Here is a 72089-nt window from a genome sequence, read left to right as displayed (position 1 = left end):
CTAATTCCAAATTTACAGCTCCTAAACTTGTCACTTGCACATAGAAAAGAGAAGAAGGATGTTGGGAATAGGGGTTTGCCTAGGTCAAACCCCGGATTTGGAATTAACACCTAAAATTAATTGAAATACTAAAATGTTGAATAATATACCTTAGATTTGTTGTAGATAATTGCAAATTGACGATGCAATTCTCTTTGAATGTGATTAGAAGGGTTGATGTAATAACATGACATGAATAAACAAGACATGAATGAACTAATCAAACACACATCCTTGCATGATGATTGATGTAATATGTTCCTCCATGATGTTTAGATCTTGACAAATATGGTGAGATAAATTTTACCTTGATACTCTTATGACTGCTTGATAATTATAGTGCTTGAAAGTGGATGTGAATTGAATGTAGTGGATGTCAAAATAAACTAGAGGAATGCTCTTATATAGGGTCCTTCAAGGTTATAATTTCATAAATTGTAATTGGTGCAATTTACACCCCATGTTTGTGCTCCTAGTTTAGCATGTCACATTTTCATTCCCCCTAGGCATGGTTTGGTCCCTTTTACTCCAACCTTGATGTCACTTGTTGACATTGCTAAGTGGGCCCCATCCTGAGGTTCCCTTCTCCCATTTTCCGTTTTATTGGTCTTGTTTTTGGAGGATTGGGACATGGATCACCTTGGTCCTAGACTAGGGCACCCCAAAATGCCTCAGTCCCCCTTAAAGAGGACCCAATTTCAATATGGATAGGCACTCCCCCTCCCTAATGGATTTTGGTCCTCGTGGCTACACTTGACCATTAGAGGTTGACCTAACTAGTAATTTACCTAGTGAACCCTATATAAAGACATATTATCAATTAATTTTATATCTAAGACCCCATCCATTACATACTTAACATCCATGCATCCATCAAGTATTAATCATTAAGAATTCTCAAGCATTCAAGGAAACATTTCATCTTTCAAGAATTATGGAGCAAAGTTACATCAATATTCATGCAAGCATGTGTGTTTGATTAGGTCTTTCATGTTCATGTGTTTTTCATGCCATTACATTCGACATTTATGATTACATTCAAAGAGAATTGCATCATCAATCTCTCTATCAACCATTATAGATCTGAGGTACATCTCAAAGCATTTACATCAATATCTACATTATTCAATTCAAGGTTAATTCCTAAACAAGGGTTTGACTTAAGGAAAATCCCTATCCACAACCTTTTTCTTCTCTTTTTATGTGTAGGGAATTGACTCAAGAGTTCTACTAAGGTATTATGACAAAGGTGACAATGACAAACAGGTTCAACTTTTGATAGAGTGAAAGTCGGAGGATCATGGCCAATCTCTACCACCTAATCTTGAAAAATTAGCTTGAAATTTTGGGAACATATTTTGATTCTCTTCTTTTTCCCGAATTATAGTTGGTGGCTCTGTTGGATATCTATAGCGTTTTGTTTTCATTAATTTACTTTAATTGCCCATTTTTCACCCTAATTTCACAACTTACATCCAAACTTCCAACTAAAAGAGGTTGGCAAAAAAATTAGTGAATCTAATCGAAACTTAAGCCATTTTCCTATATGGATTGTGGCTATATCTATTGGATTCACGCCTCTTTTAATGTAGTGGTCCCTAAGGTAAAATTAGTGGTCTTACTATCCTAATTGGTGAAACCCTATTTTTACACCATTACATTGCGATGATTCTGACTTCTTTCATGCTTATGTCTTATTTGAGGTGTCAGATTTGATTTGTAAATTCAAACACTAAATTTCACACTCATAAATCATATTCCTAATTGAATTACATAAATTTAGTGGTTAATTTCATAAAAACCCTAATTTATTATTCTAAAATTGGCTTATTGATTGCATAATCTTTCACTTGTGTTTTCAGATTTGATATTTAATAATTTCATTGCATATATTAAGTGAAAATTGATAGATGGAGTTGTTGTACTGCTTTGCTAATTCAATTTTGAATTTAATTCAAGATCTTCATAATGCTCCCTTTTATGCATATGATGATAGTTCATGTTTTTCTTTCATATATAACTTTGATTTACCCTCTCTTAAGGATTCTCTTACCCATGAGGAAAATTTAGTGCAAAAAGACATTATTAACACTTCTTTTAAAACTCTCCCTTCTAAGGATGAATTTTTTAAGAATGACGTTCATATGTTTCCTAAAATGTGCCACTCCCATGAGAGTATCTTAGAGTAAGAAGATCATATCATATGATATCATAAACACCTTCCTTCATGTTACTTTACCTTCCATACATGGTACCTCTCATAGAGAAGAAGTGTTCATGGACATTGACTTATCATCTCCCAAATTTGGTCCTACCAATGAGGGTACAGTGGTGCAAGAAGAGGTTATGAACACTTCTTTAAAAACTCTCCCTTCTAGGGATGATGCTTTGAATAATTATGTTCATCTTTCTCCTAGAATGTACCTCCCCCATGAGGACCATTTAGTACAATTGAATGATATTGTCACTACCTTTCCTAATGGGACCATACCCTTTTTTCATTTCAATGAATTTACCCCTAGATATGAAGCATTAATGAGTTATGTTTGTCCTTCTCCTAAATATTGTGTTACCCATAAAGATACCTTGGAGCAAGAGGATGAAATCATTAGCGCTTTCATTGATCCTCTCCCTTCTAAAATTGTGTTCTTGGAGAACAAAGAACCTAATCAAGTCAATACCATTCATGTTTCTAGTTATGAGAATCCTAAGCCCAAGAAAATTCCCAATATCTTAAAAGATGCAAAATACATATGTGAAAGAGGTACTATGGAAAGACAACTAGCACAAAAATACTATATTGAAGTGCCTAACTTTAGAAACAACAAGCAAGATTATAACGTTCTTCTCCCTTCCCTTCCTTCCCCTCCTCATCCTAAGAAACATGTTTATATAGAACTTAATCTTGTTAAGAAACTCCATGATATCTTAGCTAAGATTTACCTTTGGAGCTTGATTCAAACTTCACCTTCACACCATAAGTTGATCCAATAAGCCTTACAAAGGGTGGTTCCTCAACCTTCTTTTAAACCAAATGATATCACATTCTCACAAGATGAATTTCCTTCTATAGAGGTTAAAAATAGAGATGATCCCCTTATGATTACTCCTCACATTTATGAACTAAACACAAGAGGTACATTAATTGATAATGGGTCAGTGCTTACCATTTGTTGCATTGGCTTATTAGATAAGATAAATTGGGATTATTCTTCCATTCAACCCCATCCTCTTTGTATTTGTGGATTTGATAATGTTCTTAGAGATTCACTTGGTATAGTCATATTACCTATCAAAGCAAGACATGTGACTTTACCTACTCTGAGTCATTTCATGCCCAACAATCTGAATTATAATCTCCTTCTAGGAAGACTGTGGATTCATGCTATGAAAGAATCTCCCTCTACCCTTCACCATGCAATAAAATTCATATATAAAAATGAACTTCGCATAATAAAGGATGATCCTAATCCTTGTAATCTCATACATGATGAAGTGGGATGCATTAACCCATTTATACTATGATTCTTTCAGCCTATCAATTTCACTTCCTTAGTAAGGAATTGGGGTACATTAGGATTTACACCCTCCTTCAATTGTATAAGATCCCTCAATCTAAAAATGAAGCCTTGGAGGAGCCTTGTGTGTCATTTATCCAAGATTATTCTAAATCAATTCCCACCTCTCGTTCCAAGATGTCTTGATGATGATGGGGGCTCAATAGACTTTGACACTAAGAATGAACCCTCTCCTCTAGACATTTCAACACTTATATCTAATTATACACATGGATACAATGGACATGGTTTAGGATGTGCATGACAAATTTTTTATGGTTATGAGAAATCTACATCGCACTTTTCTAAAGAAGGCCTAGTTTTCCAAAGTCCTCCTTTATTGGCATCCCCTCCCCCATCATCTAATGCATCTATGTCTTGTTACAACTTCTCACCATAATAAGAGAGTATCTTGTATGAGCTTCTTAAACCCAACTTGATTACTCTTTTTTTTTTTAAATCAAAGAAATAATCATAAGAAAAATCAACATAATTCTTCTTTTTGCAAGTATCATCAAATCCATGGCCATTCCACTAATGAATGTCATGATTTAGTGGATAAAACTCAACAACTTATTGTGATTGGTATCATTCAAATACTAGATGACAATGAGTTGGAATCTCATCTTATTCCTTTCAAATAACATTTATGCTCCTATTATGTTGCTCCTCACTATGTAATATTGTTATCTTATTCAATAGGGGCTCTTTGTCATTTGTGGTGGTACAATTTCAGGTGCAATCTATATTGGTGGTAAAAATTAGGGTTTCACCAATTAGGATGGAAAAACCACTAATTTTACATGGGTGGCAATACATTGAAAGAGGGGTGAATCCAATAGATCTAACTATAATCCAAATAGGAAAAGGGTTGAAATTTTTATTAGATTCATTGGTTTTTAGTTTGCCCCCTCTTTCTAGTTGAAGATTGGATGTGAATTGTGAAACTAGGGAAAAACAAGGGACAATTGAAGAGAGACAGTGAAAATAGATTGTTTTAGATGTCCCACGGAGCCACAAATTGAGATCTAGGAAAAAGAGGAGATTCAAAAGTCACTCCCAGAAGTTTGGGCTAAATTTTTGGGATCGGGTAGTACAAATTCGCCCCAATCCTCTAACTTTCACTTCATTGAAAATTGAACTTATTCATCACCATCAACTCTATTGAAATCCTTGAGTGTATCTCCTGAGCATGTTCCCTACACACAAAAAGAGAATAAAAGTTGTGGATAGGGGTTTTCCTAAAGTCAAACCTCAAGTGGTTTAAGAATTAACCTTGAACTAAATAATGTAAATATTGAAGTAAATGTTAGAAGATATACCTCAGATCTATAATGGCTGATAGAAGGATTGATGATGCAATTATTTTTTAATTTAATCACAAGTATTTAATGTAATGGCATGACAAACACATGAACATGAAAACACTAATCACACAAACATACTTGCATGAAGATTGATGTAATTTTTCTCCATAATTCTCTAAGGAAAAAATGTTGCCTTGAATCTCTAAAAATGCTTGATGATGAATGCTTGATGGATGCATGAATGATAGGGTATATGGGTGATTTCTTCTAGGTCTAAAATGAATTGATATGATGTCTTTATATAGGGTTCCCTAGGTAAGTTACCGATTAGGCCGATCTCCAATGGTCAAGTGTAGCCATAGGGGCCAAAATCTATCGGGGAGGGAGAGAGCCTAACCCATTTCAAATTGGGTCCTATTTAAAGGGAACTGGGGCGTTTTGGGGTGCCCTAGTCCAAGACCATGTGGAGCTCCATGCCTTGGTCCTCCAAAAATAAGACTAGCTAATCAGAAAATAGGTGAGGACAACCTCCAAGATGAGGTCCACCCAACAGTTTCAATAGGTAACATCAAGGTTGGAGTAAATAGGACCAAAATAGACCTAGGGGGAATGGAAATAAGACATACTAAAGTAGGAGCACAAAGCCTCCACTTTAACGAGAGTATGAGCCTATGAAAATAATTGCGATAAAGTGGAAAGATGAAAGAGAGGGGCAACTAGGAGCGAGATGACAAGGAGATAAGACATTGCTAATTTCAAAGAACTAAGCCCCCAATCTTAGGAGCTTAACTCATGCAATCACATGCAAGGACACACAAAATAAGACAAAGATTAAAAGCCAAACATATACAAACAAATGACAAAATACACAGAACACAAGGGGTTTAGTACTAAAGACAAGAGGACTTCAAGTCAACTAGTTGAAGAGATCTTGATAGTCAAATTGTCTCAACCACTAATATCATTCTTGGAATACTATCACAAGAACAAGTGGTCACATAAAAAGAGAAAAAGCATACATCAAGCAATGAAACATGATCCACAAATAGCTAAGTTATGAGATCATGGGGAAGAGAAAGGAGAGAACATGGATACCACATGATAGTAAGCTACATTATGTTAGGTGATCCGTGATAAGAAGAGCAAGAGAGGTCATGGAATCAACAAACCAGCAAGTTGTGTTATGCTAGGTGACCCACCATAACATGAATACTCATGGGACAACAAGTTGTGTTATGTTGTGTGATTAATGTAAAGAAGAAGAGTCAGAATAGTCTATCAAGTTGTGTTATACTAGTTCCACTCTTTGAAAAGGAAAGAGCTGAACTATCTATCAAGTTGTGTTATGCTAGTCAACTCACCATGTTGAATATGTCACTATCTAGTTTCAGGAGTTAAGAATCTCATCTAAGACTTTGGGTTTGGTTTCAAGAATGCAACGACCTCTATAAGACTTGCAATAAAAAAAATATGTCTAGCTTTGGGAACATCTTGTATAAGAATTTGGCCTGATTTCAAGAATGTATACCTTGTATATGACATACAACAAAATAAAATAAAAACAAATATGCCTAGTTTCAGGAACATCTCGTACAAGAACTGGGTTTGGTTTCAAGAATGTATACCTCGTATAACAAATATAAAAAGGTTGTGTCTAGTTTTGGGAATGAAGCATATCTTATAAAACTTTAGGTCTAGTTTCAAGAATGTAAACTTCATATAAGACATGCAAAATAAAAAAATATAGTATATATAGGGCATTATGTATGCTTCCCACTTAATATGTTAACATAAAGTTATGTTGATGTCTTAAGGAATCTAGAAACAAGGATACACTCTTTCAACAGGAAGGAGATATCTTTTTGGCAACAATGTACATAAATATAAGCTAAAGAAATAGGACTCTTAGAAGAAAGGAAAAGATAGGTGTAAAAGAGATATCTTGCAACAAGTGTAAAGGGAATCCTTTGGAGGAGAAGGAGGAATAGATCTTTTCTCAAAAGACATCTACCTCCAAGAGGAGACTTTGAAAAAAAATAACATCATTGACCAAAAGAAAGGAAAGGGAACAAGAATTCGTACCTTCTTCCAATTACTAGGTAAGGGGATTCTTGATGAAGGAAAACACACTTTTGACCCAAAGTGAGGGTTCTTTTTATAATAGATATACATTGCCAAGTGAAGAAGAGGTTGTACACAAGGATACACACCACTTGCATAAGAGAGAATCCTTGACATCATATCATAAGCAAATTCCACTCATCAAAAGAAAAATGGATCCTTAGAAAGGATAGGAGAAATCAATGTGTCCAAAGCATAGGGACAAAGAGAAGGACTGTGCAACCTCCAAAGAGAGATTATACATAAAAGATGTAGCAATGCAGGAAAGGAACACACATGTACGCACACAAAGGAATATTCAATGCGAGAAAAGACATCAAGATATGCAAAAAAAACTCAAAAGAAGGGGCAATCTTTGAAAGGAGAGAGGAATTGAATATACTATCCTTGCCCTCCAAGCAAAGAGACAAGGAATAATTATGTTTCTAGGCCCAAGTATGATTGAAAATGAAGGTGCATCACCACACGTGACAAATATCCCCCAATAAGGTTAAACTATTGGTGCCATAGGGTGAGGAGCAACATAATAAGGTGATTGGAGTGCTAAGGCACTACCTCTTCAACAAGAAAAACTGCAAGAGCAATTGTAAGAGCTATGTGAGCTCGGTCATATTGGTGTCGAACAAGTTCTTTAAAAGATTTACAATTTCCAAGAGAATGAGAATGACAACGATGAAAAAGACAATAATAATCCCCTTCTTTATTATTATTGTTATATCTTATGAAAGGAAAAACAAAATTCTTATCATATGTCAATCTCCAAAAGATTCATGTAGCTAATTTTTCTTAATTGTCAATAGGAGTAGGTCTTGTCTCTTGAGATGTAGGATAAGGTGTACAAGTAGAAGGAGAAGGATTGTTTTCTATTATTTTGAGAGTTTCATTATCAGTAAGTCCTTGTATTCAATTTTGAAAATCAAGACATTCATTTGCATGATGATCATTAGTTTGATGATATGTGCATAAAGGATTATTTGACGAAGAAGCATCTTTAAAGGGACGATAAAGTTTATGTTTTGTAAGATACTTATTAAACCTTTAAACCTTAAGGAGATCATCCATAGGTGAATGATGAGGATGACCTATACCTTCTATTATAGCTTATGAAGGAGAGTTTATAGGGACTCTAATTTCTTGTTCATATTTTCCAAGTCCTTGTCCACTATAACCTTGTTTTGAGATTATATTATGACTACTCTTATAAGAATATTTCAATTGTGAAGAAGAAGGACCATTATCATCAATTTGTTTGAAAATTGTAGTGTAAGGGCACATAGAGGAATCAAAGGGATAAATAGATGAGGAAGGGGTAGCCTTTTTAAGGAGATTGTTCTTTCTATCATAATTCATGTCCTTTTGATAGGTGGGGAAGGAGGGTACTTATCATCTAAAGATTCATCTTTTCTTAATGTTATGTGAGGAGATAAGTCATAAATAAAATGCATAACATCATCTTGTCTACAAATATTTTGATGGTTGAGATAATCTCTAGGAGAATAAGGGCGATCTAAAGAGATTGATACACCAACATTTTGATCTTGCACCCCTTGCACTAGAGTATTGACACACCAACATGACATCATGTCTCTTCAAAAGAGATTGATACACCAACATGACATGTTGAATAATATCATGGTGTATCAAAATGTCATGTTTCTCTTCAATGCTTACTCTCCATTAGAGAGATCATTGATAGGAGTATTGACTCTTTCCTCATTTATATGAGATACCCTAGGAGAGGTACAAGTATTAGTTTTTTCAATGTCATCTCTAAGATTGCCATTATCTACAAAAGCTTTTACGTGATCTACATATGTAATAAATTTTACTATAAATATCATCATAAAACAACATACAAGATGGATAAAAGCCTTGAGAGATGATTTGCAAGTAGAGAATATATTTGAAATTCTAAAAATGCCATATACAAGAGTACTATGGATGAAAATAAGTAATGTAAAATGAAAGAAACTATTATCCAACACATGATTTTGATACATGTAACTAAGAAACGATGTACAATCATATGTGAAATAGAAAACCAGTTAGATTTAGTAAATTTCATTATGAGACACCCAAATTAGATTTGAAAACACAAGTGAAAAATTATGCAACCCACAAGTCAATTTTAGAATAATAAATTGGGGTTTTTTGTGAAATTAATAGCTAAATTTATATAATTTAATTGTAAATATGACTTATGAGTGCAAAATTTAGTGTTTAACTGCATACAAATCAGATCTGAGACCACAAATAAAAAATGAGCATGAAAGAAGTCGGGTTCACCAACATGTATTGGTGGTAAAAAATTTATTCACCAATTAGGATAGTAAGACTAGTAATTTTACTTGGGGGGCCAATACATTGAAAGAGGGGTAAATCCAATAGATCTAGCCATAATCCAAATAGGAAAAGGGCTAAAATTTTGATTAGATTCATTGGTTTTTAGTTTGCCCCCTCTTTCTAGTTGAAGATTGGATGTAAATCGTGAAACTAGGACAAAACAAGGGATAATTGAAAAGAGATAGCAAAAATAGACTACAACATATGTTCTATGGAGCCACAAATTAAAATTTGGGCAAAGAAGAGATTTGAAACCTATTCCCAAAAGTTCAAGCTGATTTTTGGGGACCGGGTAGTATAGATTCACTTTGGTCTTCCGACTTTCGCCTCGTTGAAAGTTGGGCTTGTTCATTGCCATCAAATCTATTGGAATCTCTAAGTACAACTCCTGAGCCTAATCCTTGCACACAAAAAGAGAGAAGAAAGGTTGTGGATATGGGTTTGCCTTAGGTCAAACCATGGTTTAGGAATTCACCTTGAATTGAATAATGTAAATACCAAAGTAAATGTTAGGAGATATACCTCATATCAGCAATAGCTAATAGAATGATTGATGATGCAATGCTATTTGAATGAATTCACAAGTTTTGAATGTAATAGCATGGCAAACACATGAAAATGAAAACCCCAATCACATGCACATGCTTATAAGAAGATTGATGTAATTTTTCTCCATAATGCTTGAAGGATAAAATGTTGCCTTGAATCTCTAAAAAATCTTGATGATGAATTCTTGACAGATGTACAAATGATAACATATATGAGCGATTGCTTCTAGGTCTAAAACGAATTGATGGGATGTCTTTATATAGTGTTCCTGAGGTAAATTACTGATTAAGGCTAACCTCCAATAGTCTAGTGTAGCTATAGGGATTAAAATCCATCAAGGAGAGAGAGAGTTTGCCTCGTTTCAAATTGTGTCTTGTTTAAGGGGGACCAAGGCATTTTAGGGTGCTTTGGTCCAGGACCAAGGCAATCCATGCCCTGGTATTCCAAAAATAAGACCAACCAATCAGGAAATAGGAGAGGATAGCCTCCTAGATGGGGCCCACCCAGTAGTGTCAACATGTGAAATCAGGGTTGGAGTAAAGAGGACCAAAATGAACCTAGGGAGAATGAAAATAGGACATGCTAAAGTAGGAGCACAAAGATGAGGTATAAATTGTACTAGTTACAATTTACAACGCTACACAATCATACTTAGGTAGCAACATAATAACATTAATATTCTTGTCTCCTTGCTTGTGGGGAAGTGATAATATATTTAATTCCTTCTCTCCTTTTTGAAGATTGCCTCTTCTTTTGAGTTGTACTTTTCATAGCTTGATGTATTTTTTTGCATTGAAAGGTTCTTCATGCAAGTACATGTGTGTTCCTTGGTTAGGACCTATTCATTGCTTGAAATGGTACATCTTTTTTTGGAGATCATGTAATCCTTATCTTTGTTCCCTATTCTTGGGAGACATTGATTTCTCCTATCCTTTCTAAGGATCCACTTTTTCTTTGTTGTGCAGTGTTTTCTTGTGATGCGATGCTATTCTTTGTGCAAAGTTGTTTGTTTTCTCAAGGATTCTCTCTTATGCAAGAGGTGTGTATCCTTGTGTACAACCTCTTCTTCACTTGGCAATTTATATTTATTATAAATAAACCCCTTACTTTGGATAAAAAGTCTGTTATCTTTCATCAAGAATATCTTTTTCCTAGCAATAGGAGGAAGGTATGAATTCTTGTTCTCCTTCCTTTCTTTTGGTCAATGATGTTATTTTTGTTCAAAGGCTCCTATTGGGAATAGATGTAATTTGAGTAAAGATCTCTTCCTCCTCCTCCAAAGGATTCCCTTTACACTTGTTGCAATATACCTCTCTTACAACTATCTTTTCCTGGCTTCTGAGATTCCTATCACTTTAGCTTGGATTTATCTACATTGTTGCCTAAATGATATTTCCTTGGTGTTGAAGGTGTGTATTCTTGTTTCTAACTTACTTTAGACATAAATATACCTTTATGTTGACACTTAAGTGGGGGACATACATAACACCCTCTTTGTACTATATTTTTTATTTTGCATGTCTTATATAGGGTATACATTCTTGAAACCAAACCTAACTCTTATACGAGATGATCCCAACACTAGACATGTTTTTTTTTTATTTGCATGTCTTATATAGTTTGTTGCATGCTTGAAACCAGACCCAGTTCTTAGATGAGATGCTTAACTCTTGAAACTGGACAACAACATATGCAACAGAGTGAGCTGACTAGCATAACATAGATTGCTAGACCGTTTAACTCTTCCTTTTTCAAAGAATGGAACTAGTATAATACAACTTGCTAGACTATCCCAATTCTCCTTCTTTACACAAATCACAAAACATAACGCAACTTGTTGTCTTGCAAGTATTCATGTTCTTGTGGGTCACCTAGCATAACATACCTTGCTATCCTATCGATTCCACAACCTCTCTTGCTCTTCTTCTCATGGATCACCTAGCAATGGATTGCCTAGCATAAAACAATTTGCTAGCATGTGGTGTCCATGTCCTCTCTTTTCTCCTCCCCATGAGCTCATATCTTTTCTATTTGTGGATCATGGTTCATCACTTGATGCATGCTCTTGCTCTTTTCATGTGACCACTTTTGTTCTTATGATAGCATTCCAAGAATGAGATTAGCGGTCGAGACATTTTGATTACCAAGGTCTCTTCAACTAGTTGACTTGGAGCTTTTTTGTTTTTAGTATTAATCCCTTTGCATTGTGTTTCTTTTGTCTCTGTTTGGATTTTTGTCTTTGTCTTGTTTTGGGTATCCTTGCATGTGATTGCATGAGTTAAGTGTTGGCATATGATGAAGCGGTGGCAATGTATGTTGTCATTGAAGTCAATAAGTGCTCAAGCAGGTGAACCGATATGCATCAGTGTGAAGATTGGAAGTGGTTATGGTCAACCGGGATAGAGTGGGCCGGTGTCAGGGTTCACTAAGTATGACTACCAGTTGGTAGTCTCAGTTCAACTCTAAGGTTTCCGGTTTGGCTTGTGCGGTGCAACCGATGATGTTTTGTGATGAGTTAGTTAAGAACATGGATAAGGATCAGAAATGCCACGTCAACTATGTGCACGTGAAGGATTTTATCAAGGATCTTATGCGTGAAGATCAAATGCATTGAATGTCTACCTTAGGAATGTGCGTTTTTATTAGAAGGATGAGAAAAGTGCGTGATGGGTTACTGTTTTCCAGATGCAATGAAGATTGGATGATGCAGAAATGACTTGAGATCTGTTTAATGTATTTGACGATCAGGATTGGACCACTTGTAATTGTAAACCTAAAATGTTTAGGGTTTAGGGTTTATGCTACCGACCTAATTATTGTCTATAAGGTTGATGAGTTTTGTTATTGTAGTGTTGGCAAAAGTTGTGTTTGTGTCCACATGTTGAGATACTTGCCAAACCAGGGTGTGGAATCTGCAGAGTGTGATTGTAGAGGAGAGGAACTGAAAAGGATCTGCCTTAGCAAGTAGTGTTGTTATCAGATCGGAGCTTTACCTGTTGACTTCTAATCATCTCAACAGAAGGAAAATCCCTTGACCAGGTAGCTTTAATAGGCTTGCTGCAAATCCTCTAACCAGGTGACTCAAGTTCATTGAGTTCTTTAAATCCTCTAGCGAGGTAACCTTTAACAGGGTTTCAACCTTTAACAAGGTTTATAGCCATCCCTTAACCAAGTGATCCCTAACAGGATCGGTTCTTAACATAACCTTATTGTAAAGTCTTTAACCAGACTAGGCTCCTAACAAAGCGGACTTCAAAAGAGTTCAAAACAATCTTGTGGGTATTCATCCCCACTGTGGTTTTTCCCATTTGGGTTTCCACGTGAAAAATTTGTGTGTTATGGGTTGTGGGTTTTCATATGATGATTGAGTAGTTTTTGATTAAGCTGAATATGCATACAGTGCTAAATGATTGTGGTATTATTGATACAGCTCATGCATGACTAAACTGGTAAAGTAGCTATCAAGATCTAAGATTTGTTGACTATTGTTTGAAGTACTTTTGGTTAACTGGTTTAGTTGTCTGAAACATTTATGTTTAACCGACATTGCTATGGTTAAGTACAATGGTATAGACAACCGGTTATCTATGTTTAGAGAGTGTCAAAATATTGAAGCAAGTTTTTGTGTGTACTGATTCACCCCCCACCCCCCCCACCTCTCAGTACTGGTTAGGGTATTAGTTGTTCATCATTATTCAACATTAAGATCCAAAGATTAGGGGCTTGGTTCTGTTGGAGTAATAAGGTTCTTTACTTAATTAACAAAATCATATTGATTTGTTGATTAAGTCACCTTTTACATTATTTTTCACTTAAGTTAAATTTAGGAAGCTAAACTTAGGCCCATTAATAATTAATTCATTATTATTTATTAATTGCTTTTAGGGTTTATGTTTTTAGGTTTTGATCTCCTTTTACAAGGATTGATCCCTTTGTAATCCTTAACATCTGATTATTATTATTGCATATTTTTGCTCTAGGGTTTCAAAGAAACTTTTGTGTTTTGTGGGGATCTTCCATTATTGATATAGGTTATTTGCATACAGGTGTTCACTGGGTTCTGTGAGGTTGTATTTCACAACTTTAACATGGTATCAGAGCTTTATACCTAAGGCTTTCCTGTTTGTTTGATTGGGAGATTCTACCTATAGCAGGTCTTCTATACAATTTGGGTTGGTTTGGACCTCACCATTAAATCTAGCATGTGCAAAATAGTCAAGATTGACCTCTCGTTTGTCAATTTTTTATTCATGGGGCCAGATCTATGAGGGTTTGAAGATCCATTTTATTTTTTTTGGATCTAGGGGGCACCTGATTTTTTGGAGCAATTTGGACAAAAAAAGACTCCACGGTTGGATTCAAGAGGTTGATTCCATGAATTTTGATATATAATTCGACCAATTTGGGCATCGTTGACCTCTGAGGCAATTTTTTTTTGCCTATAAGACTGTACCGCCACCTAGACGCACTTAGAAAAAAAATGGTATTTTTTAAAAAGTTTTTCTTTCTATTTTTTTTTCTAGAAACTTTTTAAAAAAAATTATTACAAAAAAAATCAAATTCAAAAACTTTTTTAAAACTTTTTTTTTCAAACAAAAAAATCAAAGGGGGTCGTACCCCCTGCTACAGTCCATACGGACTGCAGCCGTACAACCTACAGCAGGCCCGACGTTTTTTGTTGGGCCTCCCCACCCACCGTAGCCACTGCAGCTAGCTGGTGGCACCTTCCAGTAGGCTGTTGGGTTTTAATAGCCCTCACAGGTATTTCCCATTCATTGCTATTAATTTATTGGCTCCGTCGTTGCCAGGCCCACACCGCCACCGTGCTGCCACTTTTCCGGTGGCCAATTTTTTTTTCCAGTGACTCTCTTCTGGGAGGGATCTTTTTTTGGTAAGCAAGTAATATTCTTTGAATATTTCACTAACGTCAATAGTATGGATTGCTGTGCATGGCCCCTATGACCCTCTTTGTGCCCTAAAAGAGGGTTTTTTCTTCTTTTGGCTATAACTTGGGCATGCAATATCGTTTTTTGGCAAACGAGATATCATCGGAAAGTTGGTTTCGTCTACTTTTCAGATATGTGGGTTTCATCACCTATTTTTGTTGTTGGTGCATTTTATAGCCATTTGAAGTCAGAGGTGTTGTTTTTTAGTCCCAAGCTCATAACTTTTCACCAGTTTCTTCGTTTTTCACAATTCTAGCGGCATTGGGATGGTGTTTCAAAGCTCTTCACAACCATCCACACAGTTTTTCTAGATTTTACTCTAAGTATATTTTATTCCATTTTTTGTGTTTTCACACTCTGGTGAATTACTTGGACATATGAGCTTGTGGAAACTTCTTGTTTGCATAGGATGACTCTTTTTTGGTTGTTCTTCATGTATTTCCAGTCTTGTGTCTTTTTTTGACATTTTGAGATTTCATTGTAAGCACTTATTATTTTGTAAATGCATTGAGATAAAGTGCCTCTGTATTGCGCATGTATTATGGGATCTTGCACACCATTTTTGTGCCTTATTGTACTCGCACTATGATATAAAGTGCCATGGGGGTTTGATGTTTGCCTTTGTTTTTCCTTCATACCTTTCTCATGCGTGTGTGCCTTGGTTTGCACACCCTTTGTATTTACTTGTGCTTTCATGTTTGCATGTTCAGATGTTCTTAGTTATTCTTCACGCACTACATTATGGCATTTAGATTCAGTGTACTTGTCATACCTCTCCCTTGTCAACATTATGGGGGGGTTTCTACTGTTGGTGCTAATGCTTCCTTGGTTTCACGTTGAAATGAGCCATGTATTCAATATTTGTTCCTATGTATGAGGTGGATGTAGCAGCTGGTTACCCATGCATTTTGGTGAGATGGAGCACTTACCATATGGACACTCTTGCATTCCTATTTTCGGAGGCGACCTTCCATTTTTCACTTGATCAGTTCTTTCAGACTATTGGTACTTGTGCCATCTGTATCTTCGGGTTCTAGATGTTTTGCCTATGTTTTCCATCTAATTCAGATTTGATTAGTGTCATTGAGGGCACTCATACAGATTCATGTCTTCTAGATCCTAATCATCTTTTGTTTCAGAGGAGGTTCTTATTTCAGCATCATAACAGTCATTCTACGATAGTGTTTGCAACTTCTTCATGCTTCAGTGATTCTTTATGCTCGTCTTTTGTTCCTATCTTTTGGAACATTCTTGTTTAGAGGCTTCTTAGTTTGACTTGTGTTACTCTTCTTGGAGAGGAGTTTTGTTCCCACGGGGTTTTCTCCTTTTCTCCACTTTACAGAGATTTCATTTTACTTGGGTACCTCATTAGGCTTTGTTGTTGGGACCCATTTTTTTGCTTTCATGCATCTAGTCCTTAGTTTTTTAAGCTTCTCCCTAACTTCATCTTAAGGTGGGGTGTTGGAGTAATAAGGTTATTTACTTAATTAATTAAATCATGTTGATTTATTAATCAAGTCACCTTTTACTTTATTTTTCACTTAAGCTAAATTTAGGAAGCTAAACTTAGGTCCATTAATAATTAATTGCTTTTAGCGTTTATTTTTTTAGGTTTTGATCTCCTTTTATAAGAATTGATCCCTTTGTAATCCTTAACATCTGATTATTATTATTGCATATTTTTTCTCTAGGGTTTCAAAGAAACTTTTGTGTTTTGTGTGAATCTTCCATTGTTGTGGCAGGTTATTTGCATACAGGTGTTCACTGGGTTTTGAGAGGTTGTATTTCATAACTTTAACAAGTTTCTCATAATTAGTGATGTCTTATCTCCCTGTGATCTTGGTCCTAGTTGCTCTCTCTCTCTCTCTCTCTCTCTCTCTCTCTCTCTCTCTCTCTCTCTCTCTCTCTCTCTCTCTCTCTCTCTCTCTCTCTCCTTTTTACTTTGTTGCAACTTTTTTAATAGGTTTATAATCCCGTTAAAGTGGGGGCTAAATTGAAAGATGTCAAGTGTTGGTTGGAACAATGTGATTATATTTTTTTGAGTTTGATTTCTTTGACCAACAGTAGGAATTTTGGTTTTTAAAAGCGTTTTTTGTGGTTTGATGCTTTTTTTGAGTTTTTTTTTTAATTTAAGCTTTGGGAATTGACAATGCAAAATGAATAACAATGATAACACATAAAATACTTGTCTAGAAACTAATCTCAAATTTTTTATTTTTATTTATCAACAATAAACAGAGAATGTCAATGATTTTCTTCAACAATCCAAGCTAACGCCTACCAGGAGTCCAACATTGGGAATATAAGGTGACTTATTGGCCTGAACAGGTGAAATGACTGAATGAAGTACCTCCAGTTGCAACCAATGATTCCCAAGATCTTTATTCATTTACTGGATAATTATAAAAAACAATTTAGTGAAGAAATCCCTATTCCAATGCACTTCCTGAATTTCCCCCAAGAGAAACTCCATTTTGGTGTGTCTTCTACCCACTGATTTGCTCCTGTAGCTCCAGTATGAATTGTTTTCACCAAAAACTATGGGGAATCTTCTTATTTGTTGCTAAGAATAAAATTTGTACCTAAGAACCAAGTTAAAACCCTTGTATTTACTTTCTTGAAGCTCCAGGCTGCTCCAAGTGGCACGATTTAGCTAGGGTATGAATGGCTGACCCCAAATTGCTACCAAACTTTGAAATAATCTCCAAATTCTTGTTCATATCTGAAAATCAGATTGAATTAATGTTGTTGCTTTCAAAATATCTCTGATTATGACCCTTATTGGCCAAATAAATGCTTTCCAAGCACTCAAAATTGACTGAAAGTGAGAGGGGTTTCGTCCTTTCACCAAGAAATGGAGGGTTTTCGTCTCCAATTTCACTCCAAAACCCTACAATATACGTTGCAGACCTACTGATGAAGAAAAGCTGCCAAAAGAATGAATAATAATAATGCCAAAATGAGCTTCCAAAATGTCTTTTTAGCATGCCTCAAACTCTAATTCGAATTTGGGGTTAGGGTTGTACTTTTGGCATCAGAAAACATGTTAAAATGTTTCTTTTTATTAAAAAATAACTTCCCTTAAGTGGTTTGACCCATTGATGATCTAATTCCTCATTAAAAGTGGCCATATTATTAAGTTATAACTTCTAAGAAAATGTCCATGGATGAACTCTGAGTGTTTCTGGCTAACTGGTAGTGATCCTCCTAAAAAGTAGGAATTTTCCTAGAAAGTAGGAAACTATCTCCAAACATCTGGGAATTCTTAAAAGCAATCTTGCTCTACTCTATGGCCCTCCAGGTGGTCAACCAGTCAACTGGTAGTTCTCCCTAAAAATAGGACCCCTCCCTAAAATTTAGGAGATGGTCTCAAATGATCCAGAATGATTCCTAGACACCTCAAAACCAACTCTCAGTCATTCCCTAAAAAATAGGGATCCCTCCTAAAAACTAGGAACTGTCATCTGAATGTCTAAATCAGCTCACAAAGTCCCCTACAAGGCTCGATGACTCTTGAATGGTTTCCCTCTTCACTCAACTGGCCTATAGGAACTAGATGATAGGCCAATCCTTGCTCAACTACCTGTCACCTAGGAAGGGAACATTACATAAATGTAGCATCGTAAATTATAATTGATACAATTTACACCTCATGTTTGTGCTCTTACTTTAGCGTATCCCATTTTCATTCCCCCTAGGTTTATTTTAGTTCCTTTTACTCCAACCTTGATGTCACATGTTGACACTGCTAAGTAGGCCCCATCCCGAGGTTACCTTTGTTACAAGCTAGGGTTGTCGTCGCACCAAAAGATCGACTTGTCAATGCCCGATACAACCACTAGACTTATAGAATCCACAGGAGGCTATTAAACCATGTCGCGAATCCCCGCGAAGGACGCTGGCCCATTGCCAACAATCCCCCTCCCAACATCACTCGCCTCGGCTTGCGTGATTCGAACCTATGACCAAGCTTTGATACCACTTGTTACAAGATAGGGTTGTCATTGCACAAAAAGATCGACCTGTCAATGCTTGATACAACCACTAGACTTATAGAATCCATAGGAGGCTGTTAAACCATGTTGCGAATCCCCGCGAGGGACACTGGCCCACTGCCAACAACCTTCTCCCATTTACCCTTTTGTTGGTCTTTTGGAGGACTAGGGCACCCCAAAATGCCTTGGTCCCTCTTAAAGAGGACCCAATTTGAATATGGGTAGGCACTCCCCCTTTCCAATGGATTTTGGTCCCCGTGGCTACACTTGATCATTGGAGGTGGGCCTAATCGGTAATTTACCTAGTGAACCCTATATAAAGATATCCTATCAATTTATTTTAGTTCTAAGACTCCATTCATTACATACCCTAATATTCTTGCATCCATCAAGCATTCTCAAGCATTCAAGGCAACATTTCATCCTTCAAGCATTATGGAGCAAAGTTACATCAATCTTCATGCAAGCATGTGAGTTTAATTAGATCTTTCATGTGTCATATATTTGTCATGCCATTACATTCAACATTTGTGATTACATTCAAATAGCATTGCATCATCAATATCTCTATCAACCATTGAAGATTTGAGGTATATCTCCTATCAAAGTTAATTCCTAAATTGAGGTTTGACTTAAAGCAAACCCCTATCCACAACCTTTTCCACCCTTTTCCTCTCTTTTTATGTGTAGGGAACTGGATCAAGAGCTATACTCAAGAATTCCGACAGAGTTGATGGCGACAAGGAAGTTTATCTTTTGACGAAGGGAATATTGGAGGACTAGGGCAAATCTCTACTACCTAGTCTTGAAAAATCAGCTCAAACTTTTGGGAACAGGTTCTGAATCTCTTCTTTTGCCCAAATTCTAGTTGGTGACTTTGTTGGATATTTGTAGCATTATGTTTTCATCAATTTATTTCAATTACCCATTGTTTTACGCTAATTTCACAACTTATATCTAAACTTTCAACTAAAGGAGGGTGGCAAACAAAACTAGTGAATCTAATCAGAATTTCAACCATTTTCCTATTTGGATAGTGGCTAGATCTATTGGATTCAACCCTCTTTTAATGTAGTGGCCCCTAAGGTAAAATTAGTGGTCTTACTATCCTAATTGGTGATTACAAAGGAAATTAACCGATTAGGCTGACCCCCAATGATCAAATTGAGACATCATGATCCAAAACCAATGGGTTGGAAACATGCATTGACCCATTCAAATTTGGGCCTAGTTTGGGAGGAGAGATGCACTCTAGGCACCATTGTCCAGGACAATGATGCCCTAGGTGCCATTGTCCATCGAAAACTAGGTGAATAGGTTGGAGATAGTGTGCACATAACCCAAGATAAAAGTTTGAACAACCATATGAAACATATGACATATTTTGAGGTAAATGACCAAAAATAGGCTTTGATGAGAGCAAAAGTGAGTCACATGAAGGCATGAGCACAAGAAGTGGTGTAAATTGCACAAGGTTACAATCTATGAAGCTATAAAAATTTGTCAACCAAAATATATTATTTGATCTTGAAACGACTATTAGTTGGCTTGCAACCACCATTGCATAATAATTTGTTGTTATCCCCCCCCCCTTTTGGTGCCAAAAAATTACACTTATAAAGATTAAAATAATTATTCTATTGATGATAAATTGCTTATTGGTTTATGGGTGGTTTTGATGTTACCAAGATCAAATAGGGTGGTGCTAACAATATTTTTCATCATTGTTGAGGAGAACCACTACTTGTGGTATAGTGGTGAAAATGCCAGAGTAGGGATCGTACTATAGAGCAATTGTAACAAATAGCGATGGTTGTAGATTTGTGATGGTGGTATGGTTTTAAATTGCTAATCGATCACTATTAGGAATTACCTTTGGTCGGGGAATAGATTCCTATTGATATATTTATTGATAAATATTGGAATTTTATTTATGAGTATAAGGTACCCTATGATACCTATCACAATACCTTGCAACCTACAAATAATTAAAATGACTACAAAATAAAAAACCTTGAGTTAAAGCAACAACCTAGCTAATAAAGTAATACACAATTTTTTTCCTTGATGCCTACAAACACTAGGTAGAGTATTATTTAAGGGTGCAATTACATAGATAATATTCTTTTTAATCCCATCCATATGATCAAGGAGGGCATGACTTTTTTTGATCTCTTGAGACAAAAGTGTCTGATTTCGATGAAAAGATAGTTGGTTCTTAGGTTTTTGAACTTTCTAGAAATACTTGTAGGTTCATATTCTTTATAAAAAATATAAACATACGACATTCATTTTCGACAAATCAAAATTGATCATTGAAAACACATTTAAAAAATAAATTAATTATTAAATTTTTAAAAAACACCCTCATTGGTCTTAGATTCGACTCTACTCTCAGTTTAAAGAGGTGAGACGGCTCGTGGATGGAAGATCTCACCTATGAAAGGATTAGTCTCGCCCTAACTCGCATAGGTACCCAAAATACAAGTTTTTTTTTAACAAACAAAACAATGAAATATAATTCAATTAGAAAAAAATTAATAAAAATACAGCAAGTACAAACTTTTCACCCTTACAAAATATTTAAGATCAAATTTAGCATTTAAATGTTTTTTAAGAGATCCCGAAATGACAACACTCACCTAACCCATCAAACCAGTCAAAAATCTCAACCCTTGCACAGCCCAGAACTCTTCATATGCCCTTACCATATAGTCAGTGATGTAGTTTAATGCATTTTGTTTCTATTCCTTCAGTACTTATTACAAGCAGGTGCGGTCAGTGTATACTCTTTTGCTTGGCATTTCAGTGAGGTTTTAGTTACAGGTACTTATTTACTCCCAAATCCATATAAAAAAACATATGTATCTTTGACAATTTTGTTGAATTTCTGGTCATGTTTACTGCTGGAAATTCGCAGCTGTCGAGCGGTAAATTAAAATAGTTTGATTATTGATAATAAACAAAGCGGCACGTAGTGGCAAGTAATTGCTTTGAATTTTTTGAAGTTTTTGATTGTGCATTTTGCATTTTATACCATGTCTACTGTTCAGTAGTCGTTCGAATCTGATTGAAGTAATTAACATGGAAAACCATGAGAGTTCACCTGAAGTTAACATGGAAAACCACGAGAGTTCACTGCAGTGCTAACGTTTCAGGACATTTCAGGCAGGCTTTTCTTTTGAAAGGAAAATACTTGTTTACATGATAAATAAAGATCAGTATCCCCTGAATTGGTTGGACCATAATTAGGGCATGACTAAAAAATCACTTCACAGACTGAATATGTTTCGCGAAGACAACAATTATCTTCTTTCAGCTCTGCTTTATGTTAGCTTAAATATAAATAAACCTTTTTTAAAGCCATTTCTCCAATACCATTCCTGAAAGAATAATTTTTGCGTAGAGGCTGTGGGTTTGGCAGCAATGATCAATTGCTGGGGACCAAGGAAAATGACAGAAGAGTGTTCTCCCGCTATCAGGAGTGAACGAGTTTCACCTGCTGTATAGCAAATAATAATGTCGCTGGCCTTGATTGCCAGTGAATCGACCGCACTGAAATGCAATCAAGATGTCTATTACAGCTGTCATAAATTATTGCTGGTCCGACAATTTATCAGTAAATGAGGACCTTACATTTCCCTATACAAAAATAACAAAGTATATAAATAAATAAATATTATAAAAATTGAAGATGAAAATAATAATCAATAACAAAGTAAAGAGAAGAAATATCAAGAAAAAAGTAGTAAATGAAATGAATTTAAAATTCAAAACAAGGACTTGCAAGCAGTTCAAGTCCTGCCAATGATGCATTGGTGTATTACAAGACAGGGAAGATGGCAAAATGGATGGCACAATTGAATTCTGATTTCCGGCAGATATCATTTAATGTTTTAACTTTTAACACAGTTTTTCCCAAATGAGCATTGACAATAACAATCACTCTTTGTTCATTTGGTTAATGAGAATGTTTACCTGTAAACCATTATGGGTACACCAGAACTCAGAAGCTCAGTGAGAATGGGTATAATGTTGATTCCTCTGTTGCTTTCATCACAGACCCAAGGCCTGCATACAATGCATGTTGAATTATGAATTGCCACCCTACCGTCCCATAGCAATAGGAGATTGCCACAGACTGTTAGTAAAACATATTTCTAGCAAGTGTTTCAGTAGGCTCATATGAACTATTTGATCCTATCTATCCAAAGCTAAATGGAGGTCAATTCCACCTTTTTCCAAGCTAAATGGAAATGAAAAAAACCATGTCTGGGATGAACCCATTTGAATGGAAAAGTCATAATTCATTCAAACTGAATAATGCCCTTACGTTCAAACTGAATGATGACTGATCTTGCCCAACAACCTTCCCTTCCCTTCTCTTTGATTACTGATCTTGCCAAACAAACCAATACTGATCTTCCCCTAGCATGAGGAAGACCCTGCCAGTCCGAAACTTTACCACATAGAATTGTAGGGGCCACCCACCCGAATCATAGGGTTCCCAGTTCGTTCTGGGTGGGAGGGAGATTATAGTGGAGGTAGATTAATTGTAGGGTGGGGGGCCCTTAGAATAGTAGGGGCGTGTGTGGCCCCCCCCAACCCGAAAATTATGCCCTACAACATATTTTAGGGGGGTAAATGGGGCATCATTTATCAATTGTTGATAATGATGACTTGAGTTCATCACGAGATGGAAGACTCCAAGATTGATTGGTTGACTCGAAAGAACAGATTTCCTCTCCCGCCTCGAGCTCAGCTATAGCAGACTATCTCTTCTCTTTATAGCAGAGGAAGGATGAATCTATCTGGTTGGGCAGCTACCAACTCCACCTCCCCCGCCTACTAAACCACTGCTTTGAGTCATTTAGTAGGTCACGCTGCTACCACTCCCACCGACCTTAAGACTCCGTAACTAGCCTATCCTTCGCGAGGGGCATGCATACCCGGGAATTCTAGTTATGGGTGGGGGGTTATATTGCCTATGAACACTGCCATTATTCTCATGAAGCTTCGGGTGCCCCTGCATAGGAATCTTTAGTTCCCCCGAGCCAGTCCCCTACTCTTCTAAAGGAATCAGCTCGCTAGCCCTTTCAAATAGTAGGGGGGGGCGCAACTATATCTTCTTGGGGGTGGGTACTTTGGGTGGGAGGGCCCCTATAATTCTATGGCCCCTACTATTCTAAAGGGCTACCAAGCTGATTAATTAGCCCCTACTATTCTATGGGAGGGTTGGCCCCCCGCCAATTAAGTTGTGGGTGGCTAGTAGGGTTTCAACCAACCCAATTGGAACATAAAAGGAAGCTCCAGTGAGTGAACCCGTATGAACCTTTTTTTTCAAATCAATGATTTACAGCTTTCCCCACCATCCATTTCTTAAAGTCTTGACTGGAGACCCCGTTCATAAATCTTCAGGATGTGTGAAATAAGGAGTGGATTGGGAGACAAATAGACATTGACTGGAACCTTATATTAGGATGGTAGCGTTTGTTGAAGGTCATCATTCACACAGTCATGCTAATGACCAGCAAAGAGGTATCTGCATCGTAGCTATCCTGATGTACAAATAAGAGTTTATATAATGATATGTACCCAACACTTATTAATTCTCATAATTAGTAATTCTTACATCCACTTTCTTGAATTAGAGATTTTAGATCAAAATTATCAATTCTTTTAAACTGTGGGAAATAAAATGGAATTGGCATTTCCCATTGAAATGTCTTCTTAGTTAACACTGGAGGATTCATTAGGCATATAGAGGCAGTTGTGCTTGGGTCTCTTCAAGAAAATGCATCTCCTTTCAGTGTTTCTTTACCACTTCCTTGGTCATTCAACTGTGGATGATTAAAGATGTTGTTTCAGCATGTCATACAATTATGCCTGCAAGAATTGTGCCACAGAACATTATTAACCTAGAAGGATCTCTTGTTAACAAATTAATGATGCTACAGTGAACTGTATCATAATATTTTTATAGAGACGATAATCCAAGCATCAGGGAGGTCAAAAGAAGGAGCAACTTCTTTCCTCCTCTATTTTGTGTATGTTTGTACCTGTCCAGTTTCATCCTTTCTGTTGTGGTTTCATTCTTCTGAGATCTTTTGGAAAGTAGTTGCTCCTACAGTCCTTCCGTTGTATAAACATGCCTAGTTTGAGTTTGTTGACTTATTAGAATCATGCATTGAATCAATAGCATTTTTTTTGTTTCTTTCTCTAAAGACTAAAATGTTTCTTTGGTACTTGGTTTTGTGATTGTTATTTGTTTACTGAAGTCTTTAACCCTACAATCAACCTAGTGGCAGCCAGATATTGCAGCAAACAGTTCTGCCATGCATTTTCATTTTTTTCCTCTAAGAGTAGGGATTTGCCTTTTTCAACACTATGGTGTTGCTTTGGCTTGTTGGCTGCTTATTGTAGAGGTTTTTCGATTATATCACATTCCCTTGTTGGTCTGTGCCCTACAGTCTATTTTTAAAGACTGATACAGTTTCTAGAGTTCTTTGCAACTCTTGTGAGGTAAGGCATGAACATGTACCAATCTCCCTCATCTTTTGCAACTTTAAATTGGGCTAAGAAATTGTTATTTTAAGCTGATTCCATGCAAAGTTTTGCTAGTTATTAATTTAGTTAATTGGTTTGTATGAATGTCCTTTCATCTGCAAGGTGTTTTATGTATTGTCATCTTTGGCTTTGTGGCTTTCTCGCACACTGTGACACTCATTTGTTCTTTAGATTATTTTTGATTTCACTGGCCCATCCTTTATGGCTCCTATTTTCCCCAATAAATCAGACGTGTTCTGCATCAAAGATTTATTTCTTTGTATGTTTTCTAACGCAAAGAAAGTTTCAGTGCATAAACAATAATTTGGTCTTTAGTCTACTCATAGAGCAGCATGTGGAAAATGATAAGTATAGGGACAGGAAGATTCATATGACAGCAACTCAATCAAAATTGCATCTTTGATGTTTTCTAAGATGAAGGAAGCTTCATTCCATTCATAAAACCAATTCACTTATTCGTCCATCAATGGAGTAGTGAGCAGAAAATGATTAGAAGTACAGGGAAAGACATCATTAAATGATAGTAACTCAAATATGATATGGCATATTCCTGTGAAAGGATTGACAATAAAGTTAGAAAATAGATCACGTCTTATCCCATTTTGAACCAGTGTGGATTTAGCAATGAATTGTTGAATGTTCTTTGTATTTGGGTAGTGGTGACAGTGACACCTTACATGCTATCATTGGACTTTAAAGTTCCCACATGTTTGTCTGTTTAAATATTCAAGTCAAAAGGCAATTCAAATATTCTGGCAGTTCAAATACCAGATCAAACCCCGGTTACACAAAATTGGTGTCCACCTTACCAACCTGCTAGAAAGAACATAACTACAGGACAAGGTACTGAAAGATATTGGAACATAAGCCACATAAATATTGCGCCTGATATTGGTCCTCGTGTTTTCAGTCCAAAACCAGACAAAATTGCTTATAACAAAAGTCATTAATAAATTTTGAAGAATGTTTACATGCCATGAAATGAAAAAGAAGCCAGGAATTGCAGCACACTACTGGTTTCTGTTCAGAAAACCAGCCTCCAGCATCTGCAGACTTACAAAGTGCTAAACACTGTGAAGACACTAATAACAGGATATTTGAAAAATGTCAAGAAACCAAGCTTGTGATCAATAAGACATAACAAAAGCTATTGATCTAACTTGAACATGAACATAGATGATTTACATCACAAACCTGAGACTCTGTGAGAAATAGATGGCAAATGAACATTCTGCGACAGATAATACTTGCTATGTCAGGAAAAAACAATTGTATACTAAAGCATTTTTGTGCTACGAGTTGTGAAAATTTGAAATGATTTAAAATGGAAAAGAAAGTTGACCTCCACTACATCTACATTGTCTGATTTAACTGATAAATGGTCCTTATTTTTGTGTTATACCTACCTTAGATCTATCTTTGTCGTGTAATCCTTAAAACCTGAAAGGAAATAACCATAAGGAGATGATTCAAGTAAACATAATCTATTCCCACTGCAGTACAATAGCTTCATACATATTCTGAACGAGTATAATGATGTAGATAGCTGTTTGACAAATACCAAACAGTTCAAACAAAAGAGAACATACAGAAAAATATTAAGATTTAAAATACACCTCCTGATGATGATCTTAATGTTGCTGAGAAACAATTAGCAGATGCCTGATCGGGTGAAAGCATCAGGCCTGCTCAAAATAAGATCCTTGTGCATATCTTGTTTAAATGGTCTGATGAGGTTTCATCCATTCTTCTCCCTGCTAAAACAGTATGAACAATTATGAATCTGACTAAGCTTTATAAAAATGCACGCTACAATTGGAATCTATAGTGATAATTCATATAAAATGATTATTGCAGTTAAACTTAAACCAAAATGCCTCAACATATTCATTTCTAGAAAAATAACAGAGGACACAAAACAAACCCACGGCACAATGTCAAAGATATTAAATAATATATAGGAAAAAAGGGTTCATGGGAAAACTACCTTGACAGATAAGCATGGTACAATAATTTGCTGTTTTAAAAAACTCATCGGCATGCACGGGCTTTCAAAAACTGTTAGTCTCTGTGAAGATGAAACCCCACACCTTCTACTAATGATGACGAGCACATTACAACCCAGCGTGATGCACTTTGGCTAGACCTGAAAATTTGAGATTTGCAAGAAAATTGTCAATCAGTTGATTTAAGAGTTTTGCCAGAAATTGTTGAGTAAAAACAGTGTGCTGTTAGAGTGCATGCCTCAACTTTCAAGTCGGTACCTTTACTTTTCCCTTCCAATAGCCATCTGTTGATTAAAAACAGTGTGCTGTTAGAGTGCATGCCTCAAGTGCATGCCTCAAGTTTCAAGTTGAGACCTCTGCTTCTCCCTTCCAATAGCCATCCAGCCTGGAGTCAATTTCTTGATGTCGCCTGGGGGTGTATAGCAAGAAGGTGCAAATTATTTTAGAATACTTGATAGGGATTGCCAGAACTGGACCTCCCTTCTACACGGCACTAGTATTACACAATAGATTGCATTATAAAGCACTCGATAGAAGAGACCTCTGCATTCAGCCTGCAACAAGATGCACATAGTTGATGTTTGATCAGAGGCAGAGGGATGACCGGTCATTCCAACATGCGATGCAACAAGCGGCTTGATATCTATGTCTAACATCCGATCATCTTTGCTTCAAGAACTTCTTCCCTATAGAAAATATTACCAAAGATTTCTTCATTTCAAACCTTTAATCTGGATTTGACCTACAATAGCCCCTGGGATGTTTTTTGTGTCTTATATTCTTTATATTAGGTTGGAAAAAACTGTTTTCTCATATTTTCCTCTGGCAACAGAGAACAGATTGAAAAACCACATAGATTCAAACTTGAAGGATCTGCCTTTGTGAGCTGCATCCTTCAAAAGTTACATATTGTTCAATTAAGTTGTTTAGAACTTTAGATTATTTCCATAAGCAATGGCCTCTTGCACCCCTGTTATGGTCCACCAGATGCAGCAAGGATAATGCACCCAATGCCTCTTTAGACCTTCCCGTAGGCCTGTAATTCTGATTGAAGAGCAATATTAAGAGATGGATAGGGTCAAAATATGGATGCTGGTGTTTCTAGGGGTCCCATAGCCTAGTTACTACTTGCTTTGCGCTGTTTGAACACTTTATTTCTGCTGTCTTTGTAATCTTTCCCAATCAGCTATATCTATACTCCAGTATTGATGTTCCTTTTTACAAATATGCACTAATTGGTCCCTAGTGACTGTTCTAATCTTGCTTGACTGTTAACTCTTCTATGTAATTTTGGTGTCTTCCTAGCTCTCGTATTATGCTTTGGCAGCCTCATTCTTCCTTTATTCTTTAAATTCTTTGTTAAGGACCACGGTTTGTAATAAAAGACCACTTTCTTTTCCTTTAAAGTATATATTTTATCAAAATTAATTTTCTGCAGGTTCTCATTTTTGAACCATATATCTGGAATCAATTGTGCTATTTGGTATGCATAATGCAGTTGAGTCTAGATATCTGTTTGGAAAATATTGGTGAATTGTCTGAACTAGTTTCCTTTAAAACTTTACAATTGTTATGTGACTTACATCCACCTAGGAGGGATGGATAGGCATACATTGAGCCTATCAGACATCATTTTTCTTATGTGACCATCTTATTCTATGTAGCACCTTCATTTGGATCTAATTCCCGCACGGAAAGATTAAACAAAAAGTTGTTGATGTGCTGATTTGCAGAAGAGAGCAGATTCTAACTGCTTTTTCTCTCATGATTTTGAAAATAGAATAAAATCCACCTTGTAAATTTCACTTCCCTGCCAAATTTCTGTGTCGGAAATTGGAGAATTTTTGCTAACGTTGAGACTTCTCACCCTATGATTGAGGAGCATAGACATTTATCATTGAAAATGAGAATTTTGATATAAAATAACTAGATTTTCTTACCTTCAATCAGATTGTGGTCTGATGATGCCAGGATCCACAGAACAACTAAGCCTCCTAATTGAACCTCTCGTCTATTTACTAAATGTCCAGAAAGATGCCTTTCCTCCATATCAGATTGGAGTCTCTTTAGAAGTTGGATTTCTTGTAGTTTCTTGAAGACTGAATATAAGCTGATTGTGGGATATCCAAAATACTCTTGGTTGGAATGTTGCTAGATTCTCAGGAAGAGATAGGAGAACAGGAGTTATAGAAATATAAGTAGGGAAATCTCTTTGGCATGGGCCATATTGGTTCATAATCATATAGATACATGAAACAATAAGATTTTGAAGTGTAGGGCAAAGCTGAAATTATATTAAATGATTGTAGAATTGAATAGAATGATCCAGTTATTGGGGGAGATGCTTAATGTATACTTAATACCTTGTATGTGCTTAAGTATAATGTCTTTATGTCATTGGTGAAATCTAAGACTCTATTTACTTATGGCTTGTTGAGTTGTTCTAGATCCACAATGGACTTCTGGTGTGGAATAGCTGTGGTTTATAAGGAAGCAACATGTAACAGTATTTTAAAAGATGTTTCTCGTTACTTCATGGGTTGATTGGCAGTTTTTGCAACTGTTTAGATTTAGGTTTTTGGTGGCAGTGGTCTTAGCATAGTGACGAGACTTTGATTTGGTGAATATGTGGCAAGCTCATTTTTGACTTGGATGTGGACTTGGTCTCAAGAATAAAGCAGGACCAAAACTTGGCAATTTTGAAAGAAAAAAGTAGCAATTTTAGGGGAAAAATGTTTTTAAGTTAATATGCGTTCCAGGTCAAATCAACATAAAATAGACAAAACAAATAATCAGTTATGTGTATCATCCAGAAATATACACCAAGAAGTAAGTAATGTAAATTTTACTATTCAAAGTTGAAGAAAAATGATTTGGTTTTATATCAATGGTCATTGAATCAACACAAAATCATTAAAATAAAAAGGTTAATCTAAGGTTGAGAGAAGCCTTCCTGGCTTGTTTCAACACCAATCAGTCTAAGATGCCTTGTATGACACTCTGAGTAAACCACGGAGTATTGTCATTATAGATAGCAGTAGGCTCTATTTTTATGGCTAATGGTATGGGTTCCAGTCTACCAACACTAGAGATAATGATAGTATCATTCTTCACTCTATATTCATCTCTAGTTGTAAGGGTTGCTTCTCCCCTACCTTATACCTTCCCCTATCCTTGGTGCTACAAGCTCCATATCACAATTGGTATGTTCAACTCATGAATAGTCTTCCTTTGTAAATACGGGGTTGTCATCCTTGGTGATCAACTTTGATTGTTGATCATACTCCTTTAGATTGATGGGGGAGTAAATCTTTAGCAACCCCTCTAATCTTCTTAGTGGAGGCATAGGTTTCATGAGACAAATGATAAATATAATGATGGATTACAAAGTGTGATTTGAAATGTTGATATGAAAAACATACATAGTTGAATCCAAGTGCACTCAAATATATCTTGATGGATTGTGGAAACATTATTTCCACTAGGTAAATATAAATTCATTTAACCTCTACAGTGACTACTAGTTGTGTCTTTTGGAGTGAATGTGCTCAAACAAGCTTCGATTGTGTTCATACCTTTAAGATGCAAATAATAATCCAATGAAGGTTTGGCACCTAAGTGACAAAATTTTCCCACCCTTCATTTAAAATGCCAAAAAATAATTTGTTTGTGTTAAATTAAAAAATAACAATATTAAATATTCAATAACAAGAAATCTTAAAAGTTGAACTCTAAGAAGTGCAATATTTAAATTTTTTAACAATTTATACTGGTTCAAGGCCTTTCCTAATCACCTTGCAAATGTCTCGTTCATAATCTTTGCTCTATGCTATGCATTTAGCTTCATGGTATCCAGAAAAATAGAGGTAGATTTTCCAAGATTTTTGGAGAAAACTATGTAAACTTTCTAGATGTCAAAAATGCTACACAATATTCTCCAATTTTTTTGAAAAATCCACTTAAAATGTATTTTAAAAACTAATGTTGCTAATGTAGAGGTAGTTCAAAACCTCCTTGCAAACCTTGAATCTCTCAAGGAATTGGTAGGTTGGGTTCAAAAAGCACACACAACCATGTAGTGGTCTATGAAGATATTTTTTTTCGCTATAAATCAATGATATTCCAAATTGGTAGATATATGGACTCCACTCCATTTTGCTATGGTAATCTTTAGTTTGCTACTTGGCCTTGCCCATGCTCTCCTAGATATATCTCGTTTTGTGATTTTCTTCATTGACTACAATGAGAGTAACCAATGCCTTTGAGAGCCTTAATAATAAAAGGAAGGCAAAAACTTAAAAAGATGTACATCTATAATTTCTTTCACCAAAACCTAATAATGTGCAGAATTTAGTATCAACTTTACAATATTAACCTTGACAATGGTCTTTGAGTAGGAACATTGGTTCCTTGCTCATTAACAAACATTCAATTCAAATAAGCTTTTTCTTGTAACGTGTACTGCAAGATGGTAAATGAGGCTATAAATTAGGTTAAACTAGGTCGGGCAATCCCTTTTTCTGTGTAAAATCTCTCATCAAAAGAGGAGCCAATAATGATTGTAGATGTATTTGCAAACATTATGCCCATGTTCCACATTTGGTTCAATGCATTCTATTTTGGAAATATTGTCTTGCATCTAATCAATGAAATTGGCCAAGTTAACTGTCCAAAAGTTATTAGCGTGCTTCACCTTTAATAACTTATGTAGAAGAACATAATTTGGTGCATTGTTAGTGATTACTTGCACTATGTTTTCTTCACTTGCCTCTATTACAATAGTTGTAAAAGGCATGCCCTTGCTTTCTAATTGGAATATTATCTAAGTTACCGGTTTGGGTTCGGGAGCAGGTTTGATGACGTGAACCCAGTTTGTGGGTTTGAGAATTTTGTTTTTGCCTTTTGGGTTCGTGGGCTGGGTTCGTACACACACATGCACACACACACACACACAAAGATATACATATACACATATTATATGCAAAAATTTAAAGAAATATACAAAATTACAAATCTAAATAATAAATGAGCAAATGAAGTTGTTTTGGGTCTCAAATGTATTTAGCAAGTGGCGGATTAGGGTTTTTTGGTCAAAAAAGGAAAAAAAAAACTTTTTAATGTTTAAAGTCACTTTATGGTGACTTGACCCAGCCCCATGCCTGGGTTTGCCCAGGTTTGCGCTAGGTTCGCCTTGGGTCCGCGCTAGGTTCGCCCTGAATCCGGCCAGGGTTCACCCCAGGGCCCTGTGGGGTGAACCTTGGCCGGATTTAGGGCGAACCCAGCGCGGACCCAGACCCACGCGGACCTAGTCCATGTCAGGAGGCCAAAATAGATGAACCCGGCAACTTAGAATATTATGCTTCCATTGACTGTATTTTCCCGGTGGCACCAACATTTTGAATAAAAATGTACATTGTAGAGAGAAAGAGCAATGCAAGGGATAGGAAATCAAATCTTATAAAATAGAAAAAAAATAATTAAAGAAGAGAAAAACCTAGTTTGAGAGAAAAAAAAGCACTGGATTTTAGGTTCTAGTAACAGAAAGAGGAGGATGTATGAAGGAGAAGAGGCAGCAAGGAGAGGGAAGGGAGAAACTTGAAATTTGTGAAATAATGAGAAGAGCAAGAACCTTCTTCCTAATGCTTAAATCAAACTGCATTCAATCCTTTCATAAGAACTATCAGGCAAAATCAGGTTTTGAGTGACAGTAAGATTGGGAAATCAGGATGGGTCAGTGAAATGAGCTGGAAAAAGTCACTTATGTTATTGCATTTTTCTGTGTTTGAAGGCTGTTTTTCCATTGCATTTTTGTTTCCTTAATTTGGTCAGACTTGTGAAATCTGACTGATGGGATTCACGAGTCCTGCTGTCATACTAGTGACTCAGCAAGAGTCGATACTGCAGATTTGCAGCCACTAACTTGGCTAATAATATGGTGAGTATTTTCTTAGTTATGATCTTTTTTTTTGATGAAATTAAAAAATCTTAGTATCAAAAAGAGGGAAAAGGTCCTGTTGATGTGTTTTTTATGCACAAAACATTTCAGAATAAAGTACCAAGGTAATTTACCCTCTCTTGAACAAAATCACCTCAGATGCTAAGAGTGAGATCAACTAATGTGATTCCAAGGTTTCTACATGTCAGGTCTTGACGAGTGGGTAAGTTCAGTGGTTGATGTGAATTGTTGTGTTTCACTTGGGGACTTACGCAAATGTTTGGATTATCATGAATGATGCGGAATAGGTGTGCTGACAACTTAAGATTTATCAATGTGGCTTTGGATTTACTTCTTACTAAAAAAAAGGACAAAAGGAATAGGGTTCAGAAAGTCTATTCTAATCCTAGGAATGTAGGAAATGATGAATGGATCTAGTGGAATCAAACCAGGCAAGGTCTCACAATCAGATATTGACACAAGCTTAGTGCAATCGTCTAAGGTATACTTAAAGATTTTCAGGCTATCACCATCAAACGTAGACACCATCCAAGTTGATGCTTGTCAACGGACGTGTAATAGTTGAAGTTATGCTTACTTAAATTCCAGTTGACCACACAAGGTGCACTTACCAGCGGCAAGAGGCTAGTGGTATGGATTAAGGATTCCACACAAATTAATTCAACAAATCTTTCACTCAATCTAACATACATGAAAATAAATTCTAATCTAACTTGGAGGAATTGAGAACCATGAATGCAAATACAACACTTGAAGAGCAAAATCACCAACAATTGAACAATGATTATGATTCAAATAGCTGCAGCATATACCAACAATTCTACAAAAACTCTCCCTTACAAATGAGAGACAAGGAGGCATATATAGAGTCTCTTACAAAATGGATGGCCCAGATTGATCTAAGATCAACGATTGAGATCATGCCAACAAAACCCTAGAATTGCTCTAATTAGGGTTACATCAAAAATGGTGCCACCAACATATGGCCCAATGAAAAGATACCTAGTCATCTAATAGGGAATCTTCTAGAAGATTCTTCCCTGCATTTCTCTCTCTCTCCTAGCATACTCCAAGAATCTGGCCAATACTGAATCTAACTCCTCCATGGAAATGCTAGGCAAGGTATCCTGCTATAAATCAATCACGTCCAGTGAATCCGAGCAAGCAGTCAAAGTGTTATCCCATTCTGGCATGAGCTTCTACGAATTATGAACATGAATCAACAAAGAGACCAAGTCATCAATCTAACTCTTCTTCAAAGAGTTCAACTGGAAAAAATACATAAATTTCATCTTGTCTCTTAATTCGGCTAAGTGTAAACCACTAGCATCACTAACACCAACACCCAATAATTCCTCAATCGAGGCAAGGTTTTTCATCTGAATGTCCTGAATTAATCCTTCCATCTCCATACAACTCGATTGGGCGTTCTCATAAGCTGATTTCTTCAAGGCTAATGCACAATACTAGCCATGGAAATCATATATGTCTCCATTGTGCACAATGTTCTCGCTGACTAAGGTGGAATTAGGAACCTTCTTCAATGCCAGGAGTCGTAGAATAGTCTTGTCTTGGATAGGCCGAAATTCTTCCCAAACTCCCTCCAAATATTGGATTCTGAATACGAGCACTGTTGTCCTATCATATGCATGGACAAACTGAGTAAGGAAATCATCTGCCTGCTTTCTTGTGCTCTCAATCCACTTTTCCACCTCCAAGTGTGTACCTCTCGCTACCTCGCAGTGTGAATGTATTCCATGGTCAACTGCAATAGGGGAAATAAGGGTGGGATTCTCACGCCTTGTCCCTGCAATATACTCTCTGAGTTTGATATTCTCTTCTCTGTACCTTTCATTTTCTTCAACCGCTCTGCCTAACCTCGCATTGATTGCTTGGAGGTTCTCACCAATCTCATGAAATTCCTGTTTACTGGATGTACGTCCAAGGGCAACTGAAGTGATCTAGAAATCCATAGGAATAGCAGTGTCGGCTGTCATGCCTGCTCTAGGAACAACAATCTGTGCAACCCGCATTCCTGTCTCATCTCTAGCTATGTGCGATAAAATCTCCGCTCTCTTAGGCTCCTTCTCCTTAGCACTCCTAGCTAGGTAGTCATCATTATCATGAATAGGTTGTACCTCTATCATCTGTTTACTTTTCTCCATACTTCTCATCAACCATTCAGGAACAGCGGCCATCTCCATACCATCATCGAGACATACTTCTCGATCAAGTCCTTTCAATGCCGAGATAACATCATCATTATCATTAGGATTATTCCCGGTCCAATCATATACCTCATTTCTCAAACTAACTTCCAAAAAGACAGTAGGGGATCCCGATTGATCATCATTCTCCTCAGGAGGTGCAGATGTCGCTGTGGCATGAAATTTCTAAGCATTCTCTTGTAGTATCACTGTGTTGGAACACTGCTGAGTCTCCATATTTTGTTATGTTACTTCAATCACTTCGATTGATGAGACACTAGGAGGGGGTGAAGGAATGATAAGTGGAGGAATGATAGTCTTCTGTTTCTTCTTCACTTCCTCAATCTTCTTCCCTTTGGCCTTGACTTCTCCAGGCGTGTTCTTCCTTCTCTTGGGAGCTTGACTCTCTTCATTTGCATGAATCCTGACATCACTGATAGTCCTCTGATCATCCTCAGAAGTAGACTCTTTCGGCTTCATCCTTTCATAAGTGAAGGGAACACCCATGTCAACTAATCTGTTCATCTGTATATCCACCCATGTGCGGGAGAAATTCAAGACCTCTCTCATCAATACATTCTGGTCAATCTCTTCTGACTCTAACCAATTTGGCAATAGGATTGCCTTCTTCATTTCATTCTCATAATGTGGGTGTGTATGATCTCTATTATCTAATACCTGATCGGGAATGAGGAAAAGTCCACACTTCCTCATGAATCCACTGACATTCTGGACCACATTCTTCTCTTCATTGCTTGCTCGTTCATCAGGTTAGCCCAATAATCTTCTATGTCAATCTTATGAGTGAACTTCTCTCCTCTGATCCTTTCGACCTTCTTGTCTGGATCAAATCTTTCTCTCTTCTTATATGTAGCGAATCGGTAGAATGCAAGCTCCTCACCTGCAGTGCTGGCGGCTATGGCGGATTGGCACACCTCTGATGTCTTCCCAACTGAAATAGGGAACGTCATGCCTGTTCTGTGCTTCTCTCTGGATAACATCAAACTCTAGAAGCTGCCTCACCACTTCCAACAATATCATTCTGTCAGTAGGATACCTAGGAAGCCTGGAGGGTTCAGATTGAAACCCATGAATCCTGAGGTATGTGAAAGTGGGAAACTGTATGTACCATGATCCATATTTCTCTATCAACTCTGTTGCCTCCTTGGACAATCTTCTGTGGATTCTGCCTTGCAGCATCCGTGTGATGTACATAGTGAATGCATCATTCACTCTCTTGTAGTCTTCAATTCTATACATGCTTAGCTAGGGGTAGCATTCATGACTCTTGTACTGCCCTTGCCCATTCCCGACTTCACCTTTGCATATTAATCCTTTGTATGAAACAAATCGTGCAAGCAGGTAAACCAGGTAAGAAGTCATGGCGAATGGCTTGGACCGCTCTACATTCCTCAGCTGGAAATTCAGGTTGTCACTTATAATCTTGGACCAATTCACTAGTGTTCCTCTAAGACAATCCTGAATGAAGTAGAACACCCATCCATGAAATATTGCTCCCTGCGGCATCCCCATCACTCTGTTGAGTAGGAATATCAAATCACTATATTCTTCCTTAAAATCTATGCACATAAGTGTCTTGGGAGCCTTGGAATGATGAGACTTAGGCTCAATCATCCACTCTTCTGTTAATTAAACTCTTGCATACACCCATCTTCTTCGTGTATCTATTCGCATAATCCTCCTTGGTCACATCCTTCATGTCTGTTCCGCGTGGAATTCCGAACACCTCTGCAATGGCATCCTCAGCAAGGTATGCGATTACAACACCCTTGGGACTCTTAATCTTTCTTGTGAGCAGATCGTAACATCGTGCACACTTCAGGATCAACTCATTGCACTGTATAGACTGTGGAAATCCAGCGGCATGGAAGATGCCACTCTTCATAATGTTCGCATATGTTGGGGAAGGAACTTGATCTCTGACTCCGAACATCCGACACTGCATCTGGTCTAAGTCTAGGAAATGCATGTTTGTATCAGTGATCTCCTTCCATCTGGATGAAATCTTAAGTTCTGGATAAAATCCAGTCTCCAGCGTCTTCAATAGTTCTTTCCTTTCCTTGTATCCTGACTTTGACATCGCACTTGTACGAAGCTCGAAGTTAGACTTAGGATAAAATAAATAATACTTGTAATAAAATTCCTGACTTTCTAAAGATTTTAGCTAATTAGAGCATGGAGTCAGGAAAATAATCCATATACTTGGTAAATTTTAGCAATTACGTTCAAAGTGTGACAACACTAAGGCATGGAAGCCTTCCATAAAATTTATTTATACCTCCTTATGCTTAGAAAATATGCAAGCAAAAAATGCAAAGGAGTATACCGGATAAGTGATGACTAAGGAGAGGTGTGAAAGGTTGTGTTTTCACACAACGAATGTCTGAAGACACCTTTCGCAGTCAACAATGGAGGTCAAAATTCTGAAGAGAACCTGAAAATCAGACTTTCAAAACATGTTGTAATCTTAAAAAATGTGCATTTAATCAATAAAAATCAGTTTTATTGATGAAAACAATCATTTTCTGGAATGTAAGTATGGCTGGTAAAAATTAGTTTTCTGAGGACAATTCTGAAAATTGGATACTTCAGACTTACCAGCACCTTGCAAAGTGGTTTAAATCCCTGAAAATGGTGAAAAATGGCCAAGGAAACAGCCCCAAGCAAATTCGCCAAAACTGGTTAGGTGGCTGGAAATGAAAATTTCTGAGGACAACCGCCTAACAATGGAGTTTCAGACTTGCAACAACGATAAAATGGTCTAAAAAATGCACAGAAAACTCCATAAAATGCCTCCAAATGCTAAATGTTTAAGTTGGAATTGGCTGGGCAATAAAAACTTAAGTCTGAAAATTAATGGCAGCCCTTAATGGAGGTCAAAATCTGAAACAAATCTCAGATTTGAAGCGAATCAGCAGGCTGGAAATGATGGCAGCCATCAAGCATGCATGAAAATCATCAAAATATGGCACCAAATCACTTCCCAAGCAAAATCAAAATTTTCCCAAGTTTAGCACTGAACTTAAAATCTGAAAATTGATGCCAATGGCAGCTTAGACCTGCAGTAATGAAGGATGGCAGCAATCTGGAAAAATCGCCCAAGTTGGCGTTGGATACCCCAAACACAAAAAATTGCCTTCCTTAGCAAAAAATCGAAATTTTCAGAATTCTGAAAAATGTTGTTAATGGCAGTAATCTGCAGCAATGAAGGTCTGAACAGCAAGCAAAAATGGTGGAGGAAAAATCGCCCAAGTCTCCAAACATGAAATTGCCAACTTTTACCAAAAAATGCTAAATTTGGAAAAATCGCCAAACTTAGCAAAATCGAAATTCCAAAACTGGTCTTTAATGGCAGCCAAGGGGAATAGATCAGCACGCTGGAAAAAATGGAGGAAAATAAATCCTCAATCCCACACTTCACAAAAACGCCTTGCTAAAAAAATCACCCAACTTGGAGAAAAATCGCTTTCATGGAGACACCTGGAGAAATAATAATAAAATATTGCTAAGTCTCCTCTCGTATACTTGCTTTCACCTCTCACTTTCACCACACAAGCAATGTGGGATAAAACACTTGTATAAATACTTGCTTGGTGAAACCCTAACTTGCTTTTAGAAGGTTCAAACATTAAATGATTATTTGCAAGTTATTAAATTTTGCTTTTAAATTTTAAATAATCATTAATAATTATTTAAAAGCAATTAAAATGGGGCTTATTTATTAAAATATTGCAAATTAAATCGAAAATAAGCCTCCAGGGGAAAATCGATTTGGGTTGGGATTGAAAACTCCCTTCAAAAATCACTTAAGTGTCAAAATTTGCCCCATAAGGGAAATTTGACCCATGCTTGGACAAAAATCCATGCTCAATTTCATCAAAATGCACACAAAAAACCTCCCAGGGGAAATTCGATGGGAGTCTGGACAAAAAATCCAGACAAAAATGCACTCAATTTGCAAAAATTCACCCCCAGGGGAAATTCGATGTCTGGACAAAAATCCACACTCAAAACTCACTTAACTTGGAAAAATACCTCTTTGGTGGAAATTTAACCTCAGTCTGGATGAAAATCCGAACTCAAAACTCTTCAAAATGTTCCCAGTGGAAAATCGATCCTTGTCTGGATGAAAATCTGGACAAAAATCCTTACAAAATGTCTCAAGGGAAAATCGATCTCTGTCTGGATAAAAACCCAGGCAAAAATCCTCACTTAGTTGTCACAAAAATCTTGGTGGAAAATCGACTCAGGCATGGAATTATCTTGAACGTTGTCCGCATTTTAGTCCGCACTCCAGTCCGCAATCCTGGTGGAAAATCGATGGCAGTCTGGATAAATCCTGACACTTAGCCAAATTTTAGCACTTCCAGGGGAAATTCGATGGCAGTCTGGATAAATAGTGGGGGAAATTAGTGGCCAGTATGGATTCCAGGGGAAACCCATGTGTAGTATGAATTTTGAGTGGGGGAATGGGTTGGGTAGTTTGGAATGTGAGGGGAAAAACACCTCTAGCATGGATTTTGACCCTTTAACCCTTGGAATAAGGATTTCCCTTAGGGTTTTATCATTTTAACCACTCAAGATCACTTAGAAACATTAAATTTAACTGGACTTAGACTAATTTTCCCAAAAATATGAGCGAAATGTTAGGAAAATATTGGAATAAAGTGCGAAATCAACTTAACTAATACCTTAGGAGCGACAAAACAACTCCAAAAGGTTTGTGAATACCTTGGCACTTTAAAATCACTGATGCGCGTGTTTAAAAACACGTTAACGTTCAAATGGTCAAACACTTAGCAAAACTTAGGATCATTAAAATATCATCTTTTGCAACTTGATCCTATAACTTTAAAAACCCTAGACGGCACTAGGCATGATCAAAACTCTGAGACTCGGGCGTAGGAAACGCAAAATTGCCCACTAAGCAGCCAAAACCCTAACCTAACAATGCAGGAAGCTAGAAAAGAGGGGGTCCCCGTTAGCAATGGGGCGATGTGTGAAAAGGTCACAATAGGTCCCCAAATTACAACAGGTGACATGCGACAAAAGACAAACATGCAAAGAAGAAGGTAACTACCTTCTAAAATAGCTAACTAATATAGTAGGCTTGCATGCAAGGATTTACAAGTTATATGAATGACAAATAAAACTCACAAAAAACATTAGTGTTAAACCAAACATGTAAGAAATGCTAAGGAAACACATGCACTTCTAGAAGCATGGCATTCATCTAGATTCCATATATGTGCATGCAAGAAAAAAACATATAGTATATAGCTATGTTACCCCGAGTTTCTGGGATAGGGGGACGGGGAAATGGGTTTTCGGGACAGATTTTTTTTTCCCAGAGTAGGGAATGGCAGGGGACGGCAGTGGGGACAGCTATATAAAAAATAGGGAAAATTTAAAATATATAGGGAAATTTTAAATATTCGTATAAAAACATGGATAAAGCATGTGTATATACATTATAAAACCTTAACATATTAGGTTTGTGTTAAATAATTTAAATTGAGAGTTTGCATGAGAGTGGAAGTCAAACAAATAATCAAATTTCAATCATTAATTGTATGGGACAGCTAGAGTACGGGTTTCCGAAAGTTTCCGGGACGTCCCTGTTTCTGGGGCGGGTCAAATTATGCCAAAAACGTGTCCCTGGGTACCGCTGGTATATACATGTGAAGGCTAATGAAGAAGCAATGCATGCATGCATGAGGAAGCTCTTGAATCATGCCCTTCTGATCCAAATTAGTTTCTTTTAAAAAACTCTAGGAAATACCTCTGCAGAGGGCACCAAAGTTGAGGATTCATGGAGGGGGAGGTACATCCACGTAAGTTTCAGGAAAACAATGTCATTGATTGTCGTTGGACGTCATGTTGCTCTCCAAGATATCTTCTAGAAGAGATTTATGACTGCTGTGACTAGGGTTTAAGGCAGGGCATGACATCTTATAATAATTACCGATTTTATCCCTGTTGGTCAATTGTGGGGGATCATACTTTTTTTATTTCCCTCTATTTTAGCATGGCTACTGATTTCAGGGTTTATTTTTGATATTCCCTATTGTGGTGGTGGTTGTTCTTTTTGTATGGAATGATTTTCTACAGTGTGGCAACATTCGAACTTCTGCTTGATTGCCTTCTTCCTTGTCATAGGCTGTTGATTTGGATTTTCACATTTCTGTTGTTGCGTCAAGTTGTGTGACTCTTCCTTGCCTTTTCCTTTATTGCATTGTGTTTTTGGTTGTTCTTTTGACAATGTGGCAGTATATCCTTGTCTATGAGATGTTTTTCTGGCCATTATACTTTACAACATTCATTGGCTTTGTGGCTCCATGCTTAGCCATTTCTTACATTTGAAAGCTTGGTTTTACTCCATGGCCTTGTTGCTGATTTCTTTCTTGGGAATGTTTATTGTTGTTGACCAAGCTGTTTGTCTCTTTTGGGTTAGAGTGGCAAGATTCTAATTTGCCTTCTCTTGATTGGTTCTTTCATTTGAATTGACGGTCCCAACCCCAGGCCACATGATTGTTTATTTTCTGGTTGGTAATAGGAGTTGGAGAGTTTCTTGACAGTTAGTATTTGTTATTTATTGTTTAATTTTTTGTGTTGTAAGGGTCCTCTGTCACAAGAAGAGGGAACTTTGTGTAGCAGAGTTTTAGGTGGAAGAATGTAACCCTGTAGCTTAAAAAGGGGATTGTAATGATAAGAATGACAAAATGAAGTCTTGTTGTTGTGAGAGAGGTTGGTTGTAGGAGTGGCTAAAACCACCCCTGCATGTTATAATTTTGCATGCAAGTTGTATTCTGTTACAGGGGTTTAATAAAATCATTAGAGTCTAGCATTTTGGCTTTTGTATGTAGTTGTGTGTGTGTGATCGAGTAGGCTGCAAAGATTGGCTACCCTTAAATGGGTTTCCGATCCTTGTCTGCATTAGACATTCACGAATGAGATGGCCACATTTTTGGCAGCCCTATCTAAATGAATACTTTCATAATCCAAGGCTTGAGACCTTTTGAAATCTCTATGTTTAAGGGTTTTACTTCTTGGAAGTGGGTAGGTTAGATCAAGTTCCACATAGATCCAAGCATAATCCAAGAAGCCTTCTATATGAAAAGGTGAAGAAATATCAATGGCCACTGCCAAAGATTTGGAAATCATCTCAAAAACATAAGGAGACTATAATATTGGGAGGGGCATACATATATATCCAAACAGGGACTGTAGCAGGGATTTCCCTAGAAGAATTGAATACCACATGCCAATGCTTCATAAATAGACCTGCATTTGTGAAGAAATTAGGCTCACCTTAAAAAACCCCGTCTTTGTTGGATCCATTTGCAAAAGTGGCTATAAAATAGCCCTTTTCACAAGATCAAAGCTCAAATTCTCCATTAGCCTTCCAATTTTTCCTAGTCCGAAGTAAAATGTCTTCTAGAGGAAGTTGGGAGCCCAAGCAACGGCAGATCAAACTCCTACCTAAGGTGGGGGCAATTTTCTTGAATTTGTCCACATCTAGACTAATAAGAGGAAAATCCCCAAAGGGCTGTCATGCAAGAATTTGATCCATTGCTTGTTGGAGCCATCTTATTTTTGCCTAGTGCTACTATCACAGAATCGATTTCCTTCTCTTGGATTGAAGATCCAGATTCAGCTATTGTGTCCCTAAATGAGCAAAAGGGGAGGTGGTCTCCTCCCTTGCACAGAGCTAATGAAGGTGAAACTAGAGATCAAAAATCCTAGCAAACTATGAAAGACATGCAAAGAAAACCAAATAGAAACAGAAAATCACCAAACCCTCTTCAACACCACGATCTTAACTTCTAAGCATATGGTGACTTCTAGTTAGGCTTTTGACTTGCAATTTTAAACTATAATCAATTAAAATTCATAAAACTCTAATGAATTTTTTTTGTGAAGCTATTCTCCTGATGGGAAGCTCTCCCCCTTTCATCTTTCCTCGGTCAACCTCATTTTATCCATAATGATATACTTGTATTCATTTGCCATGGTTTTCTTTAACGTATTCATTTTTTAAGCTATTTCCTTGTACAATATTATCTGATTTATGACAGTATTTTTTTTTCATCCACAACATATAACTTTCAGAGATTTGCTGTCTCTAATGAACCTTTGGGAAAATACCTGCATTTGAGAGTTGGGTCACTTTCAACAGTTAGTTCCATCAGTATGAACTCTATGCATATTAGTGCATTGGCTGGCCTGTGGTTAAGATGGGAGTTATTAAAACATTGATGTGACACAATACATGAGTTCAATATCTGTATTTACATGATAATTTGGTTTTCATTATGTTTCGCAACATGCTCTGAAATATTTATTGGATGACACACAGAACTGAATGTATTCAAAGAAGATAGTCCATTACCAATTATGATGAATGGAGTCTTAAAAGGTTGACTTTTTTAGCTATAAAGCCTAATTCTGACAATGGCTTTAACATTAATAATTTAGAAAGACAAAATTGAGTTTGAAGGTGATTGACTGGAACTACATAAATTTCAAAGTTGACTTTGAAAGCAAGGTCTAATGCAGTTTCAGAAGAAGTAAACTCAATGGTGCATACCGAAATTCTTTCCAATCTAGAAAAGAGGGAAGAAAATGCAAGATGAATATCTTTTGTAACTGCCCTCCAATCTCCAAGTCAGTGATGAGAAGTGCCAAGATTGGTTTAGGTGTCCTAGGTCCAACTGAAGATAATGGCAAGTCAAAGCACAATGGAAACTGAAGTGCCATAGGAGCCAAAGAAGAAGTGATACTTCAATGGAATTATCATCAAAGAATAAATTCAAGTCCTCAAAAGGGTCCTCCAAATCTTCAAGAAGGGACTCAAAATGAATTTGCAAGATTTGTCAAGTACTTATTCCAAGAAGCTATATGTGGAAGACATAGATTGTCCTGCTGCAAGGAATCACTAGAAGCCTTATTGAAGGTGACACTAAACTCTATGAAGGCAAGAGATGGAGGAGATGGAAAATTAGCACATCTCTAGAAACTTAGTTGAGGAAAGGACTCGCAGGTTCAAATGACCATGCTACATCTTCGCAAAAGTGTATGCTTGAGTGTGAATGTCAACTAAAGGGACATCAGGAGAAAAATGTGAGGTGTACAATGTAGACCAACCATCTGACTTGCTAACTATGGCAATATCTCCACTCCGCAAACTCTGAATGAAAACAAAATCTGATGCAAATTCAGCATTTTTCTTTGTCCCACTATGTTGGATCTAATAGATGGAAAGGAGACTAGTTGACAATGAAGGTACACAAAGGACATTATTGAAAGATCCCTCAGCCATGTCAATAAACCCTCTCCCACAAACATGCATACATGTGGTGTTAACCATCAAGATAATTGGTGTAGAACAAGTCTTAAATGAAGAAAATATACTTTATGAAGTTGCCATATGTTGTGAAGCTTTAGAATCAAGGAATCATCTCCCTGACTCAAAAATTGCAACTCCAAAAAGTGCACGCCTTTAATGATTTTTTGAAGGAGATGAACCGCCTGACATAGTTGAAGGCAATTTTGATTTTGTCTATAGAAGATGCTTCAGCGCATCAATTTGATTTGGATAACATAGATGCTCATCATGCCCTAGTTTGCAACATACACATTTGGGCATTTCCTATTTAGATGATGTAATGTCCCCACTCTGAAATAGACATTAATGGTAAATATTAATAATAAAATAAAAATTTAAAGGAATAAAAATAAAATTTAAATGAAAATATAAAAGAATATAATTAAATAAAATAAAAATTTAATTAAGTTAATGAGTGGACAAAAGGCATGAAATGATAAGTTGTGACTCCCAAATATGAGGTATAAAAGGGAGAAGAGAGTCTCATTTGAGCGGGGATAATTTGGGGAACCAGAAGTGCAGAACTGACCTAAATATGAAGTGCAGGTCTGATTGTGAAAGGTTGTGTCCCTTTGAAAGGGCAGAAATAACGAGTTGCACTCTTTCAAAGGGTGCTAATGATGAAAGCGCGTCTCTTGCCAAAGGGCATACATATGATTAAAAGGGAAAGGCAATGACCTTTCAAAGGGGTCGCTGCCACTAAAAGGTATGACCGTTGGTAGTCGTCTCTCCACCCACGATAGGAAGGATTGATATGTTCCAATAGACATGAGGAGGAAGAAAGGGGAATCGGGTAAGATAGGAAGGTTGCCAGTAAGGATTAATAGCGAATAGGGTCAGCAACAGGTATGTGAGGTTTCTGACTTAGCATTCTGATTTAGCATTGCAGCATAACAGGTCATTGATGTTGTTGAAACTAAATTACTACATATGATCCTAATTAAGATAGATTTCATTAATACGATATAAGGGTGGGAGGCAAATGTTATCCAAGTCTCAAGTCTGTATTAAGATAATTGCATACTGTAGGACTGGTAATTAAAGAATGAATGTAACACACACACACGCACACACACACACACACACACATATATCTGTTGCTGTAATCTAAGGATGGATAATACCACCAAAATCTGTTTATAATTTGGAATAATGGTAAATAAGGGACAAGCTAACAATTATAATGAAATAATGGCAAATAAAGGATGAATGATGATAACAAGATATTATTAATATAAAACGTTGATGATAACCTGATATAATGCACTAACATAATATAATGGAACTTGTGATTACAATTTTAAGTATAAACAATTATAGTAACCGTATATCTGTGATGGACTGAATTGGACATTAAATATAATTTCATTGGAGTATCATAGACAAGATTGTTCATTGTATATAAGGGACCCTCTCTTAGGTATGCCACTCCATAGTGGATGCTTAAAACCTGCCACATGGAGCCAAGAGGGGTGTAGCATCTGCTCTTGGGCTTAAGAAAGGAGGTGGTTGTGATGAGGGGGAACGGCGATAGAATGCCTCACTGGGTATGCCACTCCATTATGGATGCTAAACACCTGCCATATGGAGCCAAGAGGGATGTAGCATCTGCTCTTGGGCCTAGGGTGGAGGGTCTCTTGGACACCCTATGCAGCTAGCCTACCCTAGTGCACTGAGAATTGGATAATAAAGAATGGCAACTAACCTACAATCTGATTTTATCTAACAAATATAATACTATTGGTAATTAATACATTAAAGGATTGTATCACTCAATCTAATTCATTAGCATATGTTTCAGTTTTTAAGTATTACTTCATATATGTTTTCTAATTTTGTGTTGCAGGAAAACAGTATACAAAGGTACTCCCATAGACTTAATTACGTATTTTAGATTTGGGCAAATTTAGGCTAATTTGAATTATAACTAATTAGGGGACATTACAGAATGATTCTCCCTTTGAGGGAGAATTCATGATCTAATTGTGCATTGTCTTTTTTCTTTTTCTTCTTTTGTTTCTTTTCAGGAGTCCCCAATTCTTTTTGTACTTTAGGCTCACTAGCTGCTAGTGCTTGGCTTAGAAGACTTGATGAGGCTCAGTTGAATTAATTTTGCTTCCTATTGGATTAGAAGATTAGAAAATTTATGAAACGTAAGCTCCCTATATGCAACTCCCATAGAAAGCCGATGGGTATGAAAGTTGGAAGCAAATACTAAATAATCAAGAACAAGTTTGGATGACATATTTAGAATTGTTTGTAGATCCTCTTTCACAGTTTGGTAGTCTTTTGTTGTGTTCTTAGCTGTCCTATCTTTGAAATGTAGTCTTTAATCTGATTAAATCTTTTAGGATCAAGATTCAGCGAATTGTTATAAATCTGATAACCACTAATTTTGTGAGTTTTACAGTGCAATTTTTCAATAGCATCCCAAGCCTCTTTAGGTGTTTTGCTTGTTTCAAGATGAAATTGTAAATCAAAAGATACTAAAAGCAAATGTGACCAAGGGCTTTCTCATGGTTTATCTGCCACACTGCCTTTGCATTGGCATCAGTAGGTTCAACTATAGTTTCATGTACATATTTAGTACAACTGTTTTGCAATTGTCTCCATGAGGAATAGTTGTAAGCAAGGTAACCGGATACCGCACCCTACCTCCCCTGGTACGCGTACTGTCGTACCAGAAACGGGTACGGATATAATATGGCAGAAATACGGTGCAGATACATGTGGAATTGCGTTTGAAAATTAACACTAATTTTAGCCGTGCTGAATTTGTAGGGATTTGGCTGCCCAAAAAAATGAGCCATATCTGAAGTAAAATTCTAGAAATATCAGAAGGAAACTAATTTTTCTTTATTAAAAGGTTTATTAGGTTAAAACCCCTACAAAATTCATACAAATGCGTCCAGTTCTTGAGCAAAGCGGTATATTTCTTGATGATTTTCTTCTTAGAAGGGTTCAATTGTCCTATCCTACCCAAGTAATAAAAATACACTAAACTTTATATAGTAAGTTGCAATTAAATAATCATACCACTAAAGAACATTTCAATGATAGTAGGAAATCCATGTAGCTTCTAAGGCTCATTATTAAGCCCATGCTCATGATTTGGTTTCAATATGTTCTATAATATGCTTTGAAATAAATGGGATGACGAGGAGAAATGAATAGAGCTGAAGGAAATCCATCATCAATTGTCATGATTGGAGTCTTGTAAAGTTGACTGGTTAGTAATATTCTGACACTGGCTACTAATATCTCACTACTTTAGAGAGACAAAATGTGTCTGAATGAGACTGCAGAAATTTCCAATTTTAACTTCTAAATGAAGCTCTGACACAGTTTGTGGATATTCATTCATTGCAATTGACCTGAAGTGAAAAAGGAGAACATGTCATTGCTAGCAGGAAAACTTCAATAATATCAAGTTGAGGTCCAATATTTAAAGATCACCAGATAAGAGAGCTTAATTAAGTGAAGTTCAAAATGATCTTTAAAAATTAAAGAGTAGATTGGTTTTAGGTTTATAAATTAAAATTAAGCTGTCAATGAGAGTCATGGAGAAAAACGTGGAGTGAGTTTGTACTATATAATATGTAAAACTGGTTAGATTCTACTATAACCAAAGAAGATTTTTTTTGTGCAATTGTAGAAGTTTAGAAAACATTCCATTTTAAGTGGCAAATTTTAGACTCTGCTATGATTTATCAACTTTCAAGATGGTCTCAGAAGTTTCAGGATAGTGAATACACTCTCTAGCTGAAGTAGTAATTGTTGTGAAGGCTTGGTTTTAGGTTTATAAATTAAAATTAAGCTGTCAATGAGAGAGTCATGGAGAAAAATGTGGAGTGAGTTTGTACTATGTAATATGTAAAACTGGTTAGATTCTACTATAACCAAAGAAGATTTTTTTTTTGCAATTGTAGAAGTTTGGAAAACATTCCATTTTAAGTGGCAAATTTTAGACTCTGCTATGATTTATCAACTTTCAAGATGGTCTCAGAAGTCTCAGGATAGTGAATACACTCTCTAGCTGCAGTAGTAATTGTTGTGAAGGCTGAAATATACATTTTTACAATGCTTGCTTTAATCTTAGAAACGTTCGAAGTTTCTTGTTCCCTTCTGCTACCTCTCCTGCATTCTTTTTATAATTTTGAATTGGTTTTAGTTTCTGTCTTTCTGATATCTGCAGGGATTATACTTGACCTGGTCTTTTGTAGCAGAAATGGCAGATCGAGCTACAGATCGTAGTGAGGAACCTATTAATGAGCAAGCAGTTGCTAATCAATGGAGTGCATTACGATCAGAACTCAACCAACTCCATTCTAAGATTACAGAGTTGGAGATGGAATTGAGTGAGCACTCACTGGTTATTGGGGCGATTCAACCTTTGGATCCATCCAGACACTGTTACCGAATGATAGGTGGGGTACTGGTAAAGCGGACAATTGCTGAGGTTTTGCCTGCTGTACAGCGGAACAAAGAAGGCCTGCAGGAGGTAATTTCTAGACTCATGGAGGCATTGCAGAGGAAGAAAAAAGAGATCATGGACTATGAGGCTAAATATAAGATCAAGATCAGGAAAGGAGATGATGACATCCCAAAAGATGGAGAGCGCAAAGAAGGTTCATCTCAAGGGGTTCTTGTTGGTCCAGCTTGAACTTGCATAAGGAGGGGAGAGCTGAGAGATGGTTGAGCTCACCTTGTTCCTGTTGATTTGCTATGAAACTCATTAATGGATTAATTTAGTATAGTGTTTCCAGTAATTTCAATACCTGAGGTTCTCTGTTTCTTGTTGCAGAAACGTTTTGTTAAATGTTGTTGAATGCCTTGTAAAACGTATATTATTTTTAATGCAAGGCAGTTTCATCTTCATTTTAAAGCCATCAACAAAACCAAATTTGAACAGCGAATAGATTAGCTTACAATATTATTTTTGTTTACCTTGCAGCGCATTAATCACCTAGATGTGTTTTAACTTTTGAAATATGCTTTGAAACAATTAGGACCTTTTATGTGGGAGTAGATCACTCAATCCTCTGGTTATTGAAGGTTCTTCAACAAGGTAGCGATTTAGACAATTTGAAAGCAAAATTTCCATATTCTGGTATATAGCAAGGAAATGGACGGTACATGGATAGTTCTGTGTGGCAAATGTTTTAAAATTATAGTGGGATTAGCAAGGGTGTGCATTAACAATTAAATTTTATTTCAGAAGTATTGCAGTTATGTAGGAGTTATCTTCCATCTTAAATGACAAGGTTGAGTTTAGATAAATGATTTAATAGTGTAAGGAAGTAAAACCACCCTATTTAAAAATCTAGATTAATTAATTGCATATAAGCAATAAGTAAATGAACCTAGATATTTGGGTTTATTTGGAAACACTACATGAACATGTTCATAAATTAGTGTTTAAATCATCAAAAAACGATGTCTGTTTAGTTCTAGGGCTTGGTGAATACCATAGTGTTTTAGATGACTTTATGTTAGATGTCTGTGTGTCCAGCAATCAGATTTTCATGAGGTGAGTCCTGACAAACTCAAGACTCACTGATTCCTTTTTAGGTCAATCTTGCAGCTGCAGAGCTGATCGTGGGATTTGCTGCTTGGAACCTTTTGTGCAGATTTGACCTCCTTTTGTGGATTTGAACATACTATATGAAATCCTAGAAGTATGTTTGCCTGTAATATCTGAACATGGTGCTGATAAGAACAGTTGGAACTACTTGTGCTGGGAGAGGAAGGCAATATGCTTCCTGTCATTCATCTTAGTCAAGCTCTTCGATCAATTTATTAATTTTGAACAAGTTGAAAGACACACGAAGATAATGCATATGCATAGTTTATCTGCTCTGTGCACTCATGTAGGTTATGTGAGGTTATGATGTCACAAGTTGATTTTTGTATCTCTATATTGAATTAGGGTTTGTTGTTTTGTGTAGCATCCCAACATGCAAATTTGAATAGTTCACACTTAACAAGTAATGGAGCTCAACTTGGACACATGCTTGAATTTGATTGGGGAATTTTGGGGCTTAAAACCACAATGTTTTAGCATTGCGTTTGTGGATATCACTTAGGATGAGGCATGGGGGATCTAAAAATTAGCTTTGGATCCTTGGCATGCATAGAGTTTGATTCAATCAAGGCCCCAGGACAATGTAGACATTTATGCAAAAACAAAACAAATACACATTAGATCATTGCCCTAAGCACAACTGATCAAGGCGAGTTCAAAATAATGAGAAAAAGTGCTAGAGATGCATTTTTCACCCATTAAAAATAAGACATTTATTTTGATATAGAAAGTAGATCATATATATATATATAAACATGAAGACTATATATGGTAATAACCATGAATTTGATATCAACAAAAAATCTCCATCACCATGGGAGCAAACCCAGAACCAACTAGTTAATATGACTAGCCAGATTTCAAACACATCGGTCAAATGTTGCATGGGGGAATACCACTCTATTATCCTACTGAAAAATCCATGACCTAGCGTACCTTCTAGCCCCTACCTACCAAAAGCCATGGTCAAGACAAACATCCTTAGTACATTTCCCATTTGTGCATTCCACTCATACCCATTTCATCATCTAGTGCCTCAACTTGCACCTAGTTGTTGTGGTCCCTATCTCTGATTGCTTTGACATCATTCTATTTAGAGATGGGAAGTTGATTCACCAAAGGACTTCCTTTCTTCTCAAAGGTTTGTGAATAGTTTCTACAAAGAATTTTTTGGAATATGAATTCACTCAACGCTTCAAGACATCCCCGGTGTGTGTAACCATAAGCCCTCTTAATATGTGTCCATATTATTTTAGTGTGTCTAAAGAAAGCTTAGGTTCATTCTCACACATATTTCCTATTGTGTATGTGATGCTTTGCAAAATACACAATTGTTAGACGAGAACTTGTGGTCGTATAACACACAAAAACACAAGAAACAAAGATAAAAGTTAGTGTTATTCAACCAAAAACAAGCCTAAGTAGGCATATCAAAAGAGACACTAAAAACATGTTAAAACATTTAACTATGGAAGTAAATATAACAAGACATCTCCAAATGTCTTCTAACATGCTCTTAGCTCCTTCTCCCTTGTTCCTCTCTTCTCCAAGTTCCAAATTAGTGTAGCTCTCAACAACTTTTTGCACTACGGATGTCTTATGGAGGTTCAAGATTGAAATATTTTAACTATGTTATGCAAGTGTAAAACAAACTAATTAAACATGCTATGAAATGAACTAAAATTTATTTTAGTCCAAAATGACAATATATGTGATTTATGTTAAATACTCTCTCTAAAATTCACTATAGATTAAATGCATACAAGTTTTCAGAATCTGGATTATGAAAAAATGGGCTCTATTTATAGGAAAAATGGAGCAATGGATGGTTGAGATTGAGTAATCTCAACAAGGGTTAGGATTGAATGATATTCAATCCATGTGAGGGCTTTCAACCCAATCCCAGGATGACAAGTGTCAACATGAGGGGTTGAGAGGAGAGGGAAGAAACATTAAATGCTTGACATGACTTGAGGGTTAACTTGGGAGTTAAGGTCAATGGTTGGGTTGAGTGAATAAATTTATTATTTAAAGGATAATGCTTTATCCAATGGATAAATTCTTGTGCAAAGGTAAAAGGGATAACCATGGTCAAAGCAATAAATGCTTGAGGAGACACATGAGTCATATGAGGGTTGAGATAGGGGTTAACCATAAATGGTCATGTAAGAACCATAAGTGGTTTGGAAGACTTTAGAGGTCAATTTGTTGAACACACACAACATTAAATGCTTTTCAAAGACTTTGAAGTCTTTGAGAAGTGACTCCAAGTTGCTTAGGAATGTGACAATAATTAGGGGATGGATCATGTTAATTAGGAAGGACTTAGAAGAATCTAGAAGGGGGTTAGGATTGCAAGTGAGTTTGGTGGGTGGGGGAAAATAAGTTTTTTATTAAAATAAAATTCATTTATTTTAATTTGTGGTTCCAAGTTGCATTTGTAGGAAAATGCAAGTGGGGGGGAATAAATGATTTAAATAAATGTTTTATTTAATTTATTTAAAAGAGGAAAGGGGATTAAATTGAATAAATAGGATTTATTCATTTAATTGATTTGAATTTGGTTTAATGAATTAATTAAAATAAATTAAATAATTTATTTAATTAATAGAAGAATGTTTGAAGATGAATTAATTAAATATTAATTTAATTAACTGATGGCTAGTGGATTTTTAATCAAATAAATAGCAAATATTCATTTAATTAAACTAGACAAATTTATGTGACTACATTTGCCCTTTTTTGAGACGGTGCGGTTTATCGCGTCGTTTCAAAGAAAGAAAAATAGGTGTGAAGAAATATGCCCCATAAATGTTAATTTAATGGGTGGTATGCCCCCTCGAGAGATGGGCTGATTTTTTTTGAAAAATCAAGCAACCTCTTGAAAAATAATGAAAATTGGCAGGGTGGTAGAAGAGAAAAATTTAGTAATACTGGTGAAAAATAGAAAAAATCGGAGATAATATGAAGAAATAAGAGGCTCGGGAAGTTAACGGGGACTACGATGGTGAGCAGGGTAAAATTAGGTTTACGACGAAGGGTATATATGGGGAGGAAGGGATGAAAACAGGGTCATTTGCATTCGCATCCATAGTGAAATTTGAGCTCTGGTTTTGATTTTTTGAAAGAGCAAGGAGCGATCAGGATGCCGGTTCCCATATCAGAGCACCGATTAGAGTGAGTTTGACGATTCCAGCGGCCAGACGACTACGGACCATCGGTATGTGAATTTGAATTTTTGAATTTCATGCATTTTTGATAGGTTTTTAGCTAGGTCAAAGTTGAGTTAAGACAATAGCACTAAAACTGTGTTGTAGCGCTGTTGTCAACTAAATTAGTGCTATTGCATAGTGGTTTTAGCGCTACTGTCCAGTCTAGCGCTACTGCATAGATATTTTAGTGCTTTTGCTTGTTTAGCGCTATTATATGGTTGATTGAGCATTTTTGTTATGAAGTAGCACTTTTGCATAGTCAGTATAGCGCTTTTGATGTTTTAGCGCTATTGGGTAGTTGATTTAGCGCTTTTGTCAACCCTTTAGCGCTGTTGAAGGCAGAATAGCACTTTTGTTAGGAAAATAAATGCCCCAGTGTGTGTGAACAAAAATCTCCAGATGCCGATGATGGATGGATGGAGATGGATTATTGGCGGAGATTATATGATCGGGTGGTGTCAGCTAGTCAGCGAACACTTAGTTATTCCCAGATGCGGCGGGCAAGATCAGAGCGATCACAGAGGCTGCAGAGCAGTGGGGGTGTGATGGGTCCTCCACGGAGAGATAGATCAAGTGATGCAGGGGCTAGTGGGGGTGTGATGGGTCCTCCATGGAGAGATAGATCAGGTGATGCAGTGACTAGTGGGGGAGCAGGTGGTGATGGTAGTGCAACATCTGGTCAGAGTGGTATCTGAGAGAGCATTTTGCATGCATGTTACATTTGTTATGTTGGACTGTGTCTTGGATGGCTCTTGGTAGCCAATATTTTGGACTTCATTGTACTCTAATACATGTATGTTTTTGGCAATATGATATGATATATATGAGGAGATCCTATATTTTTGTGATGATATGCATGTTGGATATGTATGGATTTTATACAGGATGATGATCTTATGATTTATGCTTAGATGGATACTTGTACTTGCTATGCATATGTATGGATGAGATGATTCCTATATGTATGTTTCATGATGATGTATTCCTACATGATGTCTATATGCATGTTTTATGATTGTGATGTTAACATATGGATGCAGGTTAATATGCATGATTTGTAGATGTGATGCTTTATGTATGTAATGCCTTGATGATTATGTATGCATATGATGATATAGACAATTTCTTGTACTTTATGGTGAATTTGATGATAAGATGATGATATGCAATGATGTTGATTTAATGTGTTAAAATAAATGATTGATGTATATAAATGCATTTAGATGGTCTTTAGATGAATGTGATATGGATAAACAAATGTAAAGTACAAATGTTTATATGATGATTTCTAAATGAATGCATATGTATAAACGAATGTTAATACAAATGGGTTTATGTTATGAGCTAAATGACAAATATGAAGTGAAATGATAATGTGATGATAATGCAACTCATGGGTAATGAATAACCGCACCTTAATGCAATTAAAAGTATAATGAATGCTTTCTTAATGAATCTTAAATGGTACTAAATAAATGCATTTGTAATGGCTAATCAAGGTAGTAAATGCAAATAAGGACAATTTATCATATAAATGAATCTAAATGTCATGAGTGTAATAATGAAATGATATAGTGATACTAATGCAAGTAAATGAGAATGAACTATATGTAGTAAGTGCAACAAAATGATATTAAATGCATGCTAATGAATGGCTAAAAATTTGAATAGAGCTATATGCAAGTATATGATAATGAACTAGGCTAATGCAAATGTAGCTAAATGTAATGAAATGATGATGTGATTATGATAGATGAATGTAAGGTTGTTTAAACTTTGCATGATGCACTGATGATGTATCAGAGAACTCTGTCGTGATTGTATCCAAGACCAACTCAATTTTTAGATAACCTCTCATAGTAGTCTTGTTCACATTTGCACAAAAAATCATGCATATGAATAATAAATTTTTAAATGGATGGATGACATGCAACGAAATGCAATATAAACAGATGAGATGGAATGACGATCCATAGTGCTTTATTTTCATCATTGAGCTTAAAAATGTTGTAAGAAAATACAAGCAACTTGACATAATGATTCAAGATGACCTGAGGATTCCTTACATGGATTTTGATATAGCAAGTTAATACAAGCAACTTGATATAATGGATCAAGTTGACCTGAGTATTGCTTGTGGAACAGATAAGGATTATCTCCTTTCATGCATGACTTGGAATGTCCTCCTTGATCTTTTGCCAATCATATCTTGAGACAAGTTCATAAGAGATAAATCATTATCGAGCGTGGATGAGGTAGTAGGAACAAAAGATGGAGCATTGTACCTGCAAGCAAACAACATATATAAAGAATAAAGAATATGGATCCTCGATAATGGTTTATGCTCATATGGTCGAGGTATACGCTGTAGTTAGCAAGTCGTAGTGATCTATGACTGTATGTTGCATAAGATCATGTGACTTAGTGAACTTCCCACATAGACACCATTAGTACATGCCCCAGAATTTTAGCAGAATAATTCGTAGAAGACATACAAACAATGCTTAGGAACCAACACGACCACTCTAATCACTTGTGGATATCCTGGAGTAGTGTAGGAACCTGATATATATAAATGAATGAATAACCTACAAATCAACCAAGTATTTGATAGCTTAAACAACATTTTCTTGTCAAAGAAAACGATATCATGTCTTTGTTTTGGTAAGGAAGGATGCATCCTTGTTAAGACAGTTTGTGTGTTGATGTGGTTGTTTGGTTGATTTGATAAGTGATCGTCATTTGCATATTGCACAATGTTTAGTTGGTATCTGCTTAGATGAGTATGTACAAGGTGTTGCCATGCTTTTGTTTGATTTTTGATGTTTTCTGATGTTTTTGGATTTTTGTGAGATAGTTTTCCAATGTTTTTGATATTTTGGTGATTGTTTTGAATGTTTTTCGATTTTGTGAGACAGTTTTGAATGAAGAACCCAACAAATCACAAGTAATGTAGAATCCACTTCCATCAATAGGTTAAGGGCATTACCCCCAGTTTTTAGACATGACTATGAAAAAGCAGGATGCAAGACGCATGGAGTACTTTTCTTGATTTCAGATCAATAACAAGCCATGATTTGGACAGATGGATGTGTGTATGTACTGAATGTGATCGCAACAAGTTTGAAAGATAATGGAGCCATAGCCTTTACGAGTGGCGCCTGTTTGCCAGGTTTTCACCATCGCACTTACCCAAGGTGCCACCGGAGTGGTTGTTCACCGTTTGGATGCATGATCTTTCTTTACTATTTTGATGTTTTTGTATTTTCTTCAGGACATTTTTCTAAATGTTTTTGGTATTTTTCTGGTATGTATGGGAGCCTGATGATGCTCTATACATCTTATGTATAAAACCGTTTGAGGTGCATGCTGTTGATCGGATCTGCTAGTGGTTCTCCTTCTGAAGTGGCCAACTGATATGCCCCAGACCCAAATATAGTAGTGATAACATATGGACCCAGCCAGTTTGATTCAAACTTTCCCTGATGTTCTCTATTTGGTTGGTTACGGGGATTTTCTTGGAGAACTAGATCACCTACCTCAAATGTACGAGGTCTAACCCGATGATTATAGCTTCTGCTCCTGCGCTACTAATAGGCTTTGAGGTGATTGTATGCAGCTTGTTGTTTTTCATCAAGTAGTTCCAAGTCTTGAAGACGTGATACTCTATATGCTTCACCATCTATCAAATTATGCAAGGAAACTCGTAGAGATGGTATCTCGACCTCAATAGGTAAGATAGCTTTTGCACCAAAGACCAGTGAGTAAGGAGTTGCGCCTGTGGGGGTTCGAATGCTAGTTTGATACACCCATAGTGCTGGATTTAATTGAACATGCCAATCACGACCGACATCATTGACTGTCTTCTTGAGGATTCTCAATATGTTTTTATTTGATGCTTCGGCCTGACCATTGCCTTGTGGGTAATAGAGAGTGGAAAAGCGGCGTTGGATGTGAAACTTCTCACAGAGTTCATGGACATCCTAATTTTTGAAAGGAAGCCCGTTATCTATGATGATGGACATGGGTACACCATACCAGCAGATGATGTAATTGAGGATGAATGAGGCGTTCTGCTTGCCGGTGACTTGGGTAAGTGGAACAACTTTGATCCACTTTGTGAAGTATTTAGTGGCGGTAATAATGAATTTGTGGCCATTGGATGAAGATGGATGGATTTTACCCACAAGGTCAAGTCCCCATTGACAAAAAGGCCATGGTGTTGTGATTGGTTGCAATTCCTGTGCTGGTGCATGTATCAGGTCTCCATGAACTTGGCATTTCTTGCACTTTCTGACAAAGTAGTAGGAGTCTTTTTCCATGGACAGCCAATAGTATCCAGTGCGCATGAGTTTCTTGGCTAGTGAAGGACCACTTGCATGAGTTCCACAAATTCCTTCATGTACCTCTTCCAAGGCCTTTGTTATCTCATCCTGTTCCAGACATCGAAAGAGAGTACCATCAAGACTGCGTCGGTATAGGGTTTCAGTAATAATGGTATAGCGAGCGGTTTGGCGAATGAAGGTTTTACGTTGGTTATTTGATTGGTTAGGAGGAAGTATGTGATCGCAGAGGTAGGTGTAGAACTCACCGTACCATGGGGATTCTGGACCAACAAGGTGACATATCATCTCAGTTTCGGGGATATCATGAGCAGGAATCAAAAGCTGTTCTACCAAGAACTCGTAGCATGTTGAATTTTGTGGAAGATCTAGGAGAGATGCGATGGTAGTCATAGCGTCAGCAACTCAATTCTGATCTCTAGGTATCTTCTCAAAGGTGATAGTTGTAAATGATGCCTTTAGACTGTCCACCATTTGCTTGTACGACGTGAGTTTGTCATCCTTGGTTTGATATTCATCTGTTACTTGTCAGATGACCAGTTGAGAGTCGCCATATATCTATAACTCTTTCAATTTCCATTGTATGGCGAGTCTGAGTCCTGTGATCAAGGCCTCATATTCTGCTATGTTGTTTGTGCATGGAAATGTGAGCCTGTAAGACTTTGGGATGCTGTCACCTTGAGGTGTGATAAAGAGAATGCCTGCCCCCGAGCCATGCCTAGTGTATGAACCATCAAACTATAGTTTCCATGGTTGTGCTTCTGTGATCATGAATATCTCTTCATCTGGAAAATTGGAAATGAGAGGATGATCGCCTATGAGTGGTGCATCAACCAACTGATCTGCAATAACTTTCCCTTTGATAGCCTTATGGTCCACATACTCAATGTCAAATTCACTCAGAATCATCACCCATTTGGCCAAGCGGCCTGTCAATGTTGATTTGCTGAGTAAGTATTTTAGTGGATCAATCTTTGCAATGAGCTGTACTTTATGTGTTAACAGATAGTGCCTCAGTTTAGTGGCTACCAAGATTATTGCTAGGCAAGCTCACTCAATAGGTGTGTAATTGAGTTCATAGCCGACCAATGTACGAGAGATGTAGTAAACTGCACGCTCTTTGCCTTCTGCATTGTGTTGAGCCAGTAGTACTCCCAATGCTGTAGTAGTTGTTGAGATATAGAGCAATAGAGGCTTATTCGGATATGGTGGGATCAACAATGGTGTATTCATGAGATAGTTTTTAAGCATTTGGAATGCTTGTTGGCATCTGGTATCCCATTGAAAGCGAATGTTCTTATGTAACAGATGTGTAAAGGGATGGTACTTATCTGCCAATTGTGCAATGAATCTTCGGATGGACTGTAGCCGCCCTTGTAATGTCCTTAGTTGACTGATGTTCTTCGGAGGTGGCATGTCCATGATTTCTTTAACCTTTGCAGGATCGACCTCAATGCCTTTGCTTGAGACAATGTATCCTAGAAGCTTCCCTGAGGTTACTCCAAAAACACATTTCTTTGGGTTGAGTCGAACATGATATTGTTCTAGTCTATCAAAGATTTGCTCTAATATTGCTAGATGACCTTCTCTTGTGAGTGATTTTGCCAGTAAGTCATCAACACAATCTTCCATTATAGTATGCATCATATCATGGAAGATAGTGGTCATTGCCCTTTGGTAGGTTGCTCCCGCATTCTTTAGACCAAAAGGCATTACATTCCAGCAGTATGTTCCCCATGGACATGTGAAGGCTATCTTATGTTGATCCTCTGGTGCGATCTTTATCTGGTTGTATCCAGAAAAGCCATCCATGAGTGAAAGCATGGCATGTCCTGCTGTTAGGTCCACTATGATGTTGATGTTTGGTAGGGGGAAGTCGTCTTTAGGACATGCTTTGTTCAGATCTCTGAAGTCAGTACAGATACAAATGCCCCCATTTGGTTTCCCGACAGGCACAATATTGGAGATCCAATCTGCATAATCAATTGGTCTAATGAAACCAACATCTAGAAGTTTCTTAAGTTCTGCTTTGACGAGTACTACAATTTGGGGATGCATCTTGCGAAGCTTCTGCTTGATAGGCTTAGCTCCTTTTGCTACTATGAGGTGATGCATGAGTAAATCAGGATCAAAACCAGGCATGTTTGCATATGACCATGCGAAATTGATCTGGCGTTTCTGGAAGAATTCGACAAACTTGGGCTATTCCTCCGAAGTCAAAAGAGATGCCAGATTTATGTGGTGGGGAGTTTCAGGAGTCCCTACATTGTATTCTTTTGTTTCCTCGATCAAAATCATTGATCGTTCCTATTGTGTACTAGAGGGGAGAATGTCAAACCTTTCATCCTCAAGCACCTCAAAGAGGTTTTCACCATTGGATATGCTCTTTCTTTTTACTTTTGTGGGATCAAACAGTGCCACAGTGTGGTTTTCACTAGAAGATCCATGTTTTATTGTTATATTTTTGCAGCTGAAAGGTTTGGCATCCACCCCAAAGCATGTTGCGCTATTAAGTTCTATGGCGAATCCAGCTTTGTGATCCCCGCTTGGTATGTTATCCCGTAGTTCCAAAAAATCAATGATCGCCTCATCGTTTTGGAAGTGGTCAAGGCATGGGGGATTAGGTTGGTTCCATTCGATGAGTTCAGGATGGATAATGGGCATTACCTCATCGATCAAGTTAAATTCATGAGATGTTTCAGTGAGGGTCAAGACGTTGTGGTGAAGGTCGTTGATGGTACTCTCCCTATCAGAATCGGGCGTAGGATGTGACGTAGGGTATGTGGAAGAGGTTTCCAATTCATGAACCCAAGAGGTCTTTATCTGTGCTTTCGTAAACAGGGATGTCTTTGTGGGGTGGAGGGGGTGATACGTCTTCCTCATCTGAATTATTTAAATGTACTGAATCAAATTCCCACTCATGTAAGTCCGTCTCTGAGTCGCTTTCCAAGATCCAATTGCTATACCATACTGAGATATCTTTTGAGTTAAACACTGCAGGTGTGATCGACTGATGTACAGGAAGAATTATGGGAATCAGTGAATCCGATACAGGGAGCATCGGTGTTGTTGACTTTGCTGCTTCTGCTGGAATTGCCAGTGTTGTTGATACTATTGGGAATTCTGATATAGTTGTTGCTGCTAATGGTGCTTTTGATGTTGTTGCTGTTGTTGATGGGGTTGCTGGTTTGATTGGTGGAATGATGGGTGCTGGGGATGATCTTGCTAGGATTTTTAGCCTCAGTGGAGTAGTTGTAATGGTGTGTAGTGCTACTGGTATGATCAAAGGTGGCCTCTTTGTAGTTGGTTGATATAGAGGTTTGCTGGGTTTCCCTTTGAATCAGAGCTTAGGTAGGATCTCCTTTTGAAAGCCTAAGCCTATGTTATCTTTGGGCTTCAATTCTGGCTGCAGCGGCTCATGTTGCCCTTGTTTACAAGGTCCCAAAGCACTTTGACCATCATAACCCATTCTTTGCATAATGAGAAGGCCTTTTCCATATTGATCTGTGGGAAGCTTAGCTTGTGGAATGTCCGTGGTGATAGGATCTTTATAGATCCATTCTGCTAAGTCCTCATCTTTGGTCTCTTCTTCTTGACTCTTTCCAAGGACGAAAGGCGTCAAAGTGCATGTTGGTGTGACTAGTGGTATATGAAGTAATTGTTGAGGTTTACCATGAGTTCTAGGGGAAGTGAGCATTTGTCCAACACAAAAGAGTTGGCTTAGATTGTACTCCCCAGGACCTTCCTCTGCTATTTTCATCTTGAGCTTCTCTTGCTTGGGTATAGTGGTGTTTGAACTAGAAAGAGAGGTTGGACTTACATATGAGGTGGATGAGATGGCTTCCCTGTTGTTAGGAACGGTTATCTTTGGTTGATGATTTATATTGTGACAATATGCAAAGGGATTTGCATCTCCCAGGATTGTAATTTCCACACCATTGTGAGGGAACTTGATACACTGATGGTAGGTGGATGGAACGACTTGCATGGCGTGTATCCAGGGTCTTCCTAGCAACAAATTGTATGGCAGAGGAAGGTCCAGAACTTGACATATGATATGCTTTACTACGGGGCCTACTCGAATCGATAGCACAACTGCTCCTTTGGATGAACACTCTGCATCATCATAGGCTTTGATTGTGATCTTCTTACGGGGATCCATTGATTCAATTGCATATCCCAATGCTGTGACCAATTGTAGTGTACAGATATTTAGACCTGCTCCATTGTCGATCAATAATCACTTGATCCTATGTTGGTTGATAAACCCTTCAATGTGGAGTGAGGCGTTATGTGGTTGCTGGAAGGATGTGTTGTCACTTTCCGAAAAAGTGAGACAAGGTGATGACCTTAGATTTCTAACCATGGCTTGGAACTGATCTGTATTTAAGTTTGTAGGGACTGACGCCTCTTGGAGAGCTTGATCCAAGATTGTTCTATGAGATGGAGAAAGACGCAATAGCTCTAAGATAGATATCAGTGCGGGCGTTTTATCTAATTGATCCACAAGGTTATACTGCTTTGGGATTGATGTGGTACCTTGTGGACCTGCTTTTATGGTAACCTTGCCACGATGTGTAACAACATTGCAATTGGAATTGGGATTTTTGATGGTAATAGTTGCAATTTGTTCACTAGCATCATACAGGTGATTCATAATGTAATTATACGTGACTTGCGTATAATCAATGGTATCAGTGTTTCTCCCTGAAGTGGAAGGACCCCTTTGATCTTGTGATGGGAGTGGATTTTTGAACATTAGATGATTATTGTTTGTTGTCTTGGGGTCATGTCCTTTGATTTCGATATCACCTCAGTCAATAAGATCTTGAATAAGATCTTTCAATCTATGGCAATTGCTTGTCTTATGTCCTTTTCCTTGCTGGAAATCGCAATGTTCAGTATCCCTCCACCATGAAGGTTTGACTTGAGGTTCGTAATTTGACGTTTTGGGTAAGGTTACCAGATTTTGAGAAACCAATTGGTGTAACACTGTTTCAATGGGTTCCCCTAAGGGAGTGTATGTTTGCTTTGGTTTAAAATTTTGTTGACGCTGTCTGGGTTCCTCTTGAGGTATGTTGCATCCTTGATTTGGAGGAGCAACTGTGTTATTCTTGGGTGGGGGGTTCTGTCCTGCAAACCGAACCATAGGTTGTGCACTTTTGATAGTCCTAGCATCCACAACCCTGTCATTGATGACATTTTTATTTTTGTTCCAGAAGTTCAGCTTGTCACTATTGAAGCGCGGGCGAGGGCCATCCTTTGGCTAATTGTAGATTTTGATCAGCCCTTTTTTGATGAGGGCCCGTTCACACTTTAAACCTTTGGTGATCATGTCATTGAAGGAATATGTGTCTTTGAGGTCCAAGTGAAATTCCATTTCGTCATTTAAGTTGGAAATAAATATTTCCACTAATTATTGTTCAAGTAATTGAAGGGAACATCTGCTAGACATTTGACGCCATTGTTGCAGAAAGACTGAAAAATAGCTCGCCTGGTTTTTGTTTAGTGTTACATAGATCAGCCATTGTGATATCCCGTTCAATGTTGTGTGAGTAATGTGCTAGGAACTTCTGGATTAGTTCTTCAAAGGTCCTAATGCCACCTGGTAATCGGAAAAACCATGATGTGGTTGTTCCTCCCAAACTCTGGGGAAAGAGTCACATTAGGTATGTATCCTCGTATGCCACTTCTAGGCATGCTGAATGGAATTCTCTAACATGATCACGAGGATCTCCTTTTCCTCTATACTTTTCGAACTTGGGTGTTTCAAACCCTCATGGAAAAGGTGGCATATGAAGATTCCTATCAAAGGGCTAGGGACAAATACCATTGAGTGAAAACTGGTTTATTTTCACGCCACTGCGAAGCTGTTGGGCAAGATTTTCGACTTGTTGCCGCAACATGTCTATGTCATTTGAAGGAGGAGGAGGTGGGGGATTACCTTGATGAAGGTTGTATCTGATGTGATCTCGTCCTCTTTCATCCTCATTATGACTTTGGCATTCTGATGCTTGTCTTAGTTGTGCAACATCAAAGTCAAAAGGTAGTTTGGCTCCCTCTTGAGCAAGCCTCAAACAGTGAGCATCAACATTGCTCTTGAGTATTTCATCAAAAAGCCTATTAAAGAGAGGGGTGTGTTGTGCCCTTTCTATTGCCACAGGAGTGGGAGTACTTGGATTTTCATCATTTATGTTCCCTCCAAGAGCTTCTTGGAATTCATTGATGTTTTCCTCCTCTTCTTCTTCAATTTCCATTTGTCTAGTTCTTGATCTAGTATGAGCCATTTTGTTCACAAGTTTTTGTTGAAGTTGGGTGAAAATGATGACGAGTTGTTGATGAAATGAGAGATTTATGTTTGGTGGGGTGTTTTTTTGCATATGAATCTCTAGCACTAAAGGTAGATATTACCAAAGTCCTTGAATTGCTTGTTGTGTTTGATTGATAAAGTTTAGTGTGATAAGGTTTAGAGGGATATGAGATGTGTTACAGATCCAACTACCTAGAAATGAGAGGATTCACTCAAAGACTAGTTTTAACCTGTGTAGAAATGTCTCTTAGGATGAGTTTTATCCTAGATGTAGAGACACTCTAAAAAGTAATGTTTTGTGTCCAATTCAAGCAATATCTAAAGAGAACTTAGGATAAAAACCTCTTGATGTTTTGAGAGTTGAAATGGACGAGATGATGTGTGAAAAGTGGTAATGGATGAGATGTTTTAACTTCAAAAGAAACTTCATGTTACATAAGGAACAAACTCTTCTTCTTCGCTTTCGGGGGTTGGTGGTTCTTCTCGAGCTACGTTGTATGTGATACAAATGTCTGGAAAGAAGTCAGGGTTGATCTTGCCTCCTTTGTTTTTGTGATAGCTTAAAGCTCTATATTGCATAAAAGGTCTGTGGCTCAATGACTCTTGATCAAATTCGTTTGATTTCCCTTGAAGATAAAGACGCATGTGACGCAAGAAGGCTCTATTAGAGACAAAGATTTGTCTATTAGTATAGAATAATTTCCTTCTTTTGATTAAAGCCTTTGAGCTCAATGGTCTTCTTTTCAAGTTGACATGTTGATGAAGATTCTTCTTTCTCAAGATGTGAAGAATATAGTTTGATACTCTTGCTCTTTGTTTTTGATTTTTGTTGGTATTTTGAAAATGTTTATGTTGGATGAATTACTTTGTTTTTGGAACTGATTTTTGATTTTTCTTTGATAAGAAAACAAAGAAAGCACACAAACAAAAGAATGTTGCCTCAAAAGGCACAAGTAAGTGTGGGTCTAGATCAACCCAATCCTTGGACTTTTATGACCCTTTCCTCCAAATGTATTTTAGGTGTATTTTCCAAAGCCTGAAGTCGGCTCAATTTGTACTAGTCTGACACAAAACGAAGACACTTCAAACACTTTTTATCCCTAAGGTCAAATGGCCAGTTGTGATAATTTCAGCCCACATCTTGATATTTCATCAACTTTGGTACTACATACCTTATGAATCCCGCCATGGCAGGTAAGGATGTGATATACTAAGTCTTGCATGAGAATAACAAATAGATGATCCCTATGATGGGGGAGTCACCACTTTTATCAGGCTACGAGTAACCTTTCAAAAAGCTATGTTTCTACTCAAGGAAATATGTATGATGAGTATCTTGGGAGCAAAACCATCTATGCTGTTGCACTAAACTTTTCACAAATATCCTCAATCCATAGAACTGGTGGGCTACTACTTAAAGGTGTTTAGTAATATTTGATGTTTTAAGACATAAGTTCATTCTGCAGTGACTCACTTAAGAGCCTTGTAACTTGTGGTGGGGCCCATTTGTCCTTTCAGCAAGTTACACTATAGGAACAACTATACCTAAGGCTACAACTTTTGCTCTCACCTGATTTCTATAGTGGCTCAAAGGATTTACTGTGTGAGGTCGTTCCCAAGAGTGATCGATCCCTTGGAAGGCCTCTCTTAAAAAGATAAAACTTGAGTGTTACTAACACTTTTCTCTTGTACATAGGACCACGAGAGCTAAGGGAGAGGATAGTGTGTGTTAGAAGTAGGACCACTCGACAAACTCTTTTTGCACAAGTGTGCCAAACATGAAATGCACTTGTTCTTTTTAACTTGTCATTGCAATGATTTTCTATCTATTTGGAGATGTTGCTCCAACAACCATGATGTTCTTTTTAACTTCAAATTCAATATGTTTGAGTAAACTAGAATTTGAAACCCTGGTCAACTTAACGAAAAACACGTTTGCATGAAGTAAAATCGTTTTGCAACAAAGAATGACACAAATTGATTGTTCTTTTTACTTGCCCAAATTTGAAGTGTGGATTGTGATTTTTAAGTCCAGATTGATGCAAAGAAATCAAATTTGTGTTGTTGATTTTAAGCACCAAAATGATAATGAGTCCTAACTTGCAAGAAATAAAGTTTGTCTTGTGATTTTTTAATGCACCAAAACGAAATATGAGTCCTAACTTGGAAGAAATAAAGTTTGTCTTGTGATTTTTAATACACCAAAATGAAATATGAGTCCTAACTTGCAAGAAATAAAGTTTGTTTTTGTGATTTTTAAAGCACCAAAAGAAGTGTTTTTGATTGTTAAGTACAAAAAAAAAGGGTTAGTTTAAAACTTGCACATGAAACGAACAGTTAGAAAAATCCGAAAACATGGTGGGCTTCCACAAGCCTAAAAAAAATATTATCGGTTACATGACCCTTTTTTTACAACGTTCTGTTACAATAGCACTACTTTGCATGACAATAGAAGCACTACTTAACACAAACGCGCTAAAGTATAGACAAATGCGCTAAACTAAAATTTTAAACAGTAATATCAAATGCGCTACAATATGGACAAAAGTGCTAGTTAAGACTCAAAAGCGCTAATATACTGACACTAGCGCTAAATTTGAGACAATAGCGCTAAAATATCAAATTGCAATAGCGCAAAAGCGCGATCAAAAGTGCCAAAGCGTGACCTGTGTGTCAAGCTAAACAGTCAAACAAGTTAGTTTTGTAAAAAATAATGTTGTTGGGTGTTGGATTCACGTTGGGTTCACCAAATGATGCTCTGCAAAATACACAATTGTTAGACTAGAACCTATGGTCATATAATACACAAAAATACAAGAAACAAAGATAAAAGTTAGTGTTATTCAACCAAAAACAAGCCTAAGCAGACATATCAAAAGAGACACTAAAAACATGCTAAAACATTTAACTATGGAAGTAAATATAACAAGGCATCTCCAAATGCCTTCTAACATACTCTTAGCTCCTTCTCCCTTGTTCCTCTCCTCTCCAAGTTCCAAATTAGTGTAGCTCTCTGCAGCTTTTTGCACTATGGATGCCTTATGGAGGTTCAAGATTGAAATATTTTAACTATGCTATGCAAGTGTAAAACAAACTAATTAAACATGCTATGAAATGAACTAAGATTTATTTTAGTCCAAAATGACAATATATGTGATTTATGCTATATGCTCTCTCTAAAATTCACTATAGATTAAATGCATACAAGTTTTCACGATCTGGATTATGAAGAAATGGGCTCTATTTATAAGAAAAATGGAGCAATGGATGGTTGAGATTGAGTAATCTCAACAAGGGTCAAGATTGAATGATATTCAATCCATGTGAGGGATTTCAACCCAATCCCAGGATGACAAGTGTCAACATGAGAGGGGTTGAGAGGAGAGGGAAGAAGCATTAAATGCTTGACATGACCTGAGGGTTAACTTGAGAGTTAAGGTCAATGGTTGGGTTGAGTGAATAAATTTATTATCCAAAGGATAATGCTTTTATCCAATGGATAAATTCTTGTGCAAAGGTAAAAGGGATAACCATGGTCAAAGCAATAAATGCTTGAGGAGACACGAGTCATATGAGGGTTGAGTTAGGGGTTTACCATAAATGGTCATGTAAGAGCCATAAGTGGTTTGGAAGACTTTAGAGGTCAATTTGTTGAACACACAAAGCATTAAATGCTTTTCAAAGACTTTGAAGTCTTTGAGAAGTGACTCCAAGTTGCTTAGGAATGTGACAATAATTAGGGGATGGATTAGGTTAATTAGGAAGGGCTTAGAAGAATCTAGAAGGGGGTTAGGATTGCAAGTGGGTTTGGTGGGTGAGGGAAAATAGGATTTTTATTAAAATAAAATTTATTTATTTTAATTTGTGGTTCCAAGTTGCATTTGTAGGAAAATGCAAGTGGGGGGGAATAAATGATTTAAATAAATGTTTTATTTAATTTATTTAAAAGAGGAAAGGGGATTAAATTGAATAAATAGGATTTATTCATTTAATTGATTTGAATTTGGTTTAATGAATTAATTAAAATAAATTGAATAATTTATTTAATTAATAGAAGAATGTTTGAAGATGAATTAATTAAATATTAATTTAATTAACTGATGGCTAGTGGATTTTTAATCAAATAAATAGCAAATATTCATTTAATTAAACTGGACAGATTTATGTGACTACAATATGCTATTTACCTTCAACCTCTAACTGTAACCTTGTTGATGAGGCTTCTTCTAGACACTTTCTTTTTTCCTTCACCTTAACAAATCTCTATCTTTCCCTCCAACAATTACATATAAAAAAATTTCTTTATACTCTTTTTTTTTTCTTTCAAAAACCATATACATAGCTCTTCATTTTGTGGAACCTTCACTTGGATGTATATGAAATCTTGGCGAATCACCACTTTCATTTTTGACACACCTCCCATACCTTGACCCTCCATGTTAGTCACTATTATATGTTAATTATGGGTAGCTTGGAAAACTGTTCGTCCTTACCTAGAAATAACAGCATTAGTTATGGATAGTTTTGGACAGCTGTTCGTCCTGACCTAGAATTAGAAAATGGTTGTTTTTGTCAAACAAGTGTTGTTAGGATAATAACAATTGTTATTTAATAGTGGCTCTTTTTAGGTGACACCTCATAGCCAAAATTAGGTATTGGTTAATTGAGTTGTCTTAATCTCAGCCGTTGGTTTGAATTAATCTCGGTCGTTGGTTTTCCAATAGAGTAGTATAAAAAAGGGTCATGGGTCATTTGGAAGATAAGAAGTCTTGAGAAGAATTTGCAGTGATAGCAAATAGTCTTGCAGTGTTAGCAAGAGGCGCAGTGATAGCGTTGATATAGCAGTGGAGGATATCAGCAGGAGATATTAGGAGTTTGTCGGAGTTCTGCCAGTAAGAGGCAAGGAATTCTTTTGTAATTCTTATATTGCTGAAGATTAATATATTTTCCATCTGTAGAACTGGTTTTCCCTTAGGGGTTTTTCCAGGGACGATTGTCCAAAAATATTGTGTCCTTGTGTTGCTTATTTATTTCCGTATTTTTAGTGAAGTTGCAGTTGTGTTATTTTTCGATATTCAGCTGTAAATTTATTTTCAGCAGTTAAATAATTTTTATGAGATAGGAGATTAATAATCAGTGATTGCAATAGAATTTCTACATGGTATCAAAGCTTTGTTGAGGGTAGAAAAGGTTTACCCTAAGCAAAGGAAAGAAATTTGAGTTTGACCTCTTTCGAGTTATTGTTTTCCTTTATTTCTTTGAGATGGCCTCAGCAGGTTTGAGAGATCAGGACAGATTGGATGGTGCCTCAAATTTTGGTGTCTGGAAAGCCAGAATTTCTTTACTGCTGAAAGAGAATGGTATCAAGGAATATGTTACCAGTACTGTAGCTGTACCTACAGATCCAGTACAACTTGCAGCATACAAGAAGGATGATGCCAAGGCGAGGAGGATAATCCTTGATGGTGTCAAGGACCATGTTGTTCCACATATCGTAGAGTTAGATACAACGAAGAAGATGTGGGACGCCATTTTGAATCTGTACCAGAATGCTACCACTAACCGGAAGCTGATTCTCAGAGAAAAATTGAGGAATACCCGGATGAACAAAGGAGAAGATGTTACAAGTTACCTCACCGGGCTTAGACTTGTCAAGGACGAGTTAGCAGCTGTTGGAGATAAGCCAAATGAAGACGAGCTAGTAAGAATAGCCCTAAATGGGTTTTCTAAGCAGTGGGATGTCTTTGTTCAGGTTATTAATGGACGAGACACCTTACCAAGTTAAGATCGACTTTGGAGTGATTTCACTCAGGAGGAGCTTAGACTAAGCCTTGTCAATGGAGCCAACAATAAGAGTCAGAAAAGTGAGCTAGAACAAGAAAATGTTGCCCTAGCGGGAAAGGGGAAAACAAAGAAGGGATCTGGCAAAGGAGCAAATTCACAAATTGAAAAGAAGAAGAAGGACCTATCTAAGGTCAAGTGCTTTGGTTGTCACGAGTTTGGCCACTATGTTAGCGATTGCCCACAAAGGAAGAAAGATAAGAAGGGAAAGAACCAAGTGGCAGCTTCAGCAAGTGTAGAGGAGCTCTCTAGTAGATTGGAGGATGAGTTTGCACTCATAGCCTGTATGATTAGCTCAACCTCACAGAGTGTCTGGTATATAGACAGTGGGGCATCATTTCATATGACAGGAGTTCGAGAGTACTTCTCCAGCTACAAGGAGGAGAACACCAGAATCCAGATCTCTATGGGGAACTTGTCCAAGCTCAACTCAGTTGGGAAAGGGACTGTTCAGCTTCAGAGGGAGAATGGAAAGGTAATTCCTCTTCATGATGTGTTGCATGTGCCAGGCTTAGGTATGAATTTGGTTTCTGTATCTGTCCTTCAGGATAAAGGGTATAATGTTCTCTTTAGAGGGATGCATGTTTTGATTAAGCATAAAGATTGGAAATCACCCGTATCTATTGGAGTTAGGAGTGGTCGCCTTTATAGGTTGCAATTTGATACTCCCAAGGCACTCATGAGCAGCAGTAACCCTAGAGATCTTGGAGAGCTATGGCATAGGAGGATGGGCCATATTCATCATGGAGCACTTAGATTTCTTCGTGAGACGGTGACAGGTGTTCCAGAGGTGAGCACAGAGCATGATGATGTATGTAAGGGATGTGTGTTGGGAAAGTTTGTGAAAGCATCTTTTCCAAGGAGTGACACCAGATCTACGGGTGTTCTTGATCTAGTACATTCAGATGTATGTGGACCAATGTCGACAAAGTCTCTCAGAGGATATGAGTATTATGTTACCTTTATTGATGATTTCTCCAGGAAGACCTGGATATACTTCTTGAAGACCAAGGATGAGGTTTTCAGTCGCTTCCAAGAGTTCAAGGCTCTTGTGGAGAACTCAACAGGAAGGAAGATAAAGGTTCTTCGGTCAGACAATGGAGGCGAGTACAAAGGAAATGACTTCCAGGATTTCTGTACCAGAGAAGGAATCAAGAGAGAGTGGACTGTTCCTTACAATCCACAGCAGAATGGAGTTGCTGAGAGGAAGAACCGTTCTATTTCGGAGGCAGCAAGGGCTATGCTACATGACCAGGACATGCCCCGCTACTTATGGGCAGAAGCGTGTAGTACAACAGTCTACATTCAGAATAGGGTTCCACACAAGGTACTAGGGAAAATGACACCAGAGGAAGCTTTCACGGGGAAGAAGCCAGATGTTGGTCACTTCAGGATATTTGGGAGCTTGGCATATTGCCTTATTCCTGGAGACACACGTACCAAGTTAGATCAGACTGCAGAGAAGGGGTACTTTGTTGGGTATAGTGAAACTTCAAAGGCATATAGGATGTTCATTCCAGGGACCAGAAGAATTATTGTCAGACGCGATGTCAAGTTCATGGAGGACAAGGCATTTAGAAGATCCAGAGATTTGCCAGCAGATGATCGGAGTGAGCAGCCAACGAAAGCTCCAAGTCCAAGTCAAGGACAACAAAGCTCAAGTACAGTTACTAGTACAAGCATAGACTCAGGTAGTGAAGATTCACAGAGTATGGAGCAACTGGTGCAGTAGGATATGCATCTAGATGATATAGAGGTTGATATTTCATCCTCTACAGTTGGCAGTAGGAACCATGA

The 72089-nt window shown here is 37.1% G+C and overlaps 1 protein-coding gene across 3 annotated transcripts; it reads left to right on the top strand.

Moving 5' to 3' along the window:
- Positions 1 to 21462: 21462 nt before the first annotated feature.
- Positions 21463 to 49880, top strand: LOC131028060 (prefoldin subunit 2). Of its 3 annotated transcripts, none has more exons than XM_057958254.2 (2): positions 21463 to 21683; positions 49229 to 49880. In XM_057958254.2, the coding sequence occupies exon 2, from the start codon at positions 49231 to 49233 to the stop codon at positions 49663 to 49665; it is 435 nt and encodes a 144-aa protein (XP_057814237.1). In that variant the 5' UTR covers positions 21463 to 21683; positions 49229 to 49230; the 3' UTR covers positions 49666 to 49880. The 3 variants fall into 3 exon arrangements, with proteins under 3 accessions (XP_057814237.1, XP_057814236.1, XP_057814235.1); XM_057958253.2 differs by having other exon boundaries at positions 49174 to 49880; XM_057958252.2 differs by having other exon boundaries at positions 21464 to 21683; positions 49198 to 49880.
- Positions 49881 to 72089: the final 22209 nt, after the last annotated feature.

Source organism: Cryptomeria japonica, chromosome 5, assembly GCF_030272615.1.
Source record: "Cryptomeria japonica chromosome 5, Sugi_1.0, whole genome shotgun sequence".
Classification (NCBI taxonomy): Eukaryota; Viridiplantae; Streptophyta; class Pinopsida; order Cupressales; family Cupressaceae; genus Cryptomeria; species Cryptomeria japonica.
This window is presented reverse-complemented; position numbering and strand designations above follow the sequence as displayed.

What these genes read in the sequence shown, in the direction of transcription:
- LOC131028060 (XM_057958254.2), top strand. Translation starts at nt 49,231, where the DNA reads ATGGCAGATCGAGCTACAGATCGTAGTGAGGAACCTATTAATGAGCAA.